A 72,089-nucleotide genomic window follows, 5' to 3' on the forward strand; every position below is an offset into this window, starting at 1 on the left:
ATATGAAACTATATTAAAGAAAAACCACGATGCTTGTTCTGCAGCAAGTTTGCTCCTTCCAGCTACATGTGATTTTTACCTCTTTGAACCACATCAATTTCTGACACACGATACTACTGAAAGTCAATTTTGTCAGTCAGTATCTACAGTCTTCAAAACTGACTTTGGATAAAGACTCGCCACATTAAAAATTCTGAATGAGATTTTGGGAGCGAACGAACTACAGTTATAGGCAATGCTGCTACTTTTGGCACTACAAATGCAGTTATGTGGGCATCATCGACGAGATAGAAGGAGGGCAAATAGAACAATGTTGGGTCAACTAGCTCCTGACACTGAATTATCGATTCAACAAGAAGTTCGACCAATTTTTGGATGGAGAGACCAATTAACACAAGAACTGTCACGACCACGAAGGAAATCACCAAAATGTTCAAAATCGTTGAAACAAAATTTATTCTTGGAGGTTACGATGACGCTCTGGATGTAGCAGGGGAGAATCTGATAGAAATTCATTATGAACTTGTTAACGAGCAGGTGCTGCAAGAAATAAAATAGTACCATAGGCATCTGTGTGCAGACGATACGAATGTGGACGTTGCTGCTAGATGTACAGCGCAAGATATCTTTCAATTTATAATTAACTGGGACTTCAGTGAATCGCATCACTTACAATCCAATATTTCTTGAACGTTCGTGTCTCAGTCGCTTCATGCGAGATAAGCTTTTCCATACTGAAACTAACAAAAAATTATTTCGCTCTGCAATGAATCAATAGCTACTAGCCAGTCCGTTCATTTTATCAATTGAAAGAAAAGTTTCAGATGAAATGGTGTTAAACGGTGTTATTCAGGATTACAGTAAAAGAAAGGCATGTAACATCTAGTATAATAACATCAATAATAACTGCCATCTCGTACTAAGACTACGAAACTAAAGGATATAATCATACAAGCTTTGATTCTAGACACTTAAAATTAAAGGTAATTTTCTTATTCTATTCTAAATTATTTCTTTGCACCGTTCCTGATGGTTGCTGTGCTAAATGCTGATTCTTATTTTAAGCTTCTCAGCTATATCTTTAAAGAGAGTACATACATGTTGTTGTTGCTGTAGTCTTCAGTCCTGAGACAGGTTTGATGCAGCTCTCCATGCTACTCTATCCTGTGCAAGCTTCTTCATCTTCCAGTACCTACTGCAGCCTACATCCTTCTGAATCTGTTTATGTATTCATCTCTTGCTCTCCCTCTACGATTTTTACTCTCCATGCTGCCCTCCAATACTAAATTGGTGATCCCTTGATACCTCAGAACATGTCCTACCAACCGGTCTCTTCGTCTAGTCAAGTTGTGCCACAAACTCCTCTTCTCCCCAATTCTATTCAATACCTCCTCATTATTTCTGTGAGCTACCCATCTAATCTTCAGCATTCTTCTGTAGCACCACATTTCGAAAGCTTCTATTTTCTTCTTGTCCAAACTATTTATCGTCCACGTTTTACTTCCATACAATGCTACACTCCATATAAATACTTTCAGAAACTACTTCCTCACACTTAAATCTATACTCGATGTTAACAAATTTCTCTTCTTCAGAAATGCTTTCCTTGCCATTGCCAGTCTACATTTTATATCCTCTCTACTTCGACCATCATCAGTTATTTTGCTCCCCAAATAGCAGAACTCCTTTGCTACTTTAAGTGTGTCATTTCCTAATCTAATTCCCTCAGCATCCCCGGACTTAATTAGACTACATTCTATTATACTCGTTTTGCTTTTGTTGGTGTTCATCTTACATCCTCCTTTCGAGATACTGTCCATTCCGTTCACCTGCTCTCCCAAGTCCTTTGCTGTCTCTGACAGAATTACAATGTCATCAGCAAACCTCAAAAGTTTTTATTTCTTCTCCATGGATTTTAATACCTACTCCGAACTTTTTTTTTGTTTCCTTTACTGATTGCTCAATATACAGATTGAATTATATCGGGGATAGACTACAACCCTGTCTCACTCCCTTCCCAACCACTGCTTCCCTTTCATGTCCCTCAACTCCTGTAACTGCCATCTGGTTTGAGTACAAATTGCAAGTAGCCTTTCGCTCCCTGTATTTTACCCCTGCCACCAGTCAACATAGTCAAAAGCTTTTTCTAAATCTACAAATGCTAGAAATGCAGTATCGCCTCACGTGTTCCAACATTTCTACGGAATCCAAACTGATCTTCCCCGAGGTCGGCTTCTACCAGTTTTTCCATTTGTCTGTAAAGAATTCGCGTTATTATTTTGCAGCCGTGACTTATTAAACTGATAGTTCGGTAATTTTCACATCTGTCAACATCTGCTTTCTTTGGGATTGGAATTATTATAACCTTCTTGAAGTCTGAGGGTATTTCGCCAGACGGTAGAGTTTTGTCAGGGCTGGCTCTCCCAAGGCTATCAGTAGTTCTAATGGAATGTTGTCTACTCCCGGGACCTTGTTTCGACTTAGGTCTTTCAGTGCTCTGTCAAACTCTTCACGCAGTATCATATCTCCCATTTCATCTTCTTCTACCTCCTCTTCCATTTCCATAATATTGTCCTCAAGAACATCGCCCTTGTATATACCCTCTATTTACTCTTTCCACCTTTCTGCTTTCCCTTCTTTGGTTAGAACTGGGTTTCCATCTGAGCTCTTGATGTTCATACAAGTGGTTCTCTTATCTCCAAAGGTCTCTTTAATTTTCCTGTAGGCAGTATCTATCTTATACCTAGTGAGATAAGCCTCTACATCCTTACATTTGTCCTCTAGCCATCCCTGCTTAGCCATTTTGCACTTCCTGTCGATCTCATTTTTGAGACGTTTGTATTCCTCTCTGCCTGCTTCATTTACTGCGTTTTTATATTTTCTCCTTTCATCAATTAAATTCAATATTTCTTCTGTTACCCAAGGATTTCTACTAGCCCTCGTCTTTTTACCTATTTGATCCTCTGCTGCGTTCACTATTTCATCCCTCAAAGCTACCCATTCTTCTTCTACTGTATTTCTTTCTCCCATTCCTGTCAGTGGTTCCCTTATGCTCTCACTGAAATTCTGTACAACCTCTGGTTTAGTCAGTTTATCCAGGTCCCATCTCCTTAAATTCCCACCTTTTTGCAGTTTCTTCAGTTTTAATCTACAGTTCATAACCAATAGATTGTGGTCAGAGTCCACATCTGCCCCTGGAAATGTCTTACAATTTAAAACCTGGTTCCTAAATCTCTGTCTTATCATTATATAATCTATCTGATACCTTCTAGTATCTCCAGGCTTCTTCCATGTATACAACCATCTTTCATGATTCTTGAACCAAGTGTTAGCTTTGATTAAGTTACGCTCTGTGCAAAATTCTAGCAGACGGCTTCCTCTTTCATTTCTTATCCCCGATCCGTATACACCTACTACGTTTCCTTCTCTTCCTTTTCCTAGTATCGAATTCCAGTCACCTATGACTATTAAATGTTCGTCTCCCTTCACTATCTGAATAATTCCTTTTATCTTATCATACATTTCATCATTTTCTTCGTCATCTGCAGAGCTAGTTAGTATATAAACTTGTACTACTGTAGTAGGCATGGGCTTTGTGTGTATCTTGGCCACAATAATGCGTTCACTATGCTGTTTGTAGTAGCTAACCCGCACTCCTATTTTTTTATTCATTATTAAACCTACTCCTGCATTACCCCTATTTGATTTTGTATTTATAACCCTCTATTCACCTGACCAGAAGTCTTCTTCCACCTGCCACCGAACTTCACTAATTCCCACTATATCTAACTTTAACCTATCCATTTCCCTTTTTAAATTTTCTAACCTACCTGCCCGATTAAAGGATCTGACATTCCACGCTCCGATCCGTAGAACAACAGTTTTCTTTCTGCTGATAATGACGTCCTCTTGAGTAGTCCCCACCTGGAGATCCGAATGGGGGACAATTTTACCTCCGGAATACATACATAAGAAATGCTTATTTCTTTTACCAGCCATTACAATTATATTATTCATTTTCTAGAAAATGTACACTACAAATACATCAATTTCTAAGCATACCGGTGGGTGAGGGTGGGGGGGGGGGGGGTCTCAGGTTCGCCGCCTCAGGGCTCCATTGGACTTAATTACTGGTGTGCAGGCCAGGCGTTGGCAATTGTGCCATGTAACTTCACATACTCAGATTAAACACGGAAAATTAGTACGAAACCACATTTGTTAAAACACTAACATTACATTTAACTAGCAAGTTGCCAACACCATTAAGTTCCAGAACAGGGACAGTCTACAAGCAATAATCCGTTGCAGAAGACAAAGTTCATGACGCTTAAACTCCGCTTACATTCGACAGCAACAGCACATGGATTCCATAACACGTATTTCTAGACGTATAAATTATCCCACATTTCACAGTGAGTCTGCAGCTAGTGGTCTAGTGACTAGCTGCCTCTGAATCACGGGGTCCTGGGTTCGATTCCCCGCCGGATTGGGGATTTTTCTCTGTCCGGTACGGGGTGTTTTTGTTGTCCTCACCATCTCTTCATCATCATCATTATTCGTGCCAGTGGCTAGATTGGACTGTGTAAAACTGGACTGTGGAAAAATTGGGACTTTGTACGGGCGCTGATAGCCACGCCCCACAAACCAAACATCATCATCATTTCAAAGTGATAATAAACCCGTAATACTAACGGAACATACGTGGCTCCCACACAAACGTGGCTCAAAATTATTCAAACACACATATTAGTGTGAACCTTCCTAGTCCTCTCAATACTTCTACACTGAAGCGCCATAGAAACTGGTATAGGCATACTATTCAAATACAGAGATATGTAAACAGATAGACTACAGCACTGCGTTCGGTAACGCCTGTATAAGACAATAAGCGACTGGGGCAGTTATCAGATCTGTTACTGCTGCTACAGTGGGAGGTCATCAAGATTTAAGTGAGTCTGGACGTGGTGCTATAGACGGCGCACCAGCGACGGGACCCAGCACACACATCCATGCCCGAGGCAGGATTCGAACCTGCGACCGTAGCGGTCGCGCGGTTCCAGATTGTAGCGCCTAGAACCGCTCGGCCACTCCGGCCGGCAAAGCTTTACGCCTCGCCTGGTCCCGTCAACACCGACATTGGACGTTTGATGGCTGGAAACATGTTGCCTGGTCTGACGAGCCTCATTTCAAATTGTATCGAGTGGATGGACATGCACGGATATGGAAACAATCTCAAGAATCCATGGACCCCGCATGTCAGCAGTGGACTGTTCAAGGTGGTGGCAATGGTGTGGGGCGTGTGTAGTTGGAGTGATACGATTAGATATGACTCTGACGGGTGACACGTACGTAGTCATCCTGTCTGATCATCTGCATCCGTTCATGTCCGTTGTGTATTCCGATGGGCTATTCCAGCAGGACAATGCGACACCTTACAAGTCCAGAATTGGAGCAGAACGGCTCCAGAAACACCCCTCTGAGTTTAAACACTTCCGTTGGCTACCAAACTCCCCAGACAGTAACATTATTGAGCATATCTGAGATACCGTGCCACGTACTTTTGAGAAGAGATCTCCACACCCTCGTATTTACAGATTTATGGACACTGAAACCCCCGCTAAACCCGCTCGGCAGAATAGGATTGTGGAAAGGGGCCAAAGGTTGTAGTCAGTTTTTCTTTCTAATTGTCATTTATTGTAATTTAATAACCTTTACAGCCGAATCTTTACCGAATGCAACTCTTTCACGGCTGAAGGCCTCCAACAATAAATCTTATCAAGATAAAAATCCAATTAAGATAGCAATAAAATAATTTTTTAAAAGAAGCAACATATGGAAAGTGCAACACAAATGGCTGAGGGCCACAATTCAACTTCCAAATTTTAAAATATATTACCGTAGTCTTTAAAGGCAGAAGGCCGCAGTGTTTAAGCTTCAAAGATAAATTTAAAAATTAATTTGCAAAATTTTAAGAAACCAAACAAATAACCATAAGCCTAAAATTTGAAATAACTGACAACAGATAATAAAACACCGGTGGCACTCAGAAGGCCTCCAGGGAGGTCGGTCTGCCCTCGTTCACTTAGGTGAGACAAGTGGTGAGCCCAACTACACTTGATCCGTTGGAACCCCAACCAGGGGACAGCCACGGACCGACCGACAACCCGCTTGCTTGCCACCAATCGGTATATGGGAACTCAAAAACAAGATTTCAAAATAAACCACTACTCAACTATGGCGTCCTGTGTGGGTGAACCACTAAGCTCGTAGCGATCGGACAGCTCCACACACGCAGCGACACTGCACCGCACGGAGATGTCCTCCCTTGTCCGCAGCAACCGACCCGACTGCCTGCTGGTCCGTCCACGACTGCTGCTCCGTCGCGACTGCACTGCTGGTGAGTCTCCCACTCACTTCCAGACACACGACGGCGGAAATACTGGCTCGGACCCAACCATGCGCCGGCCGGAGTGGCCGAACGGTTCTAGCCGCTACATTCTAGAACCGCGTGACCGCTACGGTCGCAGGTTCGAATCCTGCCTCGGGCATGGATGTGTGTGATGTCCTTAGGTTAGTTAGGTTTAAGTAGTTCTAAGTTCTAGGGGACTGATGACCTAAGATGTTAAGTCCCATAGTACTCAGAGTCATTTGAACCATTTTTTTGGATATATAGATACGCGCTGCTAACGCCACTCACGGTCAGACAAAGCAGCAGCTCAGTGGCGGCAGTAATTTAAATTAACGTACGTTAAAAACAGGGTACAAAACATATGATGGCAGGAACACGAACCATGCACGGCTCGGACAACCCTGCAGGATTCATGGTGTCAGTTCCCTCCAGCACTATTTCAGACATTAGCCGAGTCCATGGCACGTCGTGTTGCTGCACTTCTTAGTGCTCGCGGGGACCCTACACGATATTAAACAGGTGTACCAGTTTCTTTGACTATACAGTGCATATGGCTCCAAAACGAGCGTAGTTCAAAATTATTAAAACAGATTTTAGATGGAACCTTTGTTGTACTCCCAGTCGTTTTATATCCACACAGTTTTCTACACAGGAACCCCTGCACTCTTATTTTACAATTTTCATTTAAGACTAGTAATAGCATTACTAAAATCTGAAACCAACTATGGTGTTACAAATGGCTCTGAGCACTATGGGACTCAACATCTATGGTCATCAGTCCCCTAGAACTTAGAAATACTTAAACCTAACTAACCTAAGGACATCACACAACACCCAGCCATCACGAGGCAGAGAAAATCCCTGACCCCGCCGGGAATCGAACCCGGGAACCCGGGCGCGGGGCCGGCCGGTGTGGCCGTGCGGTTAAGGGCGCTTCAGTCTGGAACCGCGTGACCGCTACGGTCGCAGGTTCGAATCCTGCCTCGGGCATGGATGTGTGTGATGTCCTTGGGTTGGTTAGGTTTAATTAGTTCTAAATTCTAGGCGACTTATGACCTCAGAAGTTAAGTCGCATAGTGCTCAGAGCCATTTGAACGCGGGCGCGGGAAGCGAGAGCGCTACCGCACGACCACGAGCTGCGGGCTATGGTGTTACAACCCCCTGAGCTCAGCTGTTGTAATATGCCACAAGGATTGAGAGGTACAATTTGGGAGAGAGGAGTGACTCACGCGGAAGCGTGCAGGGGAACACCAGCAAGTGTGTCATTGACATTACTGCATCAAAGGTACACGGCGGGCCTTCTGCTGATACCTGTGGTGGGCGCCGCGTGGGTCAGAGCCAGTGCCAATGCCGAAATCTGCTTGACCCGCGCCTGGCCGCTCAGCCTTGCAGACGTAGCACTCCTACTCACGCTATACCCAAGTGGCTGCCGAGCACGTTGGCTGCGCCAGTAGCCCGGCACACGGCGGAAAGAGATCCTGCAAGAACGGGGCCAACGGCGAGTGAAGAGAATCACTCAACGTCACACAAGTGCAATCCTTCCGGAAACTGCTGCCGTTTCAATGCTGGGCCATTATCAAGTGTCAGCGTGCGAACCATTCAACGAAACACCATCGATATGGGATTTCAGAGCCGAAGGGTCTCTCGTGTACCCTCGATGACTGCATGACACAAGGCTTTACGCCTCGCCTGGGCCTGTCAACACCGACATTGGACTGTTGATGACTGGAAACATGTTGCCTGGGCGGACGAGTCTCGTTTGAAATTATATCGAGTGGATGGAAACGCACGGGTATGGAGACAACCTCCTGTATCCATGGACCCCGCATGTCATCAGGGGACTGTTCAAGCTGGTGAGGCTCTGTAATGGTTTGTTACCTGTCATGTTTACTGGCAGCTGAGTGATATACAGTGTGTCCCAGGAGGAACGTTCAATATTCAGAGATATAACAGGAACGCTCATTTGAAGCAAAAAACTTCATATGGACATATGTCGTATTCCTGATTGTTCCAAGATACAACACATTTAATATACAGGCATCAAAAAAAGTTTTTGCATGACGTCAGTTCGAGTTCCGGAACCTGTTTAGAAAATTGGAATAGAGATCAACATATACATCATTTCTCTCCTTTTTATTGCTCATGAAAACTACACATTGCATGTTGTACCACCATACAGGGAGACCTTCAGAGGTGGTGGTCAAGATTGGTGTACATACCAGTACTTCTAATACCCAGTAGCTCATCCCCTTGCATTGATGCATGCCTGCATTCGTCGTGGCATTCTATCCACAAGTTCATCAAGGCACTGTTGGTCCACATTGTCCCACTCCTCAACGGCGATTCGGCACAGATCCTTAAGAGTGGCTGGTGGGTCACGTAGTCCATAAACACCACTTTTCAATTCATCCCAGGCACGTCGATAGGGTTCATGTCTGTAGAACAAGCTGGCCACTCTAGTCGAGCGATGTCGTTATCCTGAAGGAAGCCATTCACAAGATGTGCGCGATGTGTGCACGAATTCTCGTCCGAACGCCTCGCCAATATGCTGCCGATGTGGTTGCACTATCGGTCGGAGAATGGCATTCACGTATCGTACAGCCGTTACGGCGCCTTCCATGACCAACAGCGGCGTTCGTCGGCCCCAAAACTGCAGGGAACCTCCACCTTGCTGCACTAGCTGGACAATGTGTCTAAGGCGTTCAGCCTGATCGAATTGCCTCCAAATACGTCTCCGACTATTGTCTGGTTGAAGACATAGGCGACGCTCATCGGTGAAGAGAACGTGATGCCAATCCTGAGCGGTCCATTCAGCATGTTGTTGGGCCCATCTCTACCGCGCTGCATAATGTCGTGACCGAGCGAGGTGGCGCAGTGGCTAGCACACTGGACTCGCATTCTGGAGGACGACGGTTCAATCCCGCGTCCGGCCATCCTGATTTAGGTTTTCCGTGATTTCCTAAACCGCTCCAAGCAAATGCCGGGATGGTTCCTTTGAAAGGGCACGGCCGACTTCCTTCCCCGTCCTTCCATAATCCGATGAGACCGATGACCTCGCTGTCTGGTCTCCTCCCCCAAAGAACCCAACCCCATAATGTCGTGGTTTAAAAGATGGACCTCGCCATGGACGTCGAGAGTGAAGTTGCGCATCATGCAGCCTATTGCGCTCAGTTTGAGTCGTAACACGACGTCATGTGTCTGCACGAAAAGAGTTATTCAACATGGTGGCGTTACTGTCAGGGTTCCTCCGAGCCACAATCCGTAGGTAGCGGTCATCCACTGCAGTAGCAGCTTTTGGGCTGCCTGAGCGAGGCATGTCACCCACAGTTCCTGTCTCTCTGTATCTCCTCCATATCCGAACAAGACCACTTTGGTACACTCCGAGACGCCTGGACACTCCTCATGTTGAGACCCCTTCCTGGCACATAGTAACAATGCGGACGCGATCGAACTGCGGTATTGAACGACTGGGCATGGTTGAACTACAGACAACATGGTCCGTGCATCTCCTTCCTGGTGGAATGACTGGAACTGATCGGCTGTCGGACCTCTCCGTCTCATAGGCGCTGCTCATACATGCCTGTTTACACCTTTGGGCGGGTTTAGTGACATCTCTGAACAGTCAAAGGGACTGTGTCTGCGATACAATATCCACAGTCAATGTCTATCTTCAAGAGTTCTGGGAACCAAGTGGCGCAAAACTTTTTTTGATGTGTTTACATATGCTTTTAGGCTATAGGTGCACATACGGATCATACCCACCCAACCTCTGAGACGTTTTATTCTAGCTCACCCTAACTCGTCGATTTCAGCCTTTTTACTCCGAATGCCTCTCTGCCATAAAGTAGCCCGTTGCCCATGGCGTGTTTTGAGAGGCATCGGTAATCTGAGTTTGTACACACACTGGCTAAGATGTCACAAATCCAAAATAATGAAGATAGTCAAATGTGGTGTAAGTTTACGACTTCCGCTATGGTAAAGCTCCTGCTGCTGCCGGCGCTTTCGACAGGTCGAATCCTGGCCGTAGAGTGTTTACTGGGGTCTTCAGCACATCGCGTGAAACAGGCATTCTACCAATTTTCTATGTTTCTTTTGAACGTGTAGTTCAACAACCTGTGCAGGAACAGTAACACACTGTTGAATTGGTGCAGCGTAGTCCCACTATCAGTCCACGCCGGCAATGTACACTTGACAGCAAAAAAAGTGAGACACTGCTGAATGCAACCAACAAGACATAGCTGCATCAGAGGTACTCTAAACGCCGCTGTACACTCGTTTAACTATAGACAACGGTTATCAAAAGAGACCGCTAGAGAACGCTTCTCACTATGACAGTCAGTCCAGATGCAAGTATTAATACCGTCGCACAACAAGTATTAAGAAACACGTTATTAGAGATGGGGCAGTCCCTAAGGCTATTAAATAAAACTTCATTACAATAAGTGACACTTCAGAAGTCTTATCGTGCCCATTAAATGACATGACGATTTTTCGGTCGTGATCTGAATTTGAACCCACTGTTAGCCAAACAAAGCTTGCGTATCCGTCCGTATCTTGACTAGCCACAAATAGACGTAAAATGCCGATGTCTTCACCAGCATCAGTATACAATGCCGCTTGTCCGAATCTGGCTATAAACGACGGTACGTTTAACACTGCACCAGGGTCCCCATGTAGCTTATATTGCCCCCGAGAATTAACCACGAAATATATCTGATAAAATGCAACGCATGTACACTCCCGGAAATTGAAATAAGAACACCGTGAATCCATTGTCCCAGGAAGGGGAAACTTTATTGACACATTCCTGGGGTCAGATACATCACATTATCACACTGACAGAACCACAGGCACATAGACACAGGCAACAGAGCATGCACAATGTCGGCACTAGTACAGTGTATATCCACCTTTCGCAGCAATGCAGGCTGCTATTCTCCCATGGAGACGATCGTAGAGATGCTGGATGTAGTCCTGTGGAACGGCTTGCCATGCCATTTCCACCTGGCGCCTCAGTTGGACCAGCGTTCGTGCTGGACGTGCAGACCGCGTGAGACGACGCTTCATCCAGTCCCAAACATGCTCAATGGGGGACACATCCGGAGATCTTGCTGGCCAGGGTAGTTGACTTACACCTTCTAGAGCACGTTGGGTGGCACGGGATACATGCGGACGTGCATTGTCCTGTTGGAACAGCAAGTTCCCTTGCCGGTCTAGGAATGGTAGAACGATGGGTTCGATGACGGTTTGGATGTACCGTGCACTATTCAGTGTCCCCTCGACGATCACCAGTGGTGTACGGCCAGTGTAGGAGATCGCTCCCCACACCATGACGCCGGGTGTTGGCCCTGTGTGCCTCGGTCGTATGCAGTCCTGATTGTGGCGCTCACCTGCACGGCGCCAAACACGCATACGACCATCATTGGCACCAAGGCAGAAGCGACTCTCATCGCTGAAGACGACACGTCTCCATTCGTCCCTCCATTCACGCCTGTCGCGACACCACTGGAGGCGGGCTGCACGATGTTGGGGCGTGAGCGGAAGACGGCCTAACGGTGTGCGGGACCGTAGCCCAGCTTCATGGAGACGGTTGCGAATGGTCCTCGCCGATACCCCAGGAGCAACAGTGTCCCTAATTTGCTGGGAAGTGGCGGTGCGGTCCCCTACGGCACTGCGTAGGATCCTACGGTCTTGGCGTGCATCCGTGCGTCGCTGCGGTCCGGTCCCAGGTCGACGGGCACGTGCATCTTCCGCCGACCACTGGCGACAACATCGATGTACTGTGGAGACCTCACGCCCCAAGTGTTGAGCAATTCGGCGGTACGTCCACCCGGCCTCCCGCATGCCCACTATACGCCCTCGCTCAAAGTCCGTCAACTGCACATACGGTTCATGTCCACGCTGTCGCGGCATGCTACCAGTGTTAAAGACTGCGATGAAGCTCCGTATGCCACGGCAAACTGGCTGACACTGACGGCGGCGGTGCACAAATGCTGCGCAGCTAGCGCCATTCGACGGCCAACACCGCGGTTCCTGGTGTGTCCGCTGTGCCGTGCGTGTGATCATTGCTTGTACAGCCCTGTCGCAGTGTCTGGAGCAAGTATGGTGGGTCTGACACACCGGTGTCAATGTGTTCTATTTTACATTTCCAGGAGTGTATGTGCAACGCCATGAAGTAAAATTCTGGTGATGGACAGGAAGTAGAATACCTACACTGTGTGATCAAAAGTATCCGGACACCCCCAAAAACATACGTTTTTCATATTACGTGCATTGTGCTGCCACCTACTGCCAAGTACTCCACATCAGCGACCTCAGTAGTCATGAGACATCGTGAGAGAGCAGAATGGGGTGCTCCGCGGAACTCACGGACTTCGAACGTGGTCAGGTGATTGGGTGTCACTTGTGTCATTCGTCTGTACGCGAGATTTCCATGCTTCTTGACATTCCTAGGTCCACTGTTTCCGATGTGACAGTGAAGTGGAAACATGAAGCGATATGTACAGCACAAAATCGTACAGGCCGACCTCGTCTGTTGACTGACAGACACCGGCGACAGTTGAAGAGGGTCGTAATGTGTAATAGGCAGACGTCTATCCAGACCATCACACAGGAATTCCAAACTGCATCAGCATCCACTGCAAGTACTAGGACAGTTAGGCAGGAGGTGACAAAACTTGGATTTCACGGTCGAGCGGCTGCTCATAAGCCACGCATCACGCCGGTAAATGCCAAACGATGCCTCGCTTGGTGTAATGAGCGTAAACACTGGACGATTGAACACTGGAAAAAGGTGTGGAGTGACGAATCACGGTACACAATGTGACGATCCGATAGCAGGTTGTGGGTATGGCGAATGCCCGGTGAACGTCATCTGCCAGTGTGTGTAGTGCCAACAGTAAAATTCGGAGGCGGTGGTGTTATGGTGTGCTCGTGATTTTCATCGAGGGGGCTTGCATCCCATGTTGTTTTGCTTGGAATTATCACAGCACAGGCCTACACTGATGTTTCAAGCAACTTCTTACTTCCCACTGTTGAAGAGCAATTCGGGGATGGAGACTGCGTCTTTTAACACGATCGAGCACCTGTTCATAATGCACGGCCTGAGGCGGAGTGGTTACACGACAATAACATCCCTGTAATGGACTGGCCTGCACAGAGTCCTGACCTGAATCCTATAAACACCTTTGAGATGTTTTGGAACGCCGACTTCGTGCCAGGCCTCACCGACCGACATCGATACCTCTCCTCAGGGCAGCACTCCGTGCAGAATGGGCTGCCATTCGCCAAGAAACCTTCCAGTTCCTGACTGATAGTATGCCCGCGAGAGCGGAAACTGAATCCAGACTAAGGGTGGGCCAACACCATACTGAATTCCAGCATTACCGATGGAGGACGCTTCGAACTTTTAAGTCATTTTCAAGCAGGTGTCCGGGTGCTTGTGATCATGTAGTGTATATGAACTGTTGACTAATCACAATCAGATGTCAGATCATTACCCGACATGACTGACGGAAGACATCAAAAACATTGAAAAAAGGCAGCTGATTTTGTACTATGGTATTAGGGGACAGAGTGTCGCGGATTTTTTTTAAGGGAGAGGAGGAGGAGGGGGGCGTGGCAGGGGGACGAGTTGGGGACGTAATATTAAAACAAGCACTTTTCACTGTGACCCATCATTTCCATAATATTTCGACCACCGTCTTTCTCTTCCGAATGCAAACAGTCTTTGTTGCCACCACCGTACGAAGGATGTTATTACAACTTTAATAACATAAGAGAAATTTTTCTCGAGCTTCGTACGTTAGTGAACAGGTCGAGAAATTTAAGTGATTCTGTGAACCTTCTACGAAACACTTAAATGTGAATTGTAGAGCAACTACGTATCATTGCGATGTAAATGAAGTGTCTCAGCAGAACGTAATTTCCGTCGTGCTGCAATTATTGTTTCAGAGAAAATGAGTACACTTCATGAGTGCACAAAAAGTGTGCTATATATACACAATTATTTGGCGAGGTTGCCATCAAAACTGTTCACTTTCAAAATCCGCTTAGTTATCTTGGTAGAATACATACTTCCTTAAAGTGAAATTTAATGAAGAGCGCTTACAAGAAAGAATAGTTTCTGTGCCATCCGATTTCTCGCTAGTTGTGGTAGCTACGTTTATCATGTGTGTATTATTTAACCTATTTTTCTTGAAATATTTGAATGAAACGTCAAAAGTACATGGGCCTGCTTATGTTGTAGCAAAACACACTGAAGCGCCAAAAAAACTGGTATAGGCATCCATATTCAAATACAGAGATATGTAAACAGACAAAATACGGCGCTGAGGTCGGCAACGTCTATATAAGACAAAAAATCTCCGACAACGCTGCGGCCGGAAAAAGATCCTGCAAGAACGGGGCCAACGACGACTGAAGAGAATCGTTCAACGTGACACAAGTGCAATCTTTCCGCAAATTGCTGTAGATTTTAGTGCTGGGTCATCAAAAAGTGTCAGCATGCGATCCTGTACTCTCGATGACTGCACTACACAAGGCTTTACGCCTCGCGTGGGCGTCAACACCGACATTGGACTGTTGATGACTGGAAACATGTTGCTTGGTCGGACGGGTCTCGTTTCAAAGAGAATCGAGCGGACGGGCGTGTACGGATATGGAGACAACCTCATGCAACCTCATGACTCCATGGACCCTGCATGTCAACAGGGCAATGTTCAAGCTGGTGGAGGCTCTGTAATGGTGTAGGGAGTGTGCAGTAGAGGTGATATGGGACCCCTGATACATCTAGATACGACTATGATAGATGAAGTGTACGTAAGCATCCATTCATGTCCATTGTCCATTCCGACGGACTTGGTCAATTCAAACAGGACAATGCGACACCCTACACGTTAAGAATTGCTACAGAGTGGCTCCAGGATTATTCTTCCGATTTTGAACACTTCCGCTGGCCACCAAACTCCAGAGACATGGGCATTATTGAACGCAGCATGTCATTGTCAATGGAGAGAAGTCTTCCGAAGTAAGAGTAATTTCGGGTGTGCCGCAGGGGAGTGTCATGGGACCGTTGCTGTTTACAATATACATAAATGACCTTGTGAATAACATCGGAAGTTCACTGAGGCTTTTTGCGGATGATGCTGTAGTATATCGAGAGGTTTTGACAATGGAAAATTGTACTGAAATGCAGGAGGATCTGCAACAAATTGACGCATGGTGCAGGGAATGCCAATTGAATCTCAATGTAGACAAGTGTAATGTGCTGCCAATACACAGAAAGAAAGATCCCTTATCATTTAGCTACAATATAGCAGGTCAGCAACTGGAAGCAGTTAATTCCATAAATTATCTGGGAGTACGCATTACGAGTGATTTAAGATGGAATGACCATATAAAATTAATCGTCGGTAAAGCATGTGCCAAACCGAGAATCATTGGATGAATCCTAAGGAATTGCAATCCGAAAACAAAGGAAGTAGGTTACAGCACGCTTGTTCGCCCACTGCTTGAATACTGCTGAGCAGTATGGGATCCGTACCAGATAGGGTTGATAGAAGAGATAGAAAAGATCCAACGGAGAGCAGCGCGCTTCGTTACAGGATCATTTAGTAATCGCGAAAGCGTTACGGAATTGATGGATAAACTCCAGTGGAAGACTCTGCAGGGGAGACGCTCAGTAGCTCGGTACGGGCTTTTGTTGAAGTTTCGAGAACATACCTTCACCGATGAGTCAAGCAGTATATTGCTCCCTCCTACGTATATCTCGCGAAGAGACAATGATGATAAAATCAGAGAGATTAGAGCCCACACAGAGACATACCGACAATCTTTCTTTCCGCGAACAATACGAGACTGGAATAGAAGGGAGAACCGATAGAAGTACTCAAACTACCGTCCGCCACACACCGTCAGGTGGCTTGCGGAGTTAAGGATGTAGATGCAGATGTAGATATCTCGGATGCCTTGCAATGTGCTGTTCCGAAGAGATCTCCACGCGGTCGTATTCTTACGGATTTATGGACAGCCCTGCAGGATTCATGGTGTCAGTTCCCTCCAGCAGACATCAGTCGAGTCCATGCCACGTCACGTTGCGGCATTTCTCCGTGCTCGCGGGTGGCCTACACGATATTACGCAGGTGTGTCAGTTTCTTTGGCTCTTCAGTGTAGCTCTCGCTTCGTCAGTTTATACTACAGACTTGGGTAAGGTAGATGAGACGTTTGTTCCTTCAAGGGATGTGTGTGGCTTTGCGGTCTGGGCGTGTACTGACTGCGGCTCACAAATTACGGGTCAGTCGGGCTTGGATAGCTGAGAGGCTGACCAGCCAGTCACAGCCTAGTGCCGAGTAGAGATGGGCAAAACTGTTCTTTTCAGAGATCGGATCAGAACTGTTCACTCCCTGAAATGAATTAGCTCTTTTTCATGACTCACCACTCATTTACAATAGAAAATAAATGGAAGGCACATTGCCCTTTAAACTTGGTTTATTCCAGTACTATACCTGTATTTTGATCTTATTTGATCCTATTTTGAAGTAACACAGATAATGAGTAAGAATTTTGTATTGTTTATTGAAATTTCCACGATATGACAAAGTTTTTGATTATTGATTTATTTTGCACTATCGTGGTTTTTTGGGTGATCGGAAAATGTTGTAACTTGAGATTTACATTAACAATATATTTGGCTATAATGTATTAAAATTTCATTAACCTCATACAAATACATCGCAAGCCATATATTTTTAAAGTGAACGTTTCCTTCCGAAGACGGCTAAAATCGCAAAATCCGTACCAGAATAACAAAAAAAAATATAAATTTGACTGTAAAACTAAAGTGCTGCATATAGCCTTACGCAGAATAAAACAAGGAAAATATTGGTGTATCACATTTTGCGATACTTTTATCGGTTCGCTCGTGATTAAAGCGTAAATTCGAGTGTCCATAATAAAAATCCTATAGTAAGAGGAGTCGTCAGGAACCTAATCTGATCAGTTTAAACAAATAAAAATAAAATAAAAACAAATGATGCATACATAACATAATAATGTAATATACATAGCGGTATTACTACGAAGAACAATATCCAGTAGAGACAAACTCCGATGCAGAAGCACTGAGTCGAGCAAGTCGAGCCGCGAGCTGTATTACTGCGTGAGCTAAGACCGCAGAGACCAGAGTGACACCTGAGTTGCTTTGCTCAACGCTCTGGCTAGAGTCGAGAACGGTGGGGTGAGCGTTGAGCGGGCGAGTTCCGAGGGTGGGGGGAGCGGTGAACTCACCCGCTCCGAGACAGATCGTCCGTTCCCTTGCGAGCAGGTTGTTGCAAGTAGTTCCTATGTTATCCGCTAGGTGGCTCTCTGTCCTGTTGCTCGCATCAACTGCCCAGAGGGCAGGACGTGCGACTGAAACGATCGCCGACAGAGTGCGATGCGAAGTTAAGCTGCGCCAGACACTGCACGTGGCAGACGACGCACAGAGACAGCACGGCATATGTGAAACACAAAATCCAATGGGGCATTGCACAATGCAGGCAGCCAAGGTAGAAGCAGGGCAGAGGCCGGCGCTGGCTGTGTTGTGTGGCGTGCACTGTGCTGTGACCAGCAGAGGCCCCGCTCATCTGCTCCGTCTCTCTCTCTCTCTCTCTCTCTCTCTCTCTCTCTCTGCCGTGGGAAACGTTTGGAGCTACCGTTCTTTTTTTCTGAATCACTGATTGTTCACTCCTTTGAAAGATTCAACTCTATGAATTAGTTCAAGAGCGCATCCCCCATCTCTAGTGTCGAGGCGAGACCGCAGCAATCGAGCTGGCGGTGGCGGTGGCGTGCCAACAGCGCTCCGCCCGGGATGGCCGCAGCGCATGGCTCTGCCTCTGTCGCTCCTTCTCATGTAAATACGTTACTTCCTTTTCTAACATCAGGGAAGGGAGAACCGATAGCGGTACTGTAACCTCCCCCTCACTTATCGACCTTAAGGGGCTCCGGAAAGGCTCAAAATCATGAAAAGTTCAATTTTTACTTTTTTGCGTTTTCTGAATCTGCAGACTATTACCTTTTAATAGATATATAATTTATTCAATTCCGAAGACTACAGCTATTTTTAAATTTTTTTTGAAATGTGTTCTACATGGGCGTGACACACTGTGGCGCTGTTAAACTGCTGTCAAATGGTGTTATTATTAACGTCCGTGTTCATCAGGTACATTTTAGTGATGTGAGATAAGGTATGTGTTGTGGCTAACCTGTGATGGTTCAATATATATCGCTGGTGTGATTGTCGATTGTTTCATGTTTATTTACTCTGTCGTTATCTCGAAAATATTCGTAATTAATTCTGTTTCTTGAGTCTCTGTTTTGTTGAAGTATAATAATGAGTAAAAGTAAAGTTATTAGAAATCCTCTGAAGGGTGGCAACATTGTAAGGTGCAAGGTATTTAGAAATATGGGAATGAAGATAGGTTCTAACATGGTACGAGCGATGCTTGCTTTAGACAAGGAACGCCTTCGGGCTGCAGACAGGGCTGTAAAGAGTCTACAAATACAAGCAAGAGTAAACAGGAGGAGGAACAAGAGGAAGCTGGAGGAGGAGTTTGCAGAGGATGAAGATAATCCATCCTATGGACCTGGAATGCACTAAAAAGTTAATCCAATCTTTGTCGCTCGATTCCCAAAACTTTTATTTTCTCATACTAATTACATGTTTTCTAAGGATCTTCCAAACATATTTGTTTCAAACTTTCAGTAAATGTTACACAATACCTTCTGCATAATTTAACACAGCCTTTTTCCAAAAAAACTGTATATTTTTGAATATATAAGTAAAAAATTGCAAAAAAATTTTGTGAATTTTCATTACAATTGAAAAAAATCATCTTTAATAACTGAACTAAAATTTTGTAAAATCGCTGTGTTACGTTGTAGCCCATATTCCAATAAATAATCTGTAAAAAGTTCAACTTCCTACCTCAAATACTTTGTGAGCAAAGATGTAATTTATAAGCGTTATTTCAACATTGCAAGTATAGGGCGTTCCGGAGCCCCTTAATGACAGTGAAAAATTAAACCGCGTGAACCTAATGGAAATTTGGGAAAAGCAATCGTCACCGAAGTTAATCTGTCGGGAAAGAGGGCGGAAAGGGCTACATCTAAATGAAAGAAAAATTGCAAATAAAACTGGGGAAAATTAATTTTGAAAAAGCGTAATGTTAATAAAGAAAGTAAAAGTGCGGTCGTTAGGTTAACAATTCACTGGCATTAATTAGATATTTGAGATTTGGGGAAAATTACGGTAGCCAGTCCTATGGACAACTGCTATAATAACTGAAAAAGAAAGGTTAATGCACATATAATCAGCACTAAAAGCGTGGCAACTGAAGGTTGACACGTGTTGTGTGAAAACTGAATGTTTGTCAGAAGTAATAAATTTCGCTACACTCTGACTTAATTTAGCAAAAGAATTAATAAAACCGGAAAACTGAAAGTTAATTTAGTGACTGAAATTAATAGTGAATTTTGTTTCTGAAGCACTACGAAATTAAATAAAATAAGGTTAGTCTTGGGCTACCTCAACAATCATCTCAAAAGCAACTTGAATCTACGCAGTTTATAAATAAGAGATTTAACTTTGAACTTGAATTAAATGTTTCCGAACAATTAACAATAGTAAAATTTAGTACGTACCAAGCTGAACTGCAGTCACAGGTAAGCTAAAATATGATAACAAAACTCTCACTCTTAATTTGTGCTTGTGTAATCTAAATATAATTCTGTTTGGTTATGGTAGCCAGCTAGGAATACTTTAACTGAACTTTGAAATTAAAGCAGTGAAATGGAATGATATTACTTTAATGCTAGCGTTTGAATTTCAACGACACTCGGCTTCATTCCGGAAAGGGAAGGGACCCTGCTTCGTAATGCAATTGGGACAATGAGCAACAAAGGTTCATGCTAAGTTGCTGTATTTTTATGATGCAAATGGAACAGTTTGAAAAGCTGAGGTCTACCATATAGTTCGAAGACTTTACGTGCTTTCGGTCTTCCTTGTTGGCTGATTGAAGGTTTGAAGTCGTCGATCGAGGAGGTGGCGACAGTCACTTATTGTCGGCCGTCGCTGTTGCAGAAGCTGGAAGTTGGAGCGCCTTCTTCTCGACACGGTCACCAGGCGAAACGGGCTCTTGATGTGCGACAGCTAATGTTTCCCGTCCGCAGAACCGTGCCAGAAACTATCATACCAAGTCGAGCGCAATTACATGCTGCCAAACCCCGAAAGCGCGGCAACTAGCAGGAGCGTCACACAACACACCTCCTCCACCGCCGTACTCCAGTCAGACTCCGCTCTCCACGCGGCAGAGTTTACACTACCAAAGATCCTAAACACTTTGGTTCTCCACACGACCTATCGATGTAATCGTTCGATAGCATAATTTTCTCTAGCCAAGACCCAGCGTAAAAATACAAATAATATTTACGAAACAAACCAGTTATACATCGTAATAAATGCATAAATATATATATACAAATTGTAAAACAATTACAATATATAAAGACACAGAAATGTCATATCTTCAGGTAACAAAATAAGGAAAAAATTTATAGTACAATAGATGGAAATAGCAGGATATACATTTCCGGCGTTACTGTACTCAAAGTGTCCATTATAATTATCCGGGCTGTTATGCCGTGGTCGGTTGATGAATTCTGTGGTGATTCCCAACGTTTCGTCTCCGACTGCGGGAGACATCTTCAAGGGGGTCCGTAGCTTGAGTGAAGGTCCAACACACACACTGGCTCGCTACTGACTGCCGCTAAATTCCGTGTCCGCGCGCCCCCGCGCCGCGGCGTGACGTCACGTGTTTTGAAAACGTCAGTGCAATTCGCCGCTGTCCGTCGCCGTCGATCGCCGTTGCCATCACCCAGTAGTGGACGAGTGGTACACATCTTCTTTAAAACCGGCATCCATATATTGTTTAATTTGACGCCCTCCTCCTTTCGGTTGAAATTATTAGGGTGTTTAGCGATTTCGATTGCCTCCCTGTAGAGCCTTTCGTAATATCCGCTCGTGGCCGCTAGTACTTGCGTCTCCTCGAAACGAATATTGTGGTTCCCTGGCTGGAAAGCATGCTCCGCAACAGCTGATCGTTCCGTTTCTCCTCTTCTACAATTTCCCTTGTGCTCTTCCAAACGTTTAGAAACAGTTCTTTTAGTGGTACCCACATAAACATCACCACAGTTGCATGGGATCCTATACACTCCAGATTTTTCCAATGGTTTGCGAGCGTCCTTGGCAGGCCTAAAGTATTCCTGTATCTTCCTGGTGGGCTTGTAAATTACGGTAATATTCCGCTTCGTCAAGATCCTTCCTATTCTTTCCGTTACATTTTTAACACACGGCAGGAAAACCTTAGATTTTGCAGTAGCCTGTACGTCAGTATGATTTCTGCGTGGTTGCCTCAACGCACGTTTAATTTCGGCGGACGAATATCCGTTCTTCGTTAGTGCATTGTGGAGATGTTCCATCTCAGCGTCGAGCAACTCAGGTTCACAAATATTTCTAGCTCTGTCCGCTAACGTCTTGATAACACCCCGCTTCTGTTGTGGGTGGTGGTTCGAATCCCGGTGCAAATAACGGTCCGTGTGCGTGGGTTTGCGGTACACTGAGTGGCCCAAACTGCCATTTTCGTTTCTAAACACAAGCACATCGAGGAAATGTAGTTTGCCGTCTACCTCCTCCTCTATTGTAAACTGAATTCTTGAGTTTATACTGTTCAGATGTTCGTGGAACCGGCTTAGTTCCTCCCTACCATGTCTCCACAACACAAACGTGTCATCCACGTATCGGAACCATACATTTGGTTTCTTGCTGGCAGTACCTAAGGCCTGTTCTTCGAATTTCTCCATAAAGAAGTTTGCAATTACGGGACTTAGGGGGCTTCCCATAGCCACGCCATCCGTTTGCTCATAAAACTGTTCATTCCACTTGAAGTATGTGGTCGTCAAACAACACTTAAACAGCTCTAAAATATCGGCAGGAAAAATTCGATCCAGCTGTTCCAATACATCATTAAGTGGTAAACAGCGATACCACATCGTAGCTGACCAATATGTCCTCCGGCTGGACCACTATGCCATTCAATCTGCTGATGAAATGTGTCGAATTCTTTATATAAGAGTCCGAACGGCCCACATGTGGTTTTAACAGCGTAGTCAAAAACTTGGCTAACGAGTAGGTGGGCGAACCAATGGCACTTAGTATCGGTCTTAACGGAACATTTTCTTTATGAATTTTGGGCAACCCATAAAGCCTCGGTGGTAGCGCACCGAATTGCAGAGACCTTTCTGTACACTCTCTTCAATGGAGGACTTTTTTATTAACCGCGACACAGCTCTGAGAACGTTGTTAGTGTGGTCCTTATTCAGCTTCCTATATGCTTGCGGATCCAGTAGATCCGTAATTTTTCTTTGATAGTCGGCCACATCCATAACCACCGTTGCGCTTCCATTGTCAGCTGGGAGAACCAAAATACTATCCTCGTCATTCAGGAGTTTTAAAGCTCTTCTCTCACCCACAGTTATATTACTTTTCGGCGGTTTTGCATTGGCTAATATTCTCACTGTTTCTATACGGATTTCTTCAGCTGTTACAGAATCTACACTGCGAATTCCTGCTTCTACATTGGCTATAATTTCTTCCGTGGGCACAAAACGCGGACTAACAGCAAAATTTCCTCCCTTGGCAAGCACAGATGTCTCATCGTCAGATAACGAACGTTTGGACAAATTGATAATGGTCCGGGAAATGTCTAAACGCCGAACAGTCTGATTAGGTAGCAAATTATCAAACTTCTTCTTCTGTCGCGGACACGGAATTTAGCGGCAGTCAGTAGCGAGCCAGTGTGTGTGTTGGACCTTCCATCAAGCTACGGACCCCCTTGAAGATGTCTCCCGCAGTCGGAGACGAAACTTTGGGAATCACCACAGAATTCATCAACCGACCACGGCATAACAGCCCGGATAATTATAATGGACATGATATTTCCGGCAGTGAAAGTTTACATTTTAGTATGTACTGAAAGTACCCTCCGCCACACACCGTCAGGTGGCTTGCGGAGTATGGATGTAGATGTAGATGTAGATAAGAGAGGCAAGCAGAAATACCCAACAGGCCATCTGTTGCAATGACTCACTGGGAGAGATCTTCTCGAGATAATCACTCTTATTCAAGGAGGTGGATGTTCCATCAGAGAACCTAGCAGAGGGTCTGGCGTGCCACATACCACTGCAACAAGGTGGTGGTGGAACTACCTGGAAAGAGGCACCACCAGCAGAACTCCTAGCTCAGGCAGGAAGAGAGTCAGCCCACAGCAGGAGCACAGGGAGCTAGGGTTTAAAAGCAGAGAAAATCCCTTTCTGAACGCGAAGCATTTGCGGTGGGAGACCAAACATTTCGGAAAACATTCCTTCCTTTCTCTCTGCCGTAATATAAAACGAACTGTGGCGTACGCCTCAGTAAGGAACACTTTGCAAGCTTTTAACTTGAAACGTCCCCTTTTGAAGAATTGTATACGAGGCTGTGCTTAACCTGACACACAATATTTTTAGCGCAACGCAATCTGACTTTCAAAAATCCCTACAAAAGAATAGCCCTGACTAACATTAACCTATACCTTTCACAAATCACTTACCTCACCAAAAATCTTCGTTACTCGAACTACTGCAAAACAGCGAGCGCCACTACTGCCAGCTAAATAAAAGATTCAAACTACGGAAGGCACTAACAACTGATAGGCATAGTTAGCAAATGAAAGATTTTAATAGAGAACAAACAATGTATTTACCTTAATAGTGTTGAAAAACCATAATATACATGTTCATGACATCCAGTCTTACAAATTCCCAAACTCCGCCATCTCTCTCCCCACATCCACCACTGCTGGCGGCTCACCTCCAACTGCGCAATGCTACGCGCTGTTCACATCCAGCTGCCGCTGCCCAACACTACAATGGCAGACAACAATGCAAACTAGCCACAGACTGCACACAGCACAGCCAGTGATTTTCATACAGAGCGCTATGTAACGTTGCCAATAAGAAAACATAAACAACCTACTTACAAACTCTTTTATTTTGCACTTCTGCACTCTTATCCATTCCTAGATCTCCCCCCATCCTTCCTACTACCCCTCCCTTGACATCTGCATCCACATCTACACGAATACTCTGCAGTTCAGAATTAAGAGGTTAGCACACTGTGACATTATTTCTCTATCCTCCCACTCGCAAAAACCTCGTGGGAATAATGAACTATCAAACCTTACCCTGCAAGCACTGATGTCTCTTATCACAGTGGTCAGGTCCTCTACGTACAAAATGCCGTGGCATTCAGTGAAGGAGGCTGGCGATTGGAATTTAGTGAAAACGTCTCGCCACAATGTAATACGCCTACGTTTCAATGATTTCCATCCTAATTCATTTACCATATTCATGACACAACCAGCCCTATTTCGTGATAATACAAAACGATCAGCCATTCTTTGAACTTTTTCGATGTCTTCCGTCAGTCCTACCTCGTAGGGATCCAATACTGGGCAGGAAGAGGACGCACAAGTGTTGTAGGCGGTCTCACTAATTGATTTGTGTTGCGCCCTCTACGTATCCTACCAATAAAACGCGGTCTTTGGGTTTCCTTCCCCACAATATTTTCTTTATGACGGTTCCAGTTTAAGTTGTTCGTGAGCGTAGCTGCTAGATATTTACCTGAATCGACAATCTTTAAATGCGACTGGTTTATCGTGTAAGTGAACTTTAACGGAATTGTTTTGGTGTTCATGTGGAGAACCCCACACATTTTATTGTTCAGGGTCAACTGTCACATTTTGTACCGTAAACTAATCTCGTTGTCTACATTGCGAATTATCTGTATCAGTCATCATAACGGCAAAGAGGGAGCGGCTAACGCAGCGGTTGGTCGCTTGCTTCGTGAAATTGTCGACGTACTGTAAAGAGTCAGTTGCTCTCAGTTCCAAACTGGCGCGACAGTAACGCTTTTCATGCTGTGTCACATAGCTATACTTGCCACTTATCGCATACCCTATTATTGACCTTCATCAGGGCCTGTTGGTTGTCTTTCTGAATGTGGCGATTTTTTTTTCTTTAGTCTTCTAACTGCTTTGATGCGGCCCACCACATTATCTCAGAGTAGAACTTGCAACCCACATCCTCAGTTATCTGCTGGATGTATTCCAATCTCTGCCTTCCTCTACAGTTTTTGTCCTCTGCAGCTCCCTCCGGTATCATGGAAATCATTCCCTGATGTCTTAACGGATGTCCTATTATCCTGTTCTTTCTCCTTGTCAGTGTTTTCCACAGATTCCTTATCAGTCCACCTAATTTTCAACATTCGTCTGTAGCACCACATCTCAAATGCTTCGATTCTCTTCCGTTCCGGTTTTCTCACGGTCCATGTTTGACTACCATACAGTGCCGTGCTCCAAAAGAACATTCTCAACAATCTGTTCCTCAAATTAAGACCAATGTTTAATACTAGTAGACTTCTCTTGGCCAGGAATGTCTTTTTTGCAGTGCTCGTCAGCTTCTGACGTCCTCCCTGCTCCGTCCGTCATTGGTTATTTTGCTGCCTACTTAGTAGAATTCCGTAACTTAATCTACTTCGTGACCATCAATCCTGATGTTAAGTTCCCCCCGCTGATCTCATTTCTGCTACTTCTCATTACTTTCGTCTTTCTTCTATTTTCTCTCAATCCGCGTTATGTACTCATTATAGAGTTTATACCATTCAGAAGATCACGTAATTTTTCTTCACTTTCACTCGGGATACTAACGTCATCGGCGAATCTTGTATCCTTTCACCTTGAATTTTAATTCCACTCCTGAACCTTTCTTTTATTGCCATCACTGCTGCTTTGATGTACAGATTGAACAGTAGGGGTGAAAGGCTACATCCCTGTCTTACATCCTTTTAAATCCGAACGCTTCGTTCTTGGTCGTCCACTCTTATTATTCCCTCTTGGCTCTTGTGCTTATTGTATATTACCCGTCTCTCCCTATAGCTTACCCCTATTTTTCTCAGAACTTCGAACACCTTTCACCAGTTGACACTGTCGAACGCTTTTTCCATGGCGACAGATCCCATGAACGTGTCTTTTTTTTTATTTATTTATTTTAGTCTTGCTTCCATTCTCAACCGCAACGACAGAATTGCCTCTTTGGTCCCTTTACATGTCCTGGAACCAAAGTTATCGTCATCTAGCAGATCCTCAATTTTTTTCCATTTTTCCGTATATTATTCTTGTCGGTAACTTGGATGTATGAGATGTTAAGCTGATTGTGCGATAATTCTCGCACTTGTTGGCTCTTGCAGTCTTCGGAATTTTGTGTATGATATTTTTTCTTTTAATTTCACCGAAGCTTGTTTCGATTTTCCTATATGCCGAGTCAGTCCTTCCGGCAATCATTTCTTTTTCTAGTTCTTCACATTTTTCATCCAGCCATTTCGCCTTAGCTTCCCAGCACTTCATTCCTCAGCGACCTGTATTTCTGTATTCCTGAATTTCTCTGAACATTTTTGTATTTCCTTCTTTTATCGATCAACTGAAGTATTTCCTCTGTTACCCATGGTTCCTTCGCTGTTACCTTCCTCGTAACCATGTTTTCTTTCCAACTTGTGTGATTAATTTATCTCAAAACGATCGTACTTGAAATGATACAGCTTTACTTTCTCGATAGCACTCACTCCATACAGGGCACATATTTTTCGAATTGCCTCACCCTTTTATTAGACAAAAACAGAACACAGTGTAGCAATTTTTAAACTTTACTCCGTTTTAGGCCCACACATGTGTAAGCGACGCTCCTCACAACGTCAAAAATGAGAAGTATTCAAGTTGTCAAGGGACGAGGTATACTACAAACTTGAACAAAATAGGACCATAGTTAAAACCGATTATAGCAGTATGTCACACAAAATCGCCACGGAGTGCGCGGAAGCATAGTATTACATGATACGCAACGTTACATAACGCAATAGTTGCTAATTCGAGAGTGAAAGGTTCGCTGGAGATCATAGGTTCGATGCCCAATGAGTCGTCATCACCTGGCCGGACGCCAGTCTGTATCAAGCGGCCGCTGACTGATGGCGCTGGAACTGGTCTTACAGCGACGGGCATCAATGAGATCTTTCACAAACATGTTTCAGCAAGGTTTCTCTGACACTGGCTGGTTAGAAAACGAACGTAGTTGTCTCTGGCTGATACTCTTAGCAGATAGGCGGAACACAGCTTATAAAGGAAAGGGAAAGGATGGGTTTGATATCACAGCTTTGCGTACACACTGCATGACATTGACTACTAGACCAAGAATAGGTTATCCACAAAAATGGTTCAAATGGCTCTGAGCACTATGGGACTTAACATCTGTGGTCATCAGTCCCCTAGAACTTAGAACTACTTAAACCTAACTAACCGAAGAACATCACACACATCCATGCCCGAGGCAGGATTCGAACCTGCGACCGTAGCAGTCGCGCGGTTCCGGACTGAGCGCCTAGAACCGCTAGACCACCGCGGCCGGCATGGTTATCCACAGCTACAGCTGAAGTGCAAATCAACACTTTTCGTATCGTGTGCTGCGTACCCCATTATGACAAAACCATGGAAGTAAGAATAAGGGGAGATGGCGCTACGTATCCCAGCCGTACTACGTTTTGAAGCCAAGGGGGCGTGGCTCGATGCCATGACACACTGACCAAAACATTGCCAGTGTGCTATAGCGCTGCGTGTATTACAGTTGCTAATTGCACCATATACGCATGTAACGTCATCATATTGGTTGTTTCGAACTTTTTGTTTAAAATAAAATCTCGTAAAGGCGAAATTCCGCATTTCTTCTGATTAAAAATAGTTTTTAATTTAATATTACGAATAGCTTGCATTCAATGTAAACGATACAATTTTGTTAATTCAGTAATAAACGTGTATCACAAACAAAATAATAGAAACTGAAAACTAAGTTAGCTATACCCTCCCTCCAAAGCCCCATAAATACATCTTGTTTGTAATAAGTACTGGGACATTTCAGTTACGTTACACTACTGGGAAACACTGTTCATTACCACCAATATTTACTGAAATACGGTACATAGAATGGCAAATCTACACAGTGTCTTGTTTAGGCCTATACTTTACACCAGTTAATGTAGTGTTAGCTTTTAATTTGGTACATGATGAAGACAAAGTGAGTTACTCAACACTTCGATTATCGACGATACGTACGTATTATACTGAAATGTGAACTTGAAAACTAAAAATTTAATTCTTTGAATTAACATACCTTTTGCAAATGTTTTGGGCGTGTAGGGAAAACTGATGCAACAGCATTTTCTCGGAGCCTTACTGCTGAAAGGGAAGTTCGGTCTATGTCCTCTTCTCGGAAATGCTGAGAACATATACTGTTCCATTTAGACGCACGCCAATTCTTCTTCCTCACGGCATTCTCCCACAGAGCTTCCCGACTTTCATTTTTAGGAAATCTAAAATCATACAGGAGAAAAACACGCTATAGTACAAGTACCGATGTAGCACGCGTTCATTCACAATGAAGTTGTAAAATCACACTTAACGAGACAACTTACACATGAAATGTTATTCCCTTCGATTTCGCGTCACAATCAAAACGATTCGTACGTCCGAACACCACACAAGTCACCATAATAGCGCAAAATCCTTCCAAAAGCGAGCGACAGGCCTATGCACACAAGCTTACAGCAGCAATGTTTTGGTCGGATTGAGATGGCTACTCTCGGCTTCACATAGTTTCACAGCTGTGACGTCACGGCGTCTCCCTCTATTCTTACCTCCATGGACAAAACCATGATGCTAACACATGTGAAATTCGATGGTTGGTTGGACTGAATCTGGCTTGTAATGGCTGAGGTGTCGGTTCGATTCCCGCTGGAGGTACCAGTTTTTAACAGCCACAAACTGGAGGTGAAGAGGATATCTCTTCACCTCTAGTACCGCCAAGTAAAGAACACAAGTCTGTGCCGTCGTTCCAGATCAGCAATAAACATGTCCATTCGCTACTGACTGGGCTGTCAGAGGTGGATGACGCTGCTTGCAGAAACACTGTCTCTAGTACGTTTTCTTACCCTAGTAATTTTATTTAAGTTCATGAACCAGTCTTTATGTAAGGTAATAGGGCCTTCAATTCTTATTTTAGGTGACGGTGAGATTTTGAAAATGTTGGCACTGGGCATGTATTCGAGCTCCGATTCCATTTTTTTTGTGGATTTGAACCATTCTAGATTATACTGTACCAGCATTTCGTTGTTTCCTTACGACGGCAAACTCCTCCAGGTCTCTACGAACGGCGCGATCCCAACTACTAGCGAAAGAGAATTTGATAGTTGACACCTCTTTGTGTGGGGTCAAAATCGACGATGTGCGCGGGGTTGGATACCCAGGCAGCACAGAACTATTCGTTGCGTTACAACTAACCAAACATGTGCACATCTCGCTACTGGTAAAGAAGCAATAAATACGAGGGCCGGAACTTTAATAGTGGCAACTATTTATTTACAGCTCGTACAAAATAGATACGTGCTTCACAGTTTTACTGACCTTCAATTTAGTCACCAGCATTGTGTATAACCCGTTGCCAGCGATGTGGAAGTCGTAGGATACTCTTAGCAGTGCCAGTTGTGTTGACAGTTTGAGTGACACGGTCTACTGCTCGACAAATTTGTAGCAGTTCTGAAGCGAATGCCGTGAAGTGTTTCCTTCAATTTAGAAATTGATTTGAACTTACGAGGGCTTAAGTTAGGAGAGTGCAGTAGGCGGTATAGCACTTAGCAGCCCCATCAGTCAGACAAATAACAGCTTGCACTGTACGTGCTAGAGCATTTTCCCACAAAATAATGGTTAGCTGCCGGCCGGAGTGGCCGAGCGGTTCTAGGCGCTACAGTCTGGAACCGCGCGACCGCTACGATCGCAGGTTCGAATCCTGCCTCGGGCATGGATGTGTGTGATGTCCTTAGGTTAGTCAGGTTTAAGTGGTTCTTAGTTCTAGGGGACTGATGACCTCAGAAGTTAAGTCCCATAGTGCTCAGAGCCATTTGAGCCATTTGATGGTCAGGCCCTGCAGAAAGTGTCATCACTTCTGTCTCGAAGCTGGTCGAAGGTTGTGTTCCAAAAATGAACAGCATAGAGACTGAAGTGATGGCACTTTCTGCAAGACCTGACCATCATTTTTCAGGACAATGCTCAAGCACGTACAGTGCAAGCTGTTACTGATGTGTTTGACTGATGGGGCTGCTAAGTGCTATACCACCTACTGCACTCACCTGACTTAAGCCCTCGTGAGTTTAACTCGATTTCTAAACTGAAGGAAACACTTCACGGCATTCGCTTCAGAACTGCTACAAATTCGTCGGGCAATAGACGGCGCCGCTCGAATTGTCAACACAATTGGCAATGCTAAGAGTATCCTACGACTTCCACATGGCTGGCAACGGTTTATACACAATGCTGGTGACTACTTTGAAGGTCAATAACACTTTGAAGCACGTATCTATTTTGTACGAGCTGTAAATAAATAGTTGCCATTATTAAACTTCCAACCCTCGTATTTCATCTCTATTCGTAGCTATAAGACAATAGCGAAAGGTACCGGGTTCGAATCCTTGCCAGGCGAAAATCATTTGTATAGTCGTTTCAGATTCCAGTAACATGTTGTTGGTTAACATATTTAATATCTGACACCTGAGTGTGCTATGTCACCAATCCATATAGGTACTGCTGAACACTTCAATATTTTACGTCTCTTTATGCGTAATCGAGTCTCTATCAGACACGCAAGCTTTGTTCAAATTATGATTATGAACAATAGCTCGTCATGTCATTTAATTAATGGGACAAAACTTCTGCAGTGTCACTTATTGTAACGTAGTTTAATTTACAAGTGCTAGGGTCTGTCCCATCTCTAGTAATGCGTTTTGTAATATTTCTGTATGACAGTATTGTGTTACATTTGCACTGACTGCCATAAAGAGCAATGTTCTCTAGTAGCCTCGTGTGGTACCCATTGCGTATATCTAGTCATACGATTGTAGTGGAGAGGGCTTGGAGGACCTGAGACACAGCTATGCCATGTCAGTTGCATGCAGTTAGGTGTGACTTACAAGACGGAATTCAGAGGTGTCCCGCTTTTTGTGTTGTAGACTGACCATTAAAGGTGTTCTTTCCCGGAAACCATTCGCAACATGGCATATACTGAGAAGACAAAAGTCATGCGATAGCAATATGCACATATACAGGGTGAGTCACCTAACGTTACCGCTGGACATATTTCGTAAACCACGTCAAATACTGACGAACCGATTCCACAGACCGAACGTGAGGAGAGGGGCTAGTGTAATTGTTTAATACAAACCATAAAAAAATGCACGGAAGTATGTTTTTTAACACAAACCTACGTTTTTTTAATGGAACCCCGTTAGTTTTGTTAGCACATCTGAACATATAAACAAATACGTAATCAGTGCCGTTTGTTGCATTGTAAAATGTTAATTACATCCGGAGATATTGTAACCTAAAGCTGACGCTTGAAAGCCCCGACGTTCAGTTGCGTGTTGTAACAAACACTGGCCACGGTCGGCGAGCAGCATCTGCAGGGACATGTTTACGATGACGACCGTGTTTACGAGTGTGGCTGTAGTGCACTGTTGTGGTTTGGTCTAGCTGTCGCAGTGTCCGCATGTAGCACTTGCTGCTATTGTTATTCTGCATTCGTCTCCGCACGTAGACCAACTGTAGTACACCGTGTTACCAGACGTCTGTGATAGCGCAGTGTTGTAGGAACCGTGACCATGGTGTATTCGAACTCTGAAAAGGCGGAGATGATACTCATCTATGGCGAGTGTCGACGAAATGCAGCTGAAGCCTGCAGGGTGTATGCAGAACGGTACCCGGACAGAGAGCATCCAACGTGCCGCACATTGCAAAACATCTACCGCCAACTGTATGCAACAGGTATGGTCGTAGCAAACAAACGGGACCGTAACAGGCACGTCACAGGAGAAGCGGGTACAGTTGGTGTGTTAGCTGCTGTTGCCATGAACGCACACGTAAGTACACGGGACATTGCGAGAGCCGGTGGACTGAGTCAAAGTAGTGTCATGCGCATACTGCATCGTCACCGCTTTCACCCGTTTCATGAGTCGCTACATCAGCAATTACATGGTGATGACTTTAATCATCGAGTGCAATTCTGTCAATGGGCATTAACAGAGAATGCGTTGCAGTTCTACCTGTTTACTGATGAAGTGGTTTTCACAAACCACGGGGCAGTGAATCTACGGAACATGCATTACTGGTCCGTGGACAGTCCTCGCTGGCTCAGACAGGTAGAGCGACAGCGACCGTAGACTGTAAATGTATGGTGCGGAATCATTGGCGACCACCTCATTGGTCCTCACTTCATTGCAGGGACCAAACAGCTGCAACATACATCGCGTTTCTACAGAATGATCTGCCAACGTTGTTTGAAAATGTTCCACTGGAAACGCGTCGACGTATGTGGTATCAGCATGATGGTGCACCTGCACATTCCCCAATTAACACTAGGCTGACCCTTGACAGGATGTTCGACGGGCGTTTCATAGGACGTGGAGGACGCATAAATTGGCCAGCCCGTTCTCCTGATCTTACACCTCTGGACGTCTTTCTGTGGGGTACGTTAAAGGAGAATGTGTACCGTGATGTGCCTACAACCCCAGAGGATATGAAACAACGTATTGTGGCAGCGTGCGGCGACATTACACCAAATGTACTGCGGCGTGTACGACATTCATTACGCCAGAGATTGCAACTGTGTGCAGCATATGATGGCCACCACATTGAACATCTATTGGCCTGACATGTCGGGACACACTCTATTCCACTCCGTAATTGAAAACGGAAACCACGTGTGTACGTGTACCTCACGCCTCATGGTAATGTACATGTGCGTCAGTGAAAAAGATCAATAAAAGGTGTTGGCATGTGGACGTAATGTGCTGTTCCAGTCTCTTCTGTACCTAAGGTCCATCACCGTTCCCTTTGGATCCCTACGTAATTCGGTGCTCTCCGATACACACGATCGAACAGCGGAGGAGTGGTACTCAAGCGTCAACTTTAGGCTACAATATCTCCGGATGTAATTAACATTTTACAATGCAACAAACGGCACTGATTACGTATTTGTTTATATGTTCAGATGTGCTAACAAAACTAACGGGGTTCTATTTAAAAAAAAACGTAGGTTTGTGTTAAAAAAACATACTTCCGTGCATTTTTTTATGGTTTGTATTAACCAGTTACACTAGCCCCTCTCCTCACGTCCGGTCTGTGGAATCGATTCGTCAGTATTTGATGTGGTTTACAAAATACACTCCTGGAAATTGAAATAAGAACACCGTGAATTCATTGTCCCAGGAAGGGGAAACTTTATTGACACATTCCTGGGGTCAGTTACATCACATGATCACACTGACAGAACCACAGGCACATAGACACAGGCAACAGAGCATGCACAATGTCGGCACTAGTACAGTGTATATCCACCTTTCGCAGCAATGCAGGCTGCTATTCTCCCATGGAGACGATCGTAGAGATGCTGGATGTAGTCCTGTGGAACGGCTTGCCATGCCATTTCCACCTGGCGCCTCAGTTGGACTAGCGTTCGTGCTGGACGTGCAGACCGCGTGAGACGACGCTTCATCCAGTCCCAAACATGCTCAATGGGGGACACATCCGGAGATCTTGCTGGCCAGGGTAGTTGACTTACACCTTCTAGAGCACGTTGGGTGGCACGGGATACATGCGGACGTGCATTGTCCTGTTGGAACAGCAAGTTCCCTTGCCGGTCTAGGAATGGTAGAACGATGGGTTCGATGACGGTTTGGATGTACCGTGCACTATTCAGTGTCCCCTCGACGATCACCAGTGGTGTACGGCCAGTGTAGGAGATCGCTCCCCACACCATGATGCCGGGTGTTGGCCCTGTGTGCCTCGGTCGTATGCAGTCCTGATTGTGGCGCTCACCTGCACGGCGCCAAACACGCATACGACCATCATTGGCACCAAGGCAGAAGCGACTCTCATCGCTGAAGACGACACGTCTCCATTCGTCCCTCCATTCACGCCTGTCGCGACACCACTGGAAGCGGGCTGCACGATGTTGGGGCGTGAGCGGAAGACGGCCTAACGGTGTGCGGGACCGTAGCCCAGCTTCATGGAGACGGTTGCGAATGGTTCTCGCAGATACCCCAGGAGCAACAGTGTCCCTAATTTGCTGGGAAGTGGCGGTGCGGTCCCCTACGGCACTGCGTAGGATCCTACGGTCTTGGCGTGCATCCGTGCGTCGCTGCGGTCCGGTCCCAGGTCGACGGGCACGTGCACCTTCCGCCGACCACTGGCGACAACATCGATGTACTGTGGAGACCTCACGCCCCACGTGTTGAGCAATTCGGCGGTACGTCCACCCGGCCTCCCGCATGCCCACTATACGCCCTCGCTCAAAGTCCGTCAACTGCACATACGGTTCACGTCCACGCTGTCGCGGCATGCTACCAGTGTTAAAGACTGCGATGGAGCTCCGTATGCCACGGCAAACTGGCTGACACTGACGGCGGCGGTGCACAAATGCTGCGCAGGTAGCGCCATTCGACGGCCAACACCGCGGTTCCTGGTGTGTCCGCTGTGCCGTGCGTGTGATCATTGCTTGTACAGCCCTCTCGCAGTGTCCGGAGCAAGTATGGTGGGTCTGACACACCGGTGTCAATGTGTTCTTTTTTCCATTTCCAGGAGTGTAGAATGGTCAGTTCATCCACAAAATCCTGCACCAGCAATAGTTTCGCAATTATGGACGGCTATACAGACAGCATTGCTCAATATTTCTGCAGGGGGACTCCAAAGACTTGTTGAGTCCATGCCACGTCGAGTTGTTCCAAAATGGTTCAAATGGCTCTGAGCACTATGCGACTTAACTTCTGAAGTCATCAGTCGCCTAGAACTTAGAACTAATTAAACCTAACCAACCTAAGCACATCACACACATCCTTGCCCAACGCAGGATTCGAACCTGCGACGGTAGCGGTCGCTCGGCTCCAGACTGTAGCGTCTAGAACCGCACGGCCACTCCGGCCGACGCCGAGTTGTTGCACTACGCAGGGCAAAAGAAGGTTGGACACGACATTAGGAGGTATTCCATGACTTTAGTCAACTCAGTGTATATTGAGAAAATTATCGGTCCTATTACGCTTGTTTGGAGCACATCCGACGTTGCTCACATTTCTGTACATTTGCCGTCCATTGTACACTCCTGGCCATTGAAATTGCTACGCCAAGAAGAAATGCAGATGATAAACGGGTATTGATTGGACAAATATATTATACTAGAACTGACATGTGATAATATTTTCACGCAATTTGGGTGCATAGATCCTGAGAAATCAGTACCCAGAACAACCACTTCTGGCCGTAATAACGGCCTTGATACGCCTGGGTATTGAGTCAAACAGAGCTTGGATGGCGTGTACAGGTACAGCTGCCCATGCATCTTTAACACGATATCACAGTTCATCAAGAGTAGTGACTGGGGTATCGTGACGAGCCAGTTGCTCGGCCACCGTTGACCAGACGTTTTCAATTGGTGAGAGATCTGGACAATGTGCTGGCCAGGGCAGCAGTCGAACATTTTCTGTATCCAGAAAGGGCCGTACAGGACCTGTAACATGCGGTCGTGCATTGTCCTGCTGAAATGTAGAGTTTCGCAGGAATGGAATGAAGGGTAGAGCCACGGGTCGTAACACATCTGAAGTGTAACGGCCACTGTTAAAAGTGCCGTCAATGCGAACAAGAGGTGACCATGACGTGTAACCAGTGGCACCCCATACAATCACGCCGGGTGATACGTTAGTATGGCGATGACAAATACACGCTTCCAATGTGCGTTCACCGCGATGTGACCAGACACGGATGCGACCATCATGATGCTGGAAACAGAACCTGGATTCATCCGAAAAAATGACGTTTTGCCATTCGTGCACCCAGGTTCGTCGTTGAGTACACCATCGCAGGCGCTCCTGTCTATGATGCAGCGTCAAAAGTAACCGCAGAGACGGTCTCCGAGCTGATAGTACATGATCTGTTGACTCAGGGGTTAAGACGTGGCTGCACGATCCGTTACAGCCATGCGGATAAGATGCCTGTCATCTCGACTGCTAGTGATACGAGGCCGTTGGGATCCAGCACGGCGTTCCGTATTACCCTCCTGATCCCACCGATTCCATATTCTGCTAACAGTCAGTGGATCTCGACCAACGCGAGCAGCAATGTCGCGATACGATAAACTGCAATCGCGATAGGCTACAATCCGACCTTTATCAAATTCGGAAACCTGATGGTACGCACTTCTCCTCCTTACACGAGGAATCACAACAACGTTTCACCAGGCAATGCCGGTCAACTGCTGTTTCTGTATGAGAAATCGGTTGGAAACTTTCCGCATGTCAGCACGTTGTAGGTGTCGCCACCGGCGCCAACCTTGTGTGAATGCCCTGAAAAGCTAATCATTTGCATATCACAGCATCTTCTTCCTGTCGGTTAAATGTCGCGTCTGTAGCACGCCATCTTCGTGATGTAGAAATTTTTATGGCCAGTAGTGTAATTTACTGGGTTCTATTGGCCAATATTTCATCTTGCTAGTGGCGTAACTTATGACTGAAGATACTTCGTATGATCGCATATTGGTTGGTAGTCCATGATACAGTAAAGTGTCATTCGAAATTCTGGAAATATGGAAGTTATGTGTTCACTTGTGATTTCATTTACATCTATGATCGTGTTTCCTCCTAGAGCTTTCTCCTTAATCCGTGCTATTTATTTGTGAGCAAAATCTCTATTATTCAGTTGCAGTATTTCACGGCAAGAAGAAATTCCCACTGCTGCTGTTCAGTGTGTTGTTTCTTTTTGGCGGTAGAAGTGGGTGGGAGTGGTGGTGGGGGGGGGGGGGGGCGGTTGGGCGACAGCTGGACATAGAAAATGAAAGTGGCTTATTATAAACAAAGTCACTGTATCAGTTATAACGACTCAAGAATTTCGATTCTGCCCCGATTCAAACCTTTCTACTAATTCAGTAAATCAAATTCAGTTTGGTGCTTCTGCTGAGGAAATGCAGTCGGTATCGAATTATTGGAAAAGCGTTGCTCCTCGCCAGCTGGGAAGCTTCAGGTCGATGTAATGCGACGGCAGTTACAGCACTGCTGACACTAGAGGGCCAGGGCAGCGCAGTTCAGTTTCTGGTAACTGAATTACAGGCAGAAACTCAGCACGGAAAACGTATGTTCCGAAGCAAAAAGCTTCTTACAAACAATTCGAGAGGTGCTCGTTTCTGAGAAGAAACCATAGATCCACTTTTGTAAATCATAGATTTAAGTGATCAGTCGTCTTTTTAAAATTTTATTCTGAATGTAAGGTAACCTGATGATAGATACAGTTTCCTAAATACGTAATATCTAATTCCTTTACTAGTCGCAATTTTCATAGGCCATGTTCTGAGATTTAACATTATACTAGCTGAATAAACAAAACACTACAGCTTCTCTCTTTCTCTCTCTCTCTCTCTCTCTCTCTCTCTCTCTCTCTCTCTCTCTCTCTCTTCTGTGTGTGTGTGTGTGTGTGTGTGTGTGTGTGTGTGTGTGTGTGTGTGTGTGTATCTTTCACCAACACACATACTATTAACTGACTTAATACTTCCAGAATGAGATTTTCACTCTGCAGCGGAGTGTGCGCTGATATGAAACTTCCTGGCAGATTAAAACTGTGTGGCCGACGGAGACTCGAACTCGGGACCTTTGCTTTTCGCGGGCAAGTGCTCCGAGTTCGAGTCTCGGTCGGGCACACAGTTTTGATCTGCAGGAAGTTTCATATCAGCGCACACTCCGCTGCAGAGTGAAAATCTCATTCTGGAAACATCCCCCAGGCTGTGGCTAAGCCATGTCTCCGCAGTATCCTTTCTTTCAGGAGTGCTAGTTCTGCAAGTTTCGCAGGAGAGCTTCTGTAAAGTTTGGAAGGTAGGAGACGAGATACTGGCAGAAGTAAAGCTGTGAGTACCGGACGTGAGTCGTGCTTCGGTAGCTCAGATGGTATGGACATTGTAGACACTATTTATGCGGTAGTAAAACAAAATGTATGTCAGCAAAGGTGGTAAGCCTGACAAAAAAAAAAAAAAAAAAAAAAAGATGGATAGAGCGTCTGCCATGTAAGCAGGAGATCCCGGCTTCGAATCCCGGTCGGGGCATAATTCTAAAAAAAAAAAAAAAAAAAAAAAAAAAAAGAAGATGGTAGAGCACTTGCCCGCGAAAGGCAAAGGTCCCGAGTTCGAATCTCGGTCGGGCACACAGTTTTAATCTGCCAGGAAGTTTGACTTAATACTATTTAACACTATATTTTGCCTATTTTTACTCGGTGGTGTCTAATGGAATTATATAAGGGGCGATCAAAAAGTTTCCATTTGAGTGCGTCTCTGCAGCGTATATGCAGCACCCGATCTCTCCCCATGCAATATCACACCTTCGGTCCCTTGAAAAAAGGCCTTGAACTGTGGACTATTCCTGTGGGACGAGAAAGGCAGCCATTTACCAGATGGGTTACTGTAACGTGGTTCATCGCTGGGACGATTGCCTCAATGCTCAGGCCGATTTTGCCTTATTGGCATACCGGTTCTGGACCGTACGGCCTTCGAAAGAAAACTTTTTTGACAGTCTCCTTATACAAGGGGCGTTCAAAACGAAAGGTGTCGGAGGCATAATTACAGAAACCAGTACCTGTACGTTAAAAGCATAGACCCTGGCAGATGAAACACTTGTCCCACTGTGACACAAGGCGATGAATGGCTGTCTCATAAAATTCCCAGGGCTGCCATGTCAACCAGTTCCGCACGTGTGTCGTCCGAGATGAATCGTTTGCCCCTCAGAACCTTTTTAAGGGGACCGAAAATGTAATCACAGGGAGAGGGTACGGACTGTATGTAGGGTGGCCGACAACCTCCCATTTGAATTTCTGAAGGAGTGCCGCGACTGTCTTGGCCATATAAGGCCTTGCATTGTAGTGGAGCAGAATGACCCCACGAGTAAGATTGCCTGGTCGTTTTGATTTCATTGCTTGGCGAAGGGTAGTCAAGGTTTGCGAGTAACGCTGGGCATTCACAGTTGTCCCGTTCTGCAGGAATTACTCGGAAGGGGGTCATCTTGTGAAAAGAAGAACGTCAGCATAACCTTTCCTGCACTCATGTGCCGGCCGGAGTGGCCGAGCGGTTCTAGTCGCTACAGTCTGGAACCACGCGACCGCTACGGTCGCAGGTTCGAATCCTGCCTCGGGCGCCGGCCGCGGTGGCCGTGCGGTTCTGGCGCTGCAGTCCGGAACCGCGGGACTGCTACGGTCGCAGGTTCGAATCCTGCCTCGGGCATGGGTGTGTGTGATGTGCTTAGGTTAGTTGGGTTTAAGTAGTTCTAAGTTCTAGGGGACTTATGACCTAAGATGTTGAGCCCCATAGTGCTCAGAGCCATTTGAACCATTTGAACCTGCCTCGGGCATGGATGTGTGTGATGTCCTTAGGTTAGTTAGGCTTAAGTAGCTCTAAGTTCTAGGGGACTGATGACCTCAGAAGTTAAGCCCCATAGTGCTCAGAGCCATTTGAACCTTTTTTTTTTTTGCACTCATGTGGATCGCCTTGGCTTTTTTTGGTGGTGGTGACCACAGATGCTTCCACTGGAGACTTTTTCGTTTTGATTCTAATTCGAAGTAATGACACCATGACACATCTCCAGCCACTACTCGTGTCAGGAATGTATTCCCTTCCCGAGCATAGCGCTGCAGATGAGCAAGACAGTGGGCCATTCGACATTCTTCCTGGTGTGGTTGAAGACTGTGGGCACACACTTTGCGCTTGTGCAGTCGTTCCTTCATGATGGTGTGAGCACTTCCGACTGGGCAGTCCTGGGTAACGATTGCCTCCACCAGCTGGACGATGTCATCGGTAATGCAGTGTGGTGCTCCAGACCGTGCATCATTGGCTAGCGACACCCAACCTTCCCAAAGGGCTTGTGGCACGCTTTGACCCTTGCAAGGGACACGCAGTGCTTGCCGTACACCTATGACATTCGTCGATGAATGTCCGTTCCTCCTACTCCTTCCGCTTTCAGAAAACGAACAACACTTCTTTGCTCTTCTTTTGACGCCTCCATGTCACTGTTTGCAATGCGACTGACAGCGTTTTACGATTGATGCATGTTGCTGCAAGCTCTTATAGTCACGTGAAGTGCACGCGTGCGCTCTAGCCACGGGCTGTGAACTTCCACGCTCTGGTCAGAACCACACCCGTTACACACTCCACGATGTTAGCCCCCTGTGGCTGGTTTGCACACTTCAGACTCTGGCTCGTTTCTTTTTGAACGCCCCTTATATTTTGGGGTAACTCCTCAGTTAGGTAGAAAGTATCCAGTACACAGAAGAAAGTAATAAGAATTATGCGATTTGATAAGTTTTCTCGGCGGAATAACTTGTGGTACTCTTCACAGGTTTGAAACCGGAGCTTCAAGATAAGTTGACACAATATTTCGGCTGTCCACTAGTCCAGCATCTTCAGTTGCAACTGCCGAGTACCTCGACGAGACGAGTTCGACGAGACTCGGGAACAGCAGCGTGTCACAGGAAGATGGCGGCCAGTTGGGCCGTCGAAATATGGTGTCAACTTAACTTGATCCGGTGCAAACCCGAGAACAGTATCGCAATTGAAATTAGGTGTGAGGCTCACACACATACCTCTAGCAAACATCTCTTTAAACATTTCGGAATATTAACCGCAGCCTATCAGCACGTTTATTCACTTATGAAATTTGTTATCACCAGTCTAACGGTGTTTGAGACTAACGAAGACATTCTCAAGTACAACACTAAAAGGAAAAATGATTCGCGTTACACTTTAATGACTCTAAATATGGAACAGAAATGAGTGGAATATGCTCTTTGACAATCCACGCGTGGAACTAAGATACCTCATAGACGTCTGCACTATTTTCAAATGTGGTATTATAATTTTTCTTCTTCCCGACTCCTCCTATACCAAAGGGGAATACAGGGTGATTCAACAACAATACCACAAATCTGAAAATCGAGAACTCTGCATAGAAGGAAAGGAGAGCTACGCTGTTTCTGCCGTCGATTGAAGGAAGCCCTGAAGTTTGCTAATTTGGTCGCTAGGAGCGCTATTGGCCACGTAACCTTCATTTCTGTTGTCAGTGCAAAGATAGTGGCTGCTCAACAAAAAGCTTTTTGTGTTATCGAGTACGGCAGAAGTGAATCGCCGACAGTTGTTCAGCGTGCATTTCGAATCAAGTATGGTGTTCTACCTCCTGATAAGTGGTGTATCGTAAGTTGGTATAAAGAATTCACAAAGGAAGGGTGTTTGTGCAGAGGGAAAAGTTCCGGACGGCCGTGCACTAGTGAAGAAAGTGTTGGCCGCATTCAGAAAGCATTAGTTCGCAGTAGAGGAAAATCAACCCCCAGTGATGGCACGGCTGGAAATTCCGCAACCGACCATTTGGAGAGTTCTAAGGAAAAGGTTAGTAATGAAAGCTTGTTGTTGTTGTGGTCTTCAGTCCAGAGACTGGTTTGATGCAGCTCTCCATGCTACTCAAACATACAGTAAAGCTGCATGCCCTCGGGAAAAATTACGGCTGTAGTTTCCCCTTGCTTTCAGCCGTTCGCAGTACTAGCACAGCAAGGCCGTTTTGGTTAATGTTACAAGGCCAGATCAATCAATCATCCAGACTGTTGCCCCTGCAACTACTGAAAAGGCTGCTGCCCCACTTCAGGAACCACACGTTTGTCTGGCCTCTCCACAGATACCCTTCCGTTGTGGTTGCACCTACAGTACGGCTATCTGTATAGCTGAGGCGCGCAAGCCTCCCCACGAACGGCAAGGTCCATGGTTCATGGGGGGAATGAAAGCTTGTCGTCTACAATTGGTGTAAGCCCTTTCCGTAGGGATAAGGTGAAAAGAATGGAGTTCTGCGAGTTTGTCCCTGAGCAAATGGAAACAGTTGACCGTTTCATTTCGAAGCTAGTGTTTAGCGATGAAGCAACATTTCACACAACAGGGAATCGACACAATGTCCTTTTACGGGTAGCTGAGAATCCACGGGAAACAATTCAACATGGACGTTTCTGTGCCATTTCAGGCAATAAAGTTTTCGGTTCTTTTTTCTTCGGAGGTGCAACTGTAACTGCGATAACTTATCTGGAAATGTTATAGAACTGGCTGTCCCCTTAACTCGAAGAAGAAGCACATCAACTGATATTCCAGCAGGATGGGGCCAACCTACTGGCGCTTATCTGTCCGTGCCTATTGGAACGAAAGGCACCAACAGCATGGGACAGAGCACTTCATCACAGGCCGCCAAAAAGCACTGACTTGAGCCATTGTGATTTTTTTTTTCTGTGGGGGTACGTTAAAGATATGATGTTTCGACCACCTCTACCAGCTTCAAACGAGTTGTATTATTATTTTAAAAGATATCTAAGGAAATGTGCATGAGACGTTCCATCTCTGACAGTAATTGAATTCTGACTGAGAACAAAGAGAAACAGGAACAGAAAATTAATTACTCCTTTCATGAATTACAAAGAAATCAATTCTCAACCATCTGACTGCGAGTTTTAAAAATATCCCCTAACATCTATTAATAACTGTTCTGCAATGCTCCTGTACGCGACAAACAACTTACCTCATCTTGCCGCTGCAACTGCGTGATCAGAAAAATGCTAAAATATTTCAAAAATCAGAATAGCGATCCATGCAGAGTGCTATGCATGGACTAGTTGCAACAATTATTGGCACAGTTTCATACATATAAATTGAATGATCAAGAGGGGTTTGGTCAACTAACCTTAAACGATGTAAGAGAGAAATAAAAGAAACCAATAAAAACTTTTAATGTACCATATTTAGAAAATTGACGATTTAAAAGCTGACAAACTTTTCACAGGCTTTTAATTATTACACATTGTCTATACTCAATAAACATATCTATGACCACAACAAAGTTACGAATATTACTCTCAATGATTTACAAGCAAATCTACTGTTAGTGGTAAGTGTCCAACAAAGCACACCTTGAGAACAACATTGTCTTCTGCCAATCTCCAACTGCTGGCTGCCGCTCCCTGTGACATGGGAGCCAAGGGGCTGCAAGTTTGGGTGGTCATCCTGCAGATCGCCGGACACTAAGCACACCAAGCAAACCAATGCAATGGCGCAGATTGTGTCATCTAAAGCCTGTGGAGAGTTATGAACGTGCGTGGTGTGGTGCCCTTTCATCTCAAGCCTTCCGAGCAGGGCGTGGGTAGGCAGGTCCCTTAACGTCATGTGATGCGAGGCAGCTGCAGCAATCTTCATAAAAGCTGTTGGTGGGGGATGGACTGAGCCCACAAGGTTATGTGATGCAGGGAGACTGGGCGGGGGGGGGGGGGGGGGGGGGGCGCTTGGAGCCAGGCACACCAGTAGTGCATTCGTGCCTGGCGGCGCACTGCAGAATGTCTTAATGACTTTGTGAACGCACTGTACTAAACGATGAAGCGATTGGAAGTTAAACAAGAGCATCCCTGTCCTACAAAACGCAAATTATGTCCTTCTCTGGGCATAATTCACCGATTTCCCGTCCTCTGAATTTTCTTTTTCGATTTCTACCACCTATTTCCTTTTCATAAACAATTTCCTTCAACAATTTCCGTTAATATTACATTCTCTGAATTGACAATTTAGTTGTACAGCAAAAATTCGAAATTGCTGCCGAAATTCGAAATTTCCACTAACGGGATAGGTGGGGCAGGGGAGGGGGAGGGCTAGGGAAGGGAAATGGCGGGGAAACCCACGTGCAGGCTGAGGAAAACACAGAACATCATCTGGAGGTGGTTGTGGGTGTGGGCCGGTTGTGCTTGGTGGATAACTAATTGCTCAATTTAATTAATTTACATATCAATTTGATAAAAATTTTATATCAAAATTGCGCCAGCACCCCCATCTCCCTACTACTCACATTATTGCCGTTTTTGGTCTTCTGTCCACCATACAAAGTACCCATATTGCACATACTTTCCAAGACAGCGTCTTTTCTGTTAAAATCTTGTGGATGGTGCTTCGGAAAACCTCAGGAACCAAATTGCAGAGGGGATCCTGAGTGGTCATCCGATCTTTAAACGTGATATCCTCAACCTTCTTGACTGTCATGTCAGAAAGTGATGGCCAACCGCCCTTTTCTTCGTCGTGAAGTTCAATACGACTGGCTGTAAACTTTCTACATCACCAGCGATTTTTTCCTTAATATCCATGCACGAGTGTCAAACTGGTGATGAATTTCAACTGGTTTAATGCCTTTTGGCTCAAAAATCGAATAACCATGGCAGTAGCGTTCAACAGGAGCACCATTTCGAATGGCTGCCAAGTCAAGACTGAGAGCGCGTACGTTCGTATTTGGGAGCAGAGGCGGGACTGCCCACAATGGTGTGAACAACAATGGAATTAACAGTTTCTCTACATCCCTAAGAAAGATAGGAGATCTTACTTTTGGGACGGCTCTTGTGTAATGTGGCAGATATCGTCTAAAGCACTGTCAGGCTGTTTGCAGATCAAGTTCAAAAAGCTGTTTGCACCAGCCTCATTGCTTGCTAGGTTTATGAGAGTCTTTTTATTAGAAACCCCTTTCTCAACACGCTTTTGTCTGCAAACCGCTATGTAAAACCATTGGTGTGCTGGAGGCAAAAATAAGTCTGCATACTCAAAGCAGTTGACCAGAGCACGATGTATCTTCAATCGTTAATGGGACAATGTGGCTTGTTCTCACAGACTGATTTCATTTGAAAGAAATGAATGAATAATAAGCCTACATATAGGAAGAACTACAACCTGCTGAATCAATAATTTCCGTATGGTTGCTCCCACAGACTGGATTCACTCAATGAATGGGTGAATAATTCAATCGATACATAAAATTGCAACAAAATGAGTCGATTGTTTTCCCACAACCCATGGAATCGATTGTTCTCATTTGGTTGTTCTCATTTCCCATCACTACTTGTGAACAGTATGCCAAGAGGATCGAAACACGCTACAATGCACAAGACGAGGAACATGGTACTGAATATTACCCACCAGTAAATTAATGATTTCACAGATGTACATTTTCGTGCAAACATGTTTAAAGATATGCAGTTGATGGAAAACTTTTATGAGCCTTTAAATAGGAGAGTCGCAATGCCAGAAAACTGTAGAGAAATGCATGACTACCTGCACATAATCGATCCTTAATGCTACGACTGACAATTGGCCTTCAGTGTGAATGAATGTAATGCATTACACGTAAGGACGCGGCGAGATCCATAACTATCCAATGTAACTACTAGAGAGTACTAGTACTTGCAGCAGAGTGAGTGACAGGTGGCAACACGTTCGCGTCACTCGAGGTGGAGGGCCAATGTGGAGCCTGGCCGTCTAGTAGGGCTTTTCTAGTTACCAGGAGCTCCAACATTAGGAACATTATGGAGCATCTTACGAAGATACCATTGAGGGCTGGTGGAAAGAAGGCCAATTTGCATTCGGTATGACTGCTGGGGTTCCCCATTCGAGATGTTGCAGGCGGCCTTGCCCGCGGCTGTTGAGCATGGAGGATGTAGTCATCTGCAAGCCCTGGCTAATTTCGGCGCCAATGACGCCTGTTGTATGCGTTGCGAGGCCATCCTCAGTTCATAAAGGTGGCTGGCAGAAGTGTTGAAGGTTGCTGGCCTCGTGTATCGACTGCTACCAGACCTCGCAATTTGCAGGGTTGTTCCCAGAGTTGACAAGGATCCTTTGGTTTGGAGCCGAGTTGAGGATCTCAACCAAAAGTTGACAATCTTGGCTGCGGATTTCTGAACCTGCATTATTGGATGGAGGATGGGAGGACACCCCTAGACAGGTCAGGGGTGCACTATACGAAGGACACAATTACTCGGTAGCAGAGTACTTGTGGGGTGTGCACATGGATTTTCAGGCTAGGCTCTAGTTTGAAATACTTTGATGAACACTCGCCAGTCGATACGCATATAGTGAAATTAGATCGTCTTCAGAGTAAAGCCGTCGGCACACGGACCGTGCATCCGAACGTTGAGCGTTGAGCGTGCCGAGTTTCTGACATCATAGCGTGAAATAGCACACTCGCGAGTCTTTCCGAACGTGCAGAGCAATATCTGGCATGTCAGATATTCTGAGCGTGCGTCTGAGCGTTGACCAATGAAATGGCACAACGCCACCTACGTCACAAGCACGCCGTCTCCCTGCAGTACAGAGTTGAGAGGCGCCATATTGGCATTAATTTCAGGCCTATATGTATATATGCCGTTTCTGAGCACCAGCAAATTGAGAATCACTCGAAATCCCGTTGTTAACTGTGTGATTCGTTCCAATAAAATAATGAGAAACATCATATTGGTGGCAAAAGAATTACTGTAACTTGCGTATTATGAGAGTAGGCTATTTGAAGGCAGCGACACACTGATGATCCACCCAAAACGTATTGTTCTTGGTACAATTTTTTATAATTAAATTTCAATTAGTAACATATCTACGATTAAGGTTTTCAGCACGGAGTAACATAATATGATGGATTTGCGGTGTGAAGTTCGTATAGCGTAATGAATAGCGTTCCTGCCCTCCAATGAGACGTTGGATGGGGGGGTGGTTCGCGTCTTGACAATTCCAGATTTTATTCCTAACATTCACGTTTTTATTAGGTTTTGATACTTTATTATTAGTTTTATACAAATACATACTATAATATTTGATGTTATGTAAATATAAATTCACCTTTTTTTGAGGAGTGTTCGTTTGGCTTTATCTATAGGACACCTTGCGCTACTTGTATAAAGATATTTTGCTCCTTTTTCTTTTACGCTCCGTAATTCACATGTTGCAAAGATTCTGCTACTGGGTAGGAACAGTGATCAAGTAAGACTGACCTTGGGGTTTTACTATAATGTGGGAATGATGAAATATTGTTTACCTTATGCGGAGAAGTATTCGAAATTTCTAACGCACTGTTTGTAATGGAACTTTTATAAGCCTGTGTCCTTATTGATTGGACATGGTACTTTCCTTTTCGTGGACGATGGAAGAAATGTGCGTTTTAATAGAGCTAACGTGGGAATTTTACGCGCGCCCGTTGAGTAAACAGTGTGATTTACGAACTAGAAACATTCCTCAACTGCCGCTGGAGTGCGTTGCGGTCGCGTATACCAAGTCGGGGCCCACGTACCGTATGCACAAGTCCCATCGTTCCTGAGCGTTCAGCAGCACGTTGAACTTGGCACGCTCAACGTTAACGTTCGACAGCACGGTCCGTGTGCCGACGGCTTAAGGATACTTCAACTGCCAAAATTTTATCAGTAAACTGTCGAAGTATTCGTAACAAACATCCCGAATTTATGGCCACATGGCGCTCAATTATTCTTGGGACTGAGAGCTGGCTGAAACCCAAAGTAGAAAGCTCTGAGGTATTTAGTACGTCATAGAATGTATATGAGAACATAATTAGATCCAGCCTGGGGACTATATTAGGAGAATGACCTGAATTGCAAATGGCACGTGATTTCCAAAGCCACGGTTGATGTAAAATACGCACAACAAATGAATATAAAGCAAAGAATGCTGCCTTTCTGTTATTAAAAAACTGGTCTCCTAGTACGTTCTCTAGCTAGAATGTACCAAAAACTCACTTTTTTTCTGAAAAGGAAGCACAAGATTCAGGTCTTCTTCTTTCAAGCACTCCCCAGCAGCCTCTGCATGAGTGCACCACTTGCCAAAGAGTTTAGATAGGGTGGCCATATTTAGGTAATGCGCCACATTTGGGTACTTTACCTTACACAGCGCTGATCGTAGACTTTCTTTGAATGGTTCTAGAACTGTCACATTTGAATAAGCTGGCTGGTAAAAGCATCCAAGAAGTAACTTCTTTTCACCTAGACCTGTTATATGCGACCAGATAACTTCACTGTCTCTCTCATTTTCGACCTCAATAGAGACAATATATTTATCAACTGTAGTCATAAATAATCTGGGTGATGGCGGGTTCCCACGCCTTGCTAAGGATGTAACCGCTAAATCGTGACAGCGGTTACATCATTAGCAAGGCGTGGGAACCCGCGATCGCCCGGTATAGAAGAAAAAGGATATTCCCCAGAGTGTACCGACTTTGGGGGAGGAGGGAAGAATAACGAGAGCGGTGTCGGCAGACCCTCCTGAACGAGAAGACGTAGGACGCAGCGCCCAGACGGCGGGAGAACGGACGCTGTGCCTGGACCGCACCGACTCACAGGAAGCGCCTGAGGGAGGAGCGGGAGGGGGATTGTCCTATATATATACATGGCGCCGGCCCACCGCCGGTCAGAAGATCAGCGCACCTGATGATGGCAACGTGGTAGATTGCCAAAATATTGTGTCCTATGCACACCCATACCAGGCTGTTCGCCCGAGATTTATTTCGCCTGTTCGTGATTAGTTTGAAGAACATTCTAGACGATTCGAGCTAATGATTTGGCCACCTAGATCATTCGACATGAACCCCATGGAACATTTATGGAACATAATCGAGAGGTCAGTTCGTGCACAAAATCCTGCACCAGCGACACTTTCGAAATTATGAACGGCTATAGAGGCAGTCTAATGAGTACACAGTATGGTTTGAGAGTAAATCGGAGAAAGACGAAGGTAATGAGAAGTAGTAGAAATGAGAACAGCGAGAAACTTAACATCAGGATTGATGGTCACGAAGTCAATGAAGTTAAGGAATTCTGCTACCTAGGCAGTAAAATAACCAATGACGGACGGAGCAAAGAGGACATCAAAAGCAGACTCGCTATGGCAAAAAAAGGCATTTCTGGCCAAGAGAAGTCTACTAATATCAAATACCGGCCTTAATTTGAGGAAGAAATTTCTGAGGATGTACGTCTGGAGTACAGCGTTGTATGGTAGTGAAACATGGACTGTGGGAATACCGGAACAGAAGAGAATCGAAGCATTTGAGATGTGGTGCTATAGACGAATGTTGAAAATTAGGTGGACTGGTAAGGTATGAGGAGGTTCTACGCAGAATCGGAGAGGAAGGGAATATGTGGAAAACACTAATAAGGAGAAGGGACAGGATGATAGGACATCTGCTAAGACATGAGGGAATGACTTCCATGGTACTAGAGGGAGCTGTAGAGGGCAAAAACTGTAGAGGAAGACAGAGATTGGAATACGTCAAGCAAATAATTGAGGACGTAGGTTGCAAGTGCTACTCTGAGATGAAGAGGTTAGCACAGGAAAGGAATCCATGGCGGGCCGCATCAAACCAGTCAGTAGACTGATGACCAAAAAAAAAAAAAAAAAATAGAGGCAGCAGCACGGCACAATATTTCCGCTAGGCACTTCCAACGACTTGTTGAGTCCATGCAACGTCAAGTTGTTGCGCTGAACCGGCCAAAAGGGGGCCCGACACGGTCCTAGGAGGTATCCCATGACTTTCGTCATCTCAGTGTAAAGATGGATCCGAAAACAAGTACAGCTCACATGTGCTTATTCTCGCAGCTAATATATGTTCATAAGTACCAGAAGAAACAAACAAGCGCGAACTTAGCTGTTCCGTGTGTTCGCCATATCTAGACAGGAGGGGCAATTCACTTGCGGGCATCTGGTCCTGCATCGGTACAGTTATATGTTACGAATGTTCAGTGCAAGAAGACTCATTGCCCTTTCCTTATTTCCACTCTAGTGTTGAGACCTGTTACATAAAAATACGTTTATTCTGTAATACTTTACAACGAGCGCAAGGCGCCCGCGAGTCTCAGCGCTTGGCTGGTCGATACGTACACCTGTTAGCTTCAAAAAAATGGTTCAAATGGCTCTGAGCACTATGGGACTTAACTGCTGAGGTCATCAGTCCTCTAGAACTTAGAACTACTTAAACCTAACTAACCTAAGGACTTAACACCCAGTCATCACGAGGCAGAGAAAATCCCTGACCCAACCGGGAATCTAACCCGGGCGCGGGAAGCGAGAACGCTACCGCACGACCACGAGCTGCGGACTGTTAGCTTCAGAGTCTTCACGCTACTTCACCCGACCGCTCACTACGGCGCCTGCCTGGCAGAGGTGCATTTGCTCGCCCCTATCAAAGTGACCGGATGCAACCCAAAGATGCACCCAATACAGTTACAAAGTTCCTGAAATGGAGCAGGCTATACTGGCCAGCCTGATTTATTCAGTTTGATACTTTCGGAATTAGATGCCGCTAGGAGTGACAAAGGTAAGTGGTGACAAAACTCAACGCCGTGTTTTTGCACATCATGAGGTGATCCATACTTAACTTGCTCACAAATAAGTGGTGTGGCGTAGTCTTACCTTGGTCTCTCTGGAAAGAAGTTCGATGTAAAAGCGAGGGGTAATTGATCACTTGGATACTTTCCTTGATGACTTGTGTGCGTGTGTTGACATTTATCCTCAACAGCAGAACCGGTTTAATATCTAGTCATACGTATGATCGTTGTTTACCTATTTGTACCTTTCTTTCCCTACAATAAGGAATTGAAGTATCAGCGAATATAAAATCTACTATGCAAGTCTTTTGAGTCTCTTGGTTAACTACGAGTGTGGTGTCACCGCCAGAGACCACACTTGCTAGGTGGTAGCTTTTAAATCGGCCGCGGTCCGCTAGTATTCGACGGACCCGCGTGTCGCCACTGTCAGTGATGGCAGACCGAGCGCCGCCACACGGCAGGTCTAGAGAGACGTACTAGCAATCGCCCGAGTTGTACAGCCGACTTGCTAGCGAAGCTACATTGACAAATACGCTCTCATTTGCCGAGACGATAGTTAGCATAGCCTTCAGCTACGTCATTTGCTACGACCTAGCAACGCGCCATAGCATTTGATAATTAATATTGTGAAGCCTGTACAGTAACGAGAGATGTTCTACAATTGTGGGTTAAAGTTAAGTATTCTACCAGTTACTCTTGTTTTGCTAGTCTTATTTCTCTGACCTGTTCCAGACCTCACGCCAGCCTGCGTGAGCTTTAACGCGTGCAGTTCGGCTTCCTCCAAACCCCGTGAATTGGCTCCTGCCAATTCACTACAACGAGGGCATATTAAGAAGTAATGCCTCAAAAACTTTTATGTAAAAACTCATAAAGCGTTTTAAGTAAGACCAATGTTCTAAACATTCTACGTATTTATTCGTCACGTCTACGTATTTGTTTCGCAACATAGCCCTCCTGGCAACGAACACATTTCACCCAACGAGAGAGCTATTCGATGATACCGCCATTGTAGAATCTCTGACTTTGTTGACGAATCCACAACCTCGTCTCAGCTTGTTCGGTTTCGTCAGTATCAAAGCGAAGTCCTCTAACCTGTTCTTTAAATTTTGGGAACAGATGACAATCTGATAGGGCCAAGTCGGGACAGTATGGAGGATAATCGATGACAGTGAACCCAAACCTTAGGACTGTTGCAGCGCTCCTGTGTCGTCTGGCATTGTTATGCTGTGTACGAACTCTTCCAGTTCGAAATTCGATTACAGCCGGCTGTCTCTCACGTACCGCCATGTTGCACTCTGCTACTCAGAGCCCTCTAGTGACAGAGGGGAACAGGTATGTAGAGATCTACATCTACATGGATATTCTGCAAATCACATTTAAGTGCCTGCAGAGGGTTCATAGAACCACTTTCACAATCCTCTATTATTCCAATCTCGTATAGCGCGCTGAAAGAACCAACACCTATATCTTTCCGTACGAGCTCTGATTTCCCTGATTTTATCGTGCTGATTGTTCCTCCCTATGTCGGTCGGTGTCAACAAAACATTTTCGCATTCGCAGGAGAAAGTTGGTGATTGGAATTTCGTGAGAAGATTCCATCGCAACGAAAAACGCCTTTCTTTTAATGATGTCCATCCCAAATCCTGTATCATTTCTGTGACACTCTCTCCCATATTTCGCGATAATACAAAACGTCCTGTCTTTGTTTGAACTTTTGCGATGTACTGTCAGTCCTATCTGGTAAGGACCCCACACCACGAAGCATTATTCTAAAATAAAATGGTTCAAATGGCTCTGAGCACTATGGGACTTAACATCTTACATCATCAGTCCCCTAGAACTAGAACTAATTAAACCGATCTAACCTAAGGACATCACACACATCCATGCCCGAGGCAGGATTCGAACCTGCGACCGTAGCAGTCCCGCGGTTCCGGACTGCAGCGCCTAGAACCGCACGGCCACCGCGGCGGGCATTCTAAAATAGGACAGACAAGCGTAGTGCAGGCAGTCTCCTTAATAGGTCTGTTGCATTTTCTAAGTGTCCTGCCAATAAAACGCAGACTTTGGTTACCCTTCCTCACAACCTTTTCTATGTGTTCCTTCCAATTTAAGTTGTTCGTAATTGTAATACCTAGGTATTTAGTTGAATTTACGGCTTTTAGAGTAGACTGATTTATTGTGTAACCGAAGTTTAACGAGTTCCTTTTAGCACTCACGTGGATGACCTCACACTTTTCGTTATTTTAAGGTCAACTGCCACTTTCCGCACCATTCCGATATTTCTTCTAAATCGTTTTGCAGTTTGTTTTGATCTTCTGATGACTTCATTAGTCGACAAATGACAGCGTCATCTGCAAACAACCGAAGACGGTTGCTCGGATTGTCTCCCAAATCGTTTATATAGATAAGGAACAGCAAAGGGCCTATAACACTACCTTGGGGAACGCCAGAAATCACTTCTGTTTTACTCGCTGACTTTCCGTCGATTACTACGAACTGTGACCTCTCTGACAGGAAATCACAGATCCAGTCACATAACTGAGACGATATTCCGTAAGCACGTAATTTCACTACAAGCCGCTTGTGTGGTACAGTGTCAAAAAAATGTTCAAATGTGTGTGAAATCTTATGGGACTTAACTGCTAAAGTCATCAGCCCCTAAGCTTACACACTACTTAACCTAAATTATCCTAAAGACAAACACACACACCCATGCCCGAGGGAGGACTCGAACCTCCGCCGGAACCAGCCGCATAGTCCATGACTGCAGCGCCTGAGACCGCTCGGCTAATCCCGCGCGGCGTACAGTGTCAAAAGCCTGCCGGAAATCCAGAAATACGGAATCGATCTGAAATCCCTTGTCAATAGCACTCAGCACTTCATGTGAATAAAGAGCTAGTTGTGTTTCACAAGAGCGATGTTTTCTAAACCCATGCTGAGTGTGTGTCAGTAGAGCGTTTTCTTCGAGGTAATTCATTATGTTCGAACACAATATATGTTCTAAAATTCTGCTTCATATCGATGTTAATGATATGGGCCTGCAATTTAGTGGATTACTCCTACTACCTTTCTTGAATATTGGTGTGACCTGTGCAACTTTCCAGTCCTTGGGTACGGATCTTTCGTCGAGCGATGACTGTTAAGTATGGAGCTAATGCATCAGCATACTCCGAAACGAACCTAATTGGTATACAGTCTGGACCAGAAGACTTGCTTCACTACTCCGAGGATATTTACTTCTACGTTACTCATGTTGGCAGATGTTCTCGATTCGAATTCTGGAATATTTACTTCGTCTTCTTTTGTGAAGGCATTTCGGAAAGGCTGTGTTTAGTAACTCTGCTTTGGCAGCACTGTCTTCGATAGTGTCTCCATATCTCCATTGCTATCGTGCAGAGAAGGCATTTATTGTTTCTTGCCCCTAACATACTTCACATACTACCAGAATCTCTTTGGATTTTCTGCCAGGTTTCGAGACAAAGTTTCGTTGTGGAAACTGTTATAGGCATCTCGCATTGAAGTCCGCGCTAAATTTCGAGCTTCTGTAAAAGATCGCGAATCTTGGGGATTTTGCCTCTGTTTAAATTTCGCATGTTTGTTTCGTTGTTTCTGCAACAGTGTTCTAACCCGTTTTGTGTACCAAGGAGGATCAGCTCCGCGTTTGTTAATTTATTTGGTATAAATCTCTCAGTTGCTGCCGATACTATTTCTTTGAATTTAAGGCACATCTGGTCACATGACGTTAGTGACGTTTGTTTTATTTAAAAAGCTTTAAGCATTTTCGCATAAAAAACGTCAGAAGCCTAACTTTTCAGCATGCCCTAGCAGGATTAGTTGTATGGGAACCTCCCACCTGTGTTACAGTGTCTTCATATAATCAACAAGTTCTAGGAAATTGTGGCAGCTGGAGTCCAGGCTTTTTTAGTGCTTTTAGTAATACTGTCCCTAGGAAAAGATTGAAATGAATAACTGAACAAATCGGAATCCAATAGTACCACTTATCTCTTTAAATCTATACTACATATACATCTACACTCCTGGAAATGGAAAAAAGAACACATTGACACCGGTGTGTCAGACCCACCATACTTGCTCCGGACACTGCGAGAGGGCTGTACAAGCAATGATCACACGCACGGCACAGCGGACACACCAGGAACCGCGGTGTTGGCCGTCGAATGGCGCTAGCTACGCAGCATTTGTGCACCGCTGCCGTCAGTGTCAGCCAGTTTGCCGTGGCATACGGAGCTCCATCGCAGTCTTTAACACTGGTAGCATGCCGCGACAGCGTGGACGTGAACCGTATGTGCAGTTGACGGACTTTGAGCGAGGGCGTATAGTGGGCATGCGGGAGGCCGGGTGGACGTACCGCCGAATTGCTCAACACGTGGGGCGTGAGGTCTACACAGTACATCGATGTTGTCGCCAGTGGTCGGCGGAAGGTGCACGTGCCCGTCGACCTGGGACCGGACCGCAGCGACGCACGGATGCACGCCAAGACCGTAGGATCCTACGCAGTGCCGTAGGGGACCGCACCGCCACTTCCCAGCAAATTAGGGACACTGTTGCTCCTGGGGTATCGGCGAGGACCATTCGCAACCGTCTCCATGAAGCTGAGCTACGGTCCCGCACACCGTTAGGCCGTCTTCCGCTCACGCCCCAACATCGTGCAGCCCGCCTCCAGTGGTGTCGCGACAGGCGTGAATGGAGGGACGAATGGAGACGTGTCGTCTTCAGCGATGAGAGTCGCTTCTGCCTTGGTGCCAATGATGGTCGTATGCGTGTTTGGCGCCGTGCAGGTGAGCGCCACAATCAGGACTGCATACGACCGAGGCACACAGGGCCGACACCCGGCATCATGGTGTGGGGAGCGATCTCCTACACTGGCCGTACACCACTGGTGATCGTCGAGGGGACACTGAATAGTGCACGGTACATCCAAACCGTCATCGAACCCATCGTTCTACCATTCCTAGACCGGCAAGGGAACTTGCTGTTCCAACAGGACAATGCACGTCCGCATGTATCCCGTGCCACCCAACGTGCTCTAGAAGGTGTACGTCAACTACCCTGGCCAGCAAGATCTCCGGATCTGTCCCCCATTGAGCATGTTTGGGACTGGATGAAGCGTCGTCTCACGCGGTCTGCACGTCCAGCACGAACGCTGGTCCAACTGAGGCGCCAGGTGGAAATGGCATGGCAAGCCGTTCCACAGGACTACATCCAGCATCTCTACGATCGTCTCCATGGGAGAATAGCAGCCTGCATTGCTGCGAAAGGTGGATATAAACTGTACTAGTGCCGACATTGTGCATGCTCTGTTGCCTGTGTCTATGTGCCTGTGGTTCTGTCAGTGTGATCATGTGATGTATCTGACCCCAGGAATGTGTCAATAAAGTTTCCCCTTCCTGGGACAATGAATTCACGGTGTTCTTATTTCAATTTCCAGGAGTGTATATTCTGGTTATCAACGTCACACGGTAACTACACTGTCCAGTCACATTAATATGAGTCCTGCCTATATCCAATATCAACATGCAGTAACCACTCAAAGACGGCAGGTAGCAACAGTAGCAGTTGAAGTTATAAAAAGCATGTCAGGGAGGGTCAGAAAACGGTACAATCGTTGTCATAATGCGGAAACAGAGCGATTATGTCACATCATCTCTGGCTTTCGGATCGAGGATGGAAGCACTTCTGAAATGGCTTTGTTCGTCAACTTTTCGCGTACCGCCATGGTTGAAGTATACCGTGCATGGCAGAATGGCCCTGTCCAAAACTGGCACCGAGACAGCTGCAGCGCACCACAGGCCATACATGACAGAAGTGAAAGACGGCTGCGGAAGTGTGTACCGGCAAAAAGACATGATCACCTGAATGCCCAGTTGAACGAAGGGGCTCCCAAGAGCGTCTCCTCAATGACCATTCACCAAATCTTGCTCCGTAGGGACTATGCAGCTGGTGCCTGGTTCATGCACCCACGGTGACTGCTGTTGATCAGTGACGAAGGATGGAATTTGCACGTCAATGTCAAAATTAGAAGATGCCTTTCCAGATGAATCACAATTTGTGTTCCCTCGTACAGATGGCCTTTGGTGTGTATGGCCCTGCAACAATCATCAGAAGGGTCTAGGTCAGAGCAGAGAATGCTAATGTTTGGGGAACATTCTTGTTGCTTTCCCTGGGTGATCATCATTCTGGAAGGCACAAATTTGCGTACATTCTTGGGGACCATGTCCACCGCTACTTGCAGTTTGTTTTTCCCCAGCATAATGGCATCTACCAGCAGGACAATGCAATGTGTCACACAGCTCGCAGTGTACGTGCGTGGTCGAAAAAGCACCAGGATGAGCTTAGCTTACTCCTGTGGCTGCCAAATTCGCCGGATTTAGACCCAATTCAGAATCTATGGGACTACCTCGATCAGGCAGTTCGCACCATCGATTCTCAACCGAGAAACCTATCACATCTGTTCACAGCACTGGAGTTGGCATTGCTCAATATCCCTGTTGGTACCTTCCAGAACATCACTGACTCTCTTCCTGCATGGCTGCACTGCAGAAGGTATTTATTCAAGGTTTTGTCTGGTGGTCACATTGACGTGACTGGATGATGTACCTGAGCACTATTTCTGGACAGTTCATAAGTGCCGTCTCTTCATACACTGCTGCACATTCTCAATGTCCTAACAATGAACTGAAGTTTCTTCGTTGCAATTACTACGATTCTTGATGCATGTGTCTTGGGACAAACATGATGTCTTATGACAACAAAACAAAAATTCAGTTGGCACTCTTGTGATACCGTTTTGTCATAGAGGAATTCATCATCCATACACAAGGTGTCTCAAAATTTTTTGGGGCCAAAATTATACAAATGGTAGAGGACATTAAATTTTATATTTAGAATATGAAATCAACTGTTACAAATGTGGATTTAAGTTTTAATTAAAATAAGCAACATAAACTTCATAGCAACAGCATATAGTACACAGCAATTGACAAGGCAGTGACTGCTTCCATACACATCCTGTATTATTTTGTCACATAGCCTCAGTGATCCCTGAAATATATTGTACAATCACTGAGGCTGCTAGGGCGCTGTCATCAGTCTTGACTGAGCTCACGTAATCCCATAGGGCAAAAATGTAACGATGCTTATTGCGGTCCTTCTCCTTCCACACCCTTCTGGATGGTGCAAAAACATTGTTTAATACTCTGGCCACCAAGATTTCATCTACAGGTAAGGTAGTAAATGTCTACAATTCAGCTGTTCTCTGCTGTTAACTTTTCTCTGTAGATTTCTTTGGCTTTCTAAGGACTACATACACTACTGGCCATTAAAATTACTACACCAAGAAGAAATGCAGATGATAAATGGGTATTCATTGGACAAGTATATTATACTAGAACTGACATGTGCCGACCGAAGTGGCCGTGCGGTTAAAGGCGCTGCAGCCTGGAACCGCAAGACCGCTACGGTCGCAGGTTCGAATCCTGCCTCGGGCATGGGTGTTTGTGATGTCATTAGGTTAGTTAGGTTTAACTAGTTCTAAGTTCTAGGGGACTAATGACCTCAGAAGTTGAGTCCCATAGTGCTCAGAGCCAGAACTGACATGTGATTACATTTTCATATAATTTGGGTGCTTAGATCCTGAGAAATCAGTACCCAGAACAACCACCTCTGGCTGTAGTAACGGCCTTCATACGCCTGGGCATTGCGTCAAACAGAGCTTGGATGGCGTGTACAGGTACAGCTGCCCATGCAGCTTCAACACGATACCACAGTTCATCAAGAGTAGTGATTGGCCTATTGTGACGAGCCAGTTGCTCGGCCACCATTGACCAGCCTTTTCCAATTGGTGAGATATCTGGAGAATGTGCTGGCCAGGGCAGCAGTCGAACATTTTCTGTATCCAGAAAGGGCCGTACAGGACCTGCAACATGCGGTCGTGCACTATCCTGCTGAAATGTAGGGTTTCACAGGGATCGAATAAAGGGTAGAGCCACGGATCGTAACAGATCTCAAATGTAAAGTCCACTGTTCAAAGCGCCGTCAATGCGAACAAGAGGTGACCGAGACGTATAACCAATAGCACCCCATATTATCACGCCAGGTGATAGCGATGACGGATACACGCTTCCAATATGCGTTCACCGCGATTTCGCCAAACACGGATGCGACCATCATGATTCTGTAAACAGAACCTGGATTCATCCGAAAAAATGAAATTTTGCCAGTCGTGTACCCAGGTTCGTAGTCGAGTACACCATCGCAGGCGCTCCTGTCTGTGATGCAGCGTCAAGGGTAACCGCAGCCATGCTCTCCGAGCTGATAGTCCATGCTGCTGCAAACGTCGTCGATCTGTTCGTGCAGATGGTTGTCTTGCAAACGTCCCTATCTGTTGACTCAGGGATCGAGACGTGGCTGCACGATCCGCTACAGCCATGCGGATAAGATGCCTGTCATCTCGACTGCTAGTGATACGAGGCCGTTGGGATCCATCACGGCGTTCCGTATTACCGTCCTGAACCCACCGATTCCATATTCTGCTAACAGTCATTGGGTCTCGACCATCGCAAGCAGCAATGTCGCGATACGATAAACCGCAATCGCGATAGGCTACAATCCGACCTTTATCAAAATCAGGAACGTGATGGTACGCATTTCTCCTCCTTACACGAGACATCACAACAACGTTTCACCAGGCAACGCCGGTCAACTGCTGTTCGTGTATGAGAAATCGGTTGGAAACTATCCTCATGTCAGCACGTTGTAGGTGTCGCCACCGGCGCCAACCTTGTGGGAATGCTCTGAAAAGCTAATCATTTGCATATCACTGCATCTTCTTCCTGTCGGTTAAATTTCGCGTCTGTAGCACGTCATCTTCGTGGTGTAGCAATTTTAATGGCCAGTAGTGTGCTTCGCAAAACAGTAATACACATAACATGTGTCATATCTCAACTCTTTGACAAATAAAAACTCCGCTATAAAAACTTCACAGCAGCTGTGTGTTATAAGAACTAAAGCAGTTTACAAACACGAACCCCACACACCAGATGCATTCATGACATATGATACATTCATCAATTCGTAATGTCTGAAGTATAAACATTTCACTATTTGTTCCTCAAGATAATTTAGTTTCTTTTGGGGTGGGAGAGGGAGTGAGAACGGGTCACCATTTGTCTGATTGGATTTATGTGGCTCACCGCAATTTCCTCTCCTGTGGCATTATCTTCTCCTCAGAGTGGGACATACAGTGTTTATTGCTGTATATAATAACAACAATAATAATCCTAATCTATCTTCCCCCGGAACCTTACCCCTCTATGTCCGTAGAGCCAATGTCATGGCTGTTAACACTAGTTTGTAATTGTGTCCATTTTTCAAGCTTGTGTTGTCCACATATTCCTTTCCTCATCCTCTGCAGTGAACCTCTTCATTCCCTATTTTTGAAAGACGGTGGTGCCTTTCAGGACACTACCATGGTGATACCCATCACGCACTTCCCCTTTCATGTTGTTTCAGTGATTATCATACAGTTTCATTCGCCTTTGGCGTATCTAAATTTTCCCTTATTGATATTAATCTGATGGACTCTTAGGGTTAGGGTAAACCATTCATTGATCTCACAGTACTTTCATGACTTGGGTAGCGGTAGTACAATTAAATTCGCCATTAGATACAGATTTTTGGACGCTGGAGGTGACCATTGCATTAGGTGCAGCTTTAGAACTTCCCTGTAGCAGCAAGCGAGTTCGCCTCCCTTTGTAGTCACCAAAACTGGGCGTGCACCCTGCAGAGCAGTAGTTTATGGGCTGCCATTCGAGCGGTTGGGCTTATTCCGTGAGCGGCCGAAGCAAGAGGATCGGAACACCGTCGCTGAATGCGAAATGACAGTTCTTTAGAAACTGGCGCCGTCGGGCTTCCTGGTGTCGGCTTAACCGCTTTGTTAGAAAGTGGACCTGATGTGGGAGTTTGGTCTCCTTATCCCCTGTGTGGGTCCAGGTAAAGCGGCGTCGGGCTGGCGCCTGGTTAATGTATTTATCAGAAGAAAAGCGTACCCTGTGAGACTGGACGACGAATTTCTCCGGTTGTCGCGTTTCTTAGATGCCGCCACGCCTCGCCAAAACGCAGGCCACTAAATCGTTTTGTGGACGAAATGGAGCTTCTTTTCACTGGGAAGCTTCCCTCATCTTGTAAATGGCGCCACGGGTTTGGCTGCAGGGCCTCCAGGCATTGTGTTGTGCTGTTGTTTTGGAGAACAGAATGTGTGCTGCACTGCAGTGATTGGTTGAGGGAAATCGAGTCTCCTTGCTAGAAAACATGATGATCATAGATGTTCTAAGTCCCATAGTGCTCAGAGCCAGAGAGCACAGTAACCACTGCCGGGCATCTTTTTTCGCTGTTCTTGAACAAACCTTTCCTGAAAGGTGGGAATGGCTGTTTTTCGGAAGGTTTTGAGCAACGGTAGAGGCGAGGACTTGCTTCATGAGCGTCGCGGAGTAGAGTCGCCAGAGCTCTTCCGTTTCTACGGAGAGAGCAGTTAGTTGCAAACATGTCCGGACATCCGGGCGAACCTTTTTTATTTTCTCGGATCTGAGACAATCACCGTCGGACGTGGTGTCATCTCCCACGGTACAACGCGCCACCAAAACTAGCAGCTTCGGCAGCGCACGCACACAGACGACAGCATCTCGTCTTTCATCAGCCACATCGGTAACGTTGCGCAAACTTTGGCAAATTCAGCAGCTTATCAATCGTTTTCGAGGCCATCTTTTTTATTTTTTTTTTTTTTTTTTTTTTTTTTAGCAGCCTTGTACTCGTGGTAGTCACTCCCGGTGTCCATTGCATGCTTAATTATAATTTGATACGAGAGAACAATCAGTGGGACGACACAGCGGAGTGTGCTTGACTAGAATGGCGTTCTTCCACTCGCAGCAGCCAGCCTCATATACACGTAAATTCCAGTTACGTTCCCCAAGTCTATTCCCAACCAACATGAGTTCATGTTAATGAAATGTTATGCAGTTGAAGTTTCTGTTCATATGTTTGTTCTCTCTTGGCCTTGATATTAGTTAATAAATCTCTTTGTGACACTATAGGTCCTTGTTATCAATTTTTTCAACGACACCCATTCTCATTCCCTATCATGTCTTCTATTTTGTTGCGGGTTTGGAGGAATTAAATTAATTTTATGTCATGTTAGTCAACTCAGAAGTGATCCACACTCTGTCCACTATTTAACGAATATCAGATTTCCTTGCGCTATTGATAAATGTATCACCTCTTGGGTATGGAGGTTACGACTTTTTAGTCGTTTGACAGATGGAGAACTGCCGCCACCATTGGCTAGCTTGCATTTTGTCTGTCAAATTTCAAAATCCCTGTTTCTTTTTTGCTTTCCTCGCAGCCCATGATTCAAATCCGTGTTGTAACAGACACACATTCTCAAAAATTTCTTCCACTAATTAAGGCCTAGATTTGATACTAGCACACTTCTTTTGGTGAGGTATAGTCTATTTACCTGCAATACTCTGCCTTGTGCGGTATAGACGGCATCTCGGTCGACCGCACCCGGCGCGCCTTGCCCAGTTACATGAGAGGCAGCACTTTTAAAACTCCCACCAGCATGCCACTGGACAAGTTTGCTCTTCCTTCACTCACCATTCTCCGAGAGGTGGTGCCTAACAAACATGTCACCAGAGGACGCTGAGTTGACATGACCTTACGGCCTTCAACTCCGATTGGATAACACGACTTTCTAAGTCGCCCACCCAGATACTGTGTATCTACAGACGTAGCATTAGTGTAGAATATTGCAGTGAGGACAGTACACTGACATAGCATGATGCTACAGATCTTTCAGTGACTGAGGTATTAAAAGTCATGGGATATCTACTAATATCGTGTCGGGCCCCCTTTTGCCTGGTGTAGAACAGTAACTCGACTTTGGTGGACTCACCAAATCGTTTTATCTCCCCTGCAGAACAATTGAGTCATATACGTCTCCAGCTATCCATAATTATGACCTCTCGATTATATCCCGTATATACTACTGGCCATTAAAATTGCTACACCACGAAGATGATGTGCTACAGACGCGAAATTTAACCGACAGGAAGAAGATGCAGTGATATGCAAATGATTAGTTTTTCAGAGCATTCACACAAGGTTGGCGCCGGTGGCGACACCTACAACGTGCTGACATGAGGAAATTTTCCAACCGACTTCTCATACACAGACAGCGGTTGACCGGCATTGCCTGGTGAAACGTTGTTGTGATGCCTCTTGTAAGGAGGAGAAATGCGTACCATCACTTCGATAGAGGTCGGATTGTAACCTATCGCGATTGTGGTTTATCGTATCGCGACGTTGCTGCTCGCATTGGTCGAGATCCAATGACTGTTAGCAGAATATGGAATCGGTGGGTTCAGGAGGGTAATACGGAACGCCGTGCTGGATCCCAACAACCTCGTATCACTAGCAGTCGAGATGACAGGCATCTTATCTGCATGGCTGTAACGGATCGTGCAGCCACGTCTCGATCCCTGATTCAACAGATGGGGACGATTGCAAGACAACAACCATCTGCACGAACAATTTGACGACGTTTGCAGCATCATGGACTATCAGCTCGGAGAGCATGGCTGCGGTTACCCTTGACGCTGCATCTCAGACAGGAGCGCCTGCGATGGTGTACACAACGAAGAACCTGGGCGCACGAATGGCAAAACGTCATTTTTTCGGATGAATCCAGGTTCTGTTTACAGCATCATGATGGTCGCATCCGTTTTGGCAACATCGCGGTAAACGTACATTGGAAGTGTGTATTCGTCATCGCCATACTGGCGTATCACCCGGCGTGATGGTATGGGGTGCCATTGGTTACACGTCTCGGTCACTTCTTGTTCGCACTGACGGCACTTTGAACAGTGGACGTTAAATTTCAGATGTGTTACAACCCGTTGCTCTACCCTTCATTCGATCCTTGCGAAACCCTACATTTCAGCAGGATAATGCACGATCGCATGTTGCAGGTCCTGTACGGGCCTTTCTGGATGCAGAACATGTTCCACTGCTGCCCTGGCCAGCATATCCTCCAGATCTCTCACCAATTGAAAACGTCTGGTCAATGGTGGCCGAACAACTGGCTTGTCACAATACGCCAGTCACTACTCTTGATGAACTGTGGTATCGTGTTGAAACTGTATGGGCAGCTGTACCTGTACACGCCATCCAAGCTCTGTTTGACTCAATGCCCAGGCATATCAAGGCCGTTATTACGACTAGAGGTGGTTGTTCTGGGTACTGATTTCTCAGGATCTAAGCACCCAAATTGCGTGAAAATGTAATCACATGTCAGTTCTAATACAATATATTTGTCCAATGGATACCCGTTTATCATCTGCATTTCTTCTTGGTGTAGTAATTTTAATGGCCAGTAGTGTATGTTCGACAGGATTCATGTCAGGCGACGTCGGTGGCCAAACCATTCGCTCAAACCGTCCAAAATGTTCTTCAAACCAGTTGTGAACAACTGTGGCCCCTATGACACGGTGCATTGTCAACTATAAAAATGCAAGCATTGTTTGGTAACATGAAGTCCATGAATGGCTGCAAATGGTCTTCAGGTAGTCGAACATAAACATTTCCAGTCAATGATCAGTTCTGTTGGACCAGAGGGTCCAGTCCATTCCGTGTAAACACAGCTCACACCATTACGGAACCACCACCAGCTTGCACAGCGCCTTGCTGACAACTTTTGTTCATGGTTTTGTGGGATTTGTGCCATGTTCGAACTGTGCTATCAGTTCTTACCAGCTGAAATCAGGACTGATCTCACCACGCCCTGGTTATCCAGTCATGTAGGGTCCAACCAATACGGTCACAAGCACAGGAGAGGTGCTGTGCGCAATGTCGTGGTGTTAGCAAAGGCTCTCACATTGGTCATCTGCTGCTATAGGCTCCAAATTTCGATGCACTGTCCTAACAGACAAGTTCGCACATACAGCTCGCATTGATTTCTATGCTTATTTCAAGCAGTGTTGCTTGTCTGTTAGCACTGTCAACTCTACGCAAACGCTGCTGCTCTCGATTGTTAAGTGTACGCCACAGAACACTGCGTTGTCGACAGAGAGAGGCAATCTTCGAATACTGAATTCCTTAACTACCATTCCACATTTAAAATCCGTTATTCCCATCATGCGGCCATAATTACACCAGAATCCTTTTCACTCGTATCACCTGAATACAAATGACACCTCCGGTAATGCACATCCCTTTTATATGCTGTGTACACGATACTATTACCGTCTGTATGTGTATCACTATCCCATCACTTTTGTTACCCCAGAATATACGTGTTTCAACATTCAAGACTGTTTGTTACACTCCAGGACCTTACTCTCTTCGCATGTAACTCCACACCACAAAAGATTTGATAACACTTCAAAGTTATGTATATTTCAATTATTAAGTATATCTATTAGAAATAAACTTATTAATGTGTTAACTTTTCTGTATGTCTGATTGCTTTTATTTGCCACCGCAATTACCAACACAACAGACATCAACTGGCGACAAGCCTGATTTTTTTCCTTCAACTGGTGATGAGTCTGTTTTTGCTGTAACAGTGACGAGCATACAGTAACTTCTTTTTGTACATCTTGTATGGAACTCATCTATATTTCAAGTGTTTTTAATTTGTGTATGCAATGGAAACTTCTCGACAGCACTCCCTCACGCACTTATTCGGTGTCAGAGCCAACAAATTATCTCGTTGCTCACTACTCTTGGCACATTCATGGAAGCACAAAAACCTCAACAAAGCACAACTACTCAAGCACAGAATGCCAGTGGCCACAGGTACACAGACTCCTACACTCTTCGGCTCTTTTGTTGCACAAGAAAAATTGACAGAATAGCCGTACGCCGGCACGGTAGCTCAGCGTGTTCGGTCAGAGGGTTAGCTGCCCTCTGTAATAAAAAAAACTGAGTAAATCGATCAACAACGAACTTAAACGGATGTCTTACGACGTCCGCGCCCCGAGCAGTTAGAACGAACAGAAGCGAACAAAATAAGACTAAAAAAAAAAAAAAAAAAAAGCGGTTTAAGGCAGTACGGTCATGGACCGTGCAGCTGGTCCTGGCAGAGGTTCAAGTCCTCCCTCGGGCATGGGTGTGTGTGTGTTTGTCCTTAGGATAATTTAGGTTAAGTAGTGTGTAAGCTTAGGGACTGATGACCTTAGCAGTTAAGTCCCATACGATTTCACACACATTTGAACTTTTTTTTTTTTTTGACAGAATATTGCCATCTACTAGAACAGCAGTATCAAGCCTACAATGTATCAGGTGAATCACAATGCTTTTTCTTTTTTTCTTGGCTTAGGAGCGCATATTTTCCAATGTTGTATGAATCTGTTCCCTCAGAACTTTAAAGCCTAGCATACAAAGACATTATTCGAGCATTAGATGACTACTTCGAAGCTCAGATTCATGAAGCTGCTGCTCGTTACAACTTTTTTCATGCACGTTGTCGTAAAACTCACTCTTACAAGAAATGGACTGCTGAACTCAAGATTATGACTAGGAACTGCAAATTTATCTGCGCTTGTTGAGTTTCCCTTCAAAAAGAAATCATTTGCGATGCCAGCACTCAAAACCTTGCTGAGAACAGAAGAATTATGGTCTGAGATTCTAAAGAGTCAAAACCCCACTCTCGACAATGTCCTTAAAATAACCAAAGCTCAGGAAGCTCAAGACTTAATGACTAACATCTTCGCTGCCATGCAGCTTATGGGGCTGTTGTCGCCCCAGGCCGAAAAAACAAAACAAAAATTATTTCTAACCACATATTGAATAGGTTCTAATGTTGTGAAGTGCACCCCGAAGGTATCTGAGCTCGAAATGCTTCAAAATAGGGCTTAAACTGTGAGGTAGCCAGCGACTTCATGGCCTAGAGGTGAAGGCCAGCTGGAGTAAATTCACGGACATCCTGTAGAAACCTCTTCAAAGAACTGGGTATACTAACTACTGCCTCTCAGTATATTTACTCCTTAATTTAATTTTTCCTAAATAATATATCTCTTTTTCCAACAAACAGCTCAGTTCATACATACGATACCAGGAACAAAAATGATATGCACAAGGACTTAAAAGCACTTACTTTAGTTCAAAAAGGGGTCCACTACTCAGGAACACTCATCTTCAATAATTTGCCAGCAAACATAAAAAATTCAGTTACAAATAAAGATCAGTTTAAAAGGAGCCTGGAAGACTTACTAGTGGCCAACTCCTTCTACTCCAATGACGAATTTTTTAATAGAAGCTAATGATGTATTGTATATACTATTAGTATTGTTATTTCAGCTTAAAAAATGATGTATTGTATATACTCATACTATTTATATTGTTATTTCAGCTTTAAAAAAAATTTACATGTTCCATGTCCATGAGGATCTCCTCAGCACGGATCTATGGAACGAAAAACTAATCTAATCTAAAGTCATTGCGAGCCGCGAGGATGCCAGCTACCTCACTCTCTTACAGGATGTGACTAAGAAACAGAATATAATTTATATGATAATGCATCCAATTCACTTTTATTTACTAGGTTATGTAAGAAACAGTGTACAAACATAGGAATAACAATTGTTTTTCTTACTATTTGTGTGTTTTTGAAGAACTGGAAATGCAAACAAATTAATAACATTCCTTACACACTGTGGTTGTTTTTGCTACAAGTTTCTGCACTCCATCTCTTCCTTCACCTCTTCAAATCTTAAAGTAGCAACTTCTGCACCTCTTTCAGATTTTTCTATTTCGCTTGTGTCTCTGCATGCTCTCTATTAGGGTATGGCTCTTGAAACTTTTAGAAGGTTGATTTGTAGTCGGTGTATTGACATTGTTCTCCAAGAAGCTCATGAGTAATTCCTCCCTAAAATTCTTTATATGAATATTTGTCTCGGTAAATATTTCTTACAAAATGTGAGCATTTGCTACTGCTGTGGTGAACATAGTTTCAAACGCCACTTTATGGTACCATCTTGTTGTTTTCCTCAATGGTGAAAAATTTGACATCTTGTCTGACACATCGATTCCTTGGTTTGCCGCATTATCATCCAAAATGGCAGCAGGCTTAAATATTTTCTCGCCAGTTTTCTTGCTTTTCTTCCCAATGGTTCAGTTCGCATTTAGATGCCATGCTTAGAACTTAGAAGTGAGAAACATCACATCTCTTTTGTCTTGCCATTTTGTTACTACTATTCCATTAGACTCTCTTCCAGTGAGTTTGCCTTGTTTTATTTGTGGCATTGTGATGGTGGGGGGAACGCTTTCTGTTTTCCCCCTCAGTGTACCTGCAAGGTTGGTATTTGTAAGCAGCAAATGCCTAACTAATAACACGCTTGTGTAATAACTGTCGGTAACACTGGTTCATCCCTTATCTACATATTTTTCCATTAGTCTAAAACTATTTTTTCTTCAAGATTTTTACTCACATTGTACAGCCCTCCTATGTAAACAATCATTCTCAGCTTATAACCAGCTTGGTTCCAAAGTTTGAACACCTTGATTCCATATCTATGGCTCTTGCTGAGGATGTAGGGCCTACTGAGGAAATAAAAGGCATCCGTGAAAGGACATATCCATTCATCCACTGCTAACATCTCTGCCAGTTCATATTGTGAGCAAAATTCACTTTGGCTCATATTAAAGAGTTTTCAAATCTTGAATATACGTCATTTCAGATGCGTTGCCCTCTAAATGGACGAACCTCAACAGCACCTGCAATCGATTTCAGGACATAGTTCTAGCGACTGGGTTATTCCTTAATGGACACTTGTACTCCAATAGTTGATAATGTATGGGTAGTGAACAAGCCCCATGTACATAATCATGCCAAATAACTGCCGTTTGTCTCCTTCCAAGCTGTAGCTCTTCCTTTACCATGGTCCTGAGCAGTAGACAAGAATTATACAACATATCTCTTTGTTTCAGTAACAATTAACACTACAGTATCATCCCCGATGAAAGTTCTGAAGACTTGTACTGGTTTCAGATCCTTCTGATTCTCTAGGTAGTGCGGGTCAAAGGTTTCCATACATCTGAACTGTACGTTCCTCAGCGGGCTACAGTCCACTTCGGCCTAGTTTTCATTTTCACTTATTTCTATAAATTGAGGAGAAATAGGTCATGTAATGGGTGGCTCATTACCTCCTTCCAATTCCTTGTCACTTTCATTCTCAAACAGCAATTGTTGCTTGGGTGAGGAAGTTTCGTTGAGTGTATAGTCCCCATCATTTTTGTCACTCAAATCACAAACATAACTCCCCATCACGAGCATTGAGAACTTCTAACAGCTCTTCCTCTGACAAGATATCACACTTTTCTTTCCATCTCTGTTTACCAGTACAGGGACTGGGACTTGTATCTCCACTGCACTTCTTCGTTGGCCTGTCGTTATACTGTGCCATTTACTGGACAACAAAGAGCAAAGTAACAGTGTCAAAATACATTTGGTGTTTAGCAAGCAATTACAGAATAATTCATAATGTGCCAAATAGTTACCTGACATATTCTTCAGTTTCTTGTGGTAACACTAAAAGTAACTCTGCCATATGGTTACACAACAGTATGTCTAAACAATTAAAACTAAACTATGAAAACAATGTATCAGAACCATGTCACACAGAGGGCAGGGTTTCACAAGTAAATGAATCTGCAATCTAACTGCACATACTATTACAATGTTACCCATATGGCCATGAAAAGTCAGAATTGAGTTTCCTGCCAGCCCAAGCTGTTTCAGAGTTGATTGAATGCAACTAAAGCTGAGGGAGCCAGCACCCTTGCAGCCTATGACGAATCCACATCTGAGGTTACTGGCGCTCTCATATCAGTGCTGCGATCTAGTGGCCACCGCATGTACTATTACAATGTTACTTCATAAGGCCACAGAAATGGCAGGTACGGGTTTCTTGCAAGACCAGCCTGTTCGAGAGTCAGTTGAATACAATTGAAGCTGAGGGAGGCGGCGTCCTCATGACCTGTGAGAAACACACTTCTGATGTTACTGGCACCATCATGGCAGTAAAAGTGTTAATGTGCCTGTCTTTGCAACTCTGACCACAGATAGCTCAAAGCGGCCCCAGTTTCACAGGCATATAATAACTGCTGCCACAGGCAACTGAGTAAACACATAATGCAGGATGCTCAGCCACTTCTTCGGCTTGCTCAAACATTCCACTATCATGTGTAACATTTTATGTAACCCGTGACCATAAGAACTGCTTTCTCCGCCACGAGTACTGCCCACGCTGCCACAAATCAGAACACAAACAGATGGTGTGCACGAATAAAAAATAAAAGTAAATTCTGTTCTACAGAAGTCACATCTTGTGAAATAGGAAAGAAATATGGTCTCTCCATCTGAGTGTACGAACTACTCCTGGCTATCCAAACTGGCACCATGGACAAAAGCAATGGATTCATACAGCAAAACACATGGTGCAGACCTTGTGTTCTCCTAACCAGCTCTTCTCTATATGCGTACAGCTAAATGCTTCGTCAGTCACAACTCAAACACAGTCTTCCGCAAGTCTGAACTAATTGCCATATTCTGAGGACAAACCACAAACTGTTTATGTCTTTGCATATTTGCACTCAATCTGTACCATTTCTATTACATATAGGTGCTTCGGACACGAAAATTAATCAAAATATTTATGAGCAACTGGGGCAACCCCAACTAAACAAATCATGCCTGCATCTCATGGCATACAACGGCAAAAGTATCTCCGTTCAAGGAACATGTGCAATGCAAGCAACATACAGAAATACAACAACTCATACTCTTGCATCAGTGGCTTTCACAATAGCTCAGTCTCGTTCTAATCTCAATATTTTTTGGCATGGATGCTTTTGATTTATTTGGTTTGGATATTCAGTTGTGTACATGCTACTGATACACAACTTTCCCCATCAGTATTCATCAGTTGTATGAAAAATAATGACATTGTTTCAGCGGCACACTGGGACATGCAAACAATTTTCACATGTGACACTGCAAAACCAAACTTTTAACATTCTCATTCAATTTTGCATGCCACTCACAATGATACTGCTTCTAAACTCCACAAATTAGTTATGAAACCCATTTCTGCAAGTCAATGATCATTTCCTCTTGTGATCACATGTAAAGCGAACAGGAAGGTCAGATTTCTTGCCAACTTTGAAGGTACAATTAACACTAACAACAGTGATGGTTTCCTTCTCATTTCCATGTATTAATGAGCTTATGTGATTGAATCCTTCCCACTTTCACTACACAGCTGTCATATAGAGTAACATGTTTACTGACATGACAGATGTGTCAAACGTTACCAACTATTGTCACTGCCTAAGATCTGACAGCAATAACATACATGAAACACTGTGTACTACGTTTTACACTGAAGCACCAAAGAAACTGGTATATGCATGTGTCAATACTGATGTTGGACTGTTGATGACTGGAAACATGTTGCCTGGTCAGACAAGTCTCATTTCAAATTGTATCGAGCAGATGGACGTTTACAGATATGGAGACAACCTCATGAATCCATGGACCCTGCATGTCAGCAGGGGAATGTTCAAACTGGTTGTGGGGGGGGGGGGGGGGGGGGGTGCAGCTGGAATGATATGGGACCCTTGATATATGCAGATACGATTCTGGCAGGTGACACAGAAGTAAGCATCCTGTCTGATCACCTGCATCCATTGATGTCCATTGTGCATTCCGACGGTCTTAGGCAATTCCAGCAGGACAATGCGGCAGCCTACACTTCCAGAATTTGCTCAGGTGCCTCCAAGAACACGCTTCTGAGTTTAAACACTTCCGCTGGCCACCAAAGTGCTCAGACATGAGCATTACTGAGCATATCTGGGATGCCTTGCAACGTGCTGTTCAGAAGAGATCTCCACCCCCTCGTACTCCTATGGATTTATGGACAACCCTGTAGGATTCATGGTGACAAGTTCCTCCAGCACTACTTCAGAGATTAGTCAAGTTCATGACCTGTCATGTTGTGGCACTTCTACGTGCTCGTGGGGGCCCTCCATGATATTAGGCATGTGTACCAATTTCTTTCTCTCTTCAGTGTATGACATATTTCAGATCCTATCATATTCACTGACAAGCATATCATTGCTACAGGAGTACGTGATATGCCACTGAAGATGGTTTATAAACTCTA

This window comes from Schistocerca cancellata, chromosome 3, assembly GCF_023864275.1.
Source record: "Schistocerca cancellata isolate TAMUIC-IGC-003103 chromosome 3, iqSchCanc2.1, whole genome shotgun sequence".
In the NCBI taxonomy this organism is placed as follows: domain Eukaryota; kingdom Metazoa; phylum Arthropoda; class Insecta; order Orthoptera; family Acrididae; genus Schistocerca; species Schistocerca cancellata.